The sequence below is a fragment of the Schistocerca piceifrons genome, chromosome 5 (genome assembly GCF_021461385.2).
Source record: "Schistocerca piceifrons isolate TAMUIC-IGC-003096 chromosome 5, iqSchPice1.1, whole genome shotgun sequence".
Classification (NCBI taxonomy): Eukaryota; Metazoa; Arthropoda; class Insecta; order Orthoptera; family Acrididae; genus Schistocerca; species Schistocerca piceifrons.
In genome coordinates this window covers 294,487,515-294,559,603 of record NC_060142.1, presented here as the reverse complement: position 1 = coordinate 294,559,603, position 72,089 = coordinate 294,487,515, and positions in this window count along the sequence as shown.

Here is a 72,089-nt window from a genome sequence, read left to right as displayed (position 1 = left end):
CTGACGGCGAAATATTGCGCGTCGTTCGGATCGTGATAATAGCAGAGTCGCCCAGTATTGTTAATTTGCGAAGAAATCCCTATGCACTGGACTGCTATACACACTAATCGTTTTATGAAGATAGGAGGATCCAACATCGAATAAAAGTTCGTTGACGATAATTATCTTCTTCTTCCCAAGATAAATTTTTTATTCTTGATAATTGCGATTACAAGTTGTATCTCCTCTGCACTTCACATTACGTCTATGTGCAAACTACATACCTGACTCCCAAAAAAAAAAAAAAAAAAAAAGTCCAATAGCCTTTCCTTCTCTCCAAAATTACAAAAGGCCTAGATGCTCTTTTTCACAGCAAAGAGCGTTGTCATCTCAATTGCAGTAGACATTATCGCTGGTACTCGCAGCCGGCAAATTACAGTAATATTAGTTAAGCACTCCACTGCGTACAGATATACTTTTCCTGTGATTCTGATAAAAGTCCTGTAATGCACAGGCACAATCTACTAATAAGTGTGGCAGCAAGAGACTGACCAGTGGAATGCGATGCTTGTTCTTTGGACGTGTAGCTGATTTCTCTGATTTGATGTTTGGTCTTTGCTTTTCGTTTTTATGTTGTAGAGTTCTACTTCCGACGTTTATTCAAGTAAACTGTTTGTGGATTTGATTTCTGGCCTATTAAATAAAGCATGCTTTTCACTTCACGAAACAGATATGACGCAAATAACATAAGCACATTACTATACACCATAGAACCGTCAATTCACATTACATAGGGATATTACAAGCTACGTTTACTCTTCTTGTCAGACAAGGCAGTTTCTATAGAGATGATGAGGTGTAACCCACAAGGACACAAACCGTAATGAAATTTTTAACACTATCGAAGAGCGTGAATGTGAATGTGAACTGCAGAAATTTCATGCCCGCAAAAACAATAACAAAAAAAACCTTTCCTATAAATTCTAAGTGGCTTAATCATATTCACAGCAAATAATATCGTCGCAAACTGGGACGATAAGGGAGGGGAAAGCTACACAGTCAAGGTTAACTATTTATACAACAATAAGAAACGACTTACACACCTAATCAGACAACTTTAGTACAGTAATTTTAATGTGCCTTTAGCGAGTGAGGGGACACAATGGTTACCCGAGGGAATTTCTTAGTGATAATATTTAGCCTCAGCCTACAGCCTAGGAGCGCTAGATCAGCAGGGTGTGCTTCTGTGAAGCTTGGAAATTAGTAGACTTCCTGCCAGAATTCAAGCGGCAGGGATCGAACTGAATTTACCTGGATAGCTCAGTCGGCAGGACCATAGAACGCAAAATATAACGGATACAGATTCGAGTCCCAGTCCAGTTGTAATCTGTCAGGAAGCTATAGTAACACAATGACAAACATTGTTTCATACTCCATAGTTCAAACAGATATGCAGAACATGGTCATTACGAAACAGTGTTCCTCAGCGAAGTACACGCTATTTGTCTTTATCTGTCATCAGTTACATTCCGTACATTACACTTCTTTGAACTGTGTATGAGGTTTAGTTGTAACATTAAATGGCTTAGAAGCCCCGCGAGCGGTTTTTGTTTCTTTTTTTTTTTTTTAATACTGGGAACATCTTTTTCAACCACTTTTTGGCTGGCAATAACAACAGATCCCGTGATCGCTCTATAACACTGTACTGATTTATGGGCAGCAGTGTTAAGATTGAAAACATATGACTCGATACTCTGTCTTTTATGTGACATTTTGATGATAGCCTATGCCTCAAAGGTTTAAATGAATGAAGTTTTAACATCAAGAGGCATGTTGTTACTAGTGGCCAAAAGATAAAGAAAATTGACGTGTTTCTAGCTTTATACGATTTGTAGGCTAAATTTTCTTCTTTCTTTTACAATCTTCACAAACTACGATTTTCGTGTTACTGATTAAATTTTATTGTATAATTTGTAGGGGCCAAGATAAAAAAATTATGAGATTAAAGGTTTGGTTTTTAGCCATTCAGAAGTTAATCGTTTCACATGTCAGATACAATAGCTGAGACACTGATATTACGAGAAAAGTAAATTCTAGGCTAACATGTGTGTCTACCAGTGTCACCAAGCTATACTGAAGAATCACACTGATAAGAAAAGGCAGTGTTCGTAGAGAGAGCGGCTGTCGGTTAGTATAAGTAGCTCGTTTCTCGTGTCATCAGAGAATCAGTTTAGTTGATACTGAATTCCGTAATTAATACCAGAAGTGTACCCTTACGAAGTCTGAGATTCTTTACCCTTAAAATTTATCGACTCAATTGTATATCTACTTTTGAGTATCAGTATTCTGAATTGTAGTTCCATATGGATACGACATGTTGATTACGAAAACTCATAAATCTAAAGATTATGAAATTGTCGTCCTGGTTTTTGTTTTAATTTTATTCCATCAACAGAGAACGATAGATTCGCACCTGGCCCAGTAAACATGAACTTGCCTCTACAACAGGCAAACTAATACAGAGAGAAAATAATACCGCCAAAAATATTTTCTGTATCCTCCCAGCTCTGAAGTTTCTGCTCCCGAGACTCGTAAACAGAGTTTTTATTGCTCCGGCAGGCAGTCCGTCCGCGAAGTTACAGTAAGGCATGATCCGATGAACAGCGTAGATCGATAGGGTCCAGGACTGTTTTATTGGTTTTTTGTGATAACATTCAAGCATAAAATGTTTTCGGTCTTCTTGCAGCTTGTAATCAGATTAAAACTCTACCTTTCAGCTTTTACCTAGTCTCTCAAAGCTCGTGTTTTTATTAGAATTTGACACGGCAAAAACGCCGAGAGCATTTTTGCTTCGACTGTTACCACTCAGAGTCAAGGACATTTCACTGGAGAGCTCCTTCTAATTGTTCTTGCTTCTCTTCTTCTTTTTCTTCGTGTCGTACCGTATTTCCTTAATGAACACTGGTATTCGCATTTGAAAAATTACTTATATACGGTCACAGGGACCTGTGTGGCAATTCGCCTAACCTGCCCATCACATCTGCAAGTTCGACTCAAACAAAGCCCAATACATTTGCTATATATATCTCTCTCTCTCTTCTGGGCAGCCAGAAATTCCTCTCCTGAGCCAAACCGTTAATGTCAGAGTAGTACTTGCACCTGCAGCCTCAATTATTTGTTAGGAAGTATTCCAGTCTCCGTCTTCCCGTGCGGTTTTTATTGTTCACAACTTACTCTAGTGCCGAAAGTCATTCCCTGATGTCTTAACATATATGTCTATCATCCCGTCCCTTCTTCTTGTTAGTGTTTACCATACGTTCCTTTCCTCGCCATTTCTGCAGAGAACTTCCTTTATGTTACCAGTCCAACTAATTTTCAATGTTGTTCTATAGCAACCCATATAAAGCGCTTCTGTACTTTTACATTTGGTTTTCTCGCGGTCCATGATGCACTACAATATACCGCGTGATCAAAAAGTCAGTATAAATTTGAAAATGAAATAAACCACGGGATAATGTAGATAGGTAAAAATTGACACACATGCTTGAAATGACATGGGGTTTTATTAGAACTACCCCATATTGCTAGACGCGTGAAAGATCTCTCGCGCGCGTCGTTTGGTGATGATCGTGTGCTCAGCCGCCACTTTCGTCATGCTTGGCCTCCCAGGTCCCCAGAACTCAGTCCGTGCGATTATTGGCTTTGGGGTTACCTGAAGTCGCAAGTGTATCGTGATCGACCGAGGGATGCTGAAAGACAACATCCGACGCCAATACCTCACCATAACTCCGCACATGCTTTACAGTGCTGTTCACAACATTATTTCTCGACTACAGCTATTGTTGAGGAATGATGGTGGACATATTGAGCATTTCCAGTAAAAAACATCATTTTGCTTTGTCTTACTTTGTTATGCTGATTATTGCTATTCTGATCAGATGAAGCGCTATCTGTCGGACATTTTTTGAACTTTTGTATTTTTTTGGTTCTAATGAAACCCCATGTCATGCTAAGCATGTGTGTCAATTTGTACCTCTCTATCTACATTATTCCGTGATTTATTCAGTTTTCAAATTTATACTGACTTTTTTATCACCCGGTAATTCTGCTCCCCAAATGAACATTCTCAGAAATTTCTTCCTCGAATTAAGGTCTGTGTTTCACACCAGAATACTTATCTAGGAGAAAAGTGTCCTTTCTGCCTGTGCTAGTCTGCTTTACTTGTCCCCGCTTCGTCCGTCAGGGTTTATTCTGTTTCGAAGGTAACAGAACTAACTTCGTCTACCTCGTGACCACCAACGTTAATGTCAAGTATCTCGCCATACTCGTTTCTGTTACTTCTTATTACTTTTGTCTTTCTTCGGTGTACTCTCATTCCGTATTATGTATTCATTAGACTGTTCATTCCATTCAATAGGCGATGTCATAGCAATGTCATCACCGAGTCTTAACATTGGTATCTTTTCACCATGAATTTAAACAGTACTCTTGAATCTTTCTTTTATTTCCGTTAGTGCTTCTGCGATGTAAAGATTGAACTGCGTTTCGTTCTTGGTCTTCCGTCCTATTGTTCCAGATTTTCTTTTTTTCCAAACAAGACACACACCGCATAGCGTCGGGATTTTCACTGATGTGCACTGTTTTCAGTACAACACACACACTGAAATAACTGGGGCAAGCAACCAAACTAAATGCAATAACCCTGTAACGAGCCTCCAGAGACCGTAATTTCCTTACACCAAAAACTCACAAGGTATCCCCGAAAAACCTCTGAAAGTTTGTCGGTGGAGTTCTGGTTAACCCCGTGGAATGGTGTAAATACTTATTAATAAATATTGATTTGTCATCTTTGGTTTTGGTTTTTGACAAAACAACTCTCCGAAGAGACTCAAAAAAGGCCTTTATCAAGACCATCACTAGTGACAACTTCCTGCAGTATTGAAGGCTTATCTGTAAATAAAGAAATTTTATTATCTGACATGTGCAAACGAAACAACTGTGATGTTTTAGTGATACAAGAAACACACAGAGCACCAACTAGCCATAGACCAAAAATACAGGGCATGAAATTAGTTCTTGAGAGACCACACGAAAGGTACGGAAGTGCTATATTTGTGAAACCGAACTTAGACGTACGCTCCTGTGCTCTGACCTGCGAAGAAAATATAGAAATTCTAACTATTGAGCTACATTCATGTACTGTAACATCCGTGTACAAACCACCCAGTGCGAGGTTCAAATTTACGGAGCCTGGAAATTTCCATTCAAAAAACATTAAAGTTGTACGAGGAGATTTTAACTGTCACGGTCTCGCATGGGGTTATAAAGAGACAAATGACGATGGCGAAATGCTGGAGATCTGGGCAGACCAGGCTAAACTGAAATTGATACATGACCCAAAGCTGCCTGCATCATTTAACAGCGGAAGATGGAAAAGAGGATATAATCCAGATAACATCTTTGTCTCCGAAAAGGTATCCCTGCAAACTGTAAAGCAAATCGAGGACCCAATTCCAAGATCGCAACACCGAGCAATAACTTGCTGCATTACTGCAGTAATCAACTCAGATGTAATGCCCTTCAAGAGACGCTTCAATTTCAAAAAAGCTCATTGGGAACTTTTCACAGAGGACCTTGATAAGGAGATCTTGGAAATTAAACCAGAGACACAATCATATGAAACTTTTATAGACCTTGTCAAGAAAATCTCTCGACGGCGCATACCTAGAGGGTGCCGCACCCAGTATATCGCTGGACTCAATGGCAGCAGCAAGGAAGCTCTGAAAAAGTATGAAGAACTGTACAATAAGGACCCCTTCTCAGAGGAAACGATCCAGGCAGGTGAGGTACTGATGTCTGGTATCTCCGAAGCGAGAATGGAAGAGTGGTGTAACCTCCTACAAGAGACGGACATGAAGCACAGCAGTAGGAAGGCACGGAAACTGCTCAAAAGTCTCAGCAACGACCCAACAGAACCACAACCAAATTACAGTGAAGTTACACCTGATCAGATAGCCCACCAACTACTCATGAACGGAAAAACTAAAAGGAAGATCAGGAATGGCAAAATTAGAAGAAAATTGAACGAGGAGATTAGCTTCCTAACTCGCCCGTTCTTCATTCAGGAGCTACAAGATGCCATCAACGATCTGAAAAACAATAAGGCCGCTGGCCTCGACGATCTGAGATCTGAGCAAATTAAACATTTTGGATTGGGAGTACAAGCATGGATCCTAGAGCTAATGAATAACTGTATTACAACAATGCAAATTCCTAGACTGTGGAGGAAAGCTCGGGTTATTGCGTTACTAAAACCAGGGAAAGACCCAGCTGTAGCTAAAAATTTCCAGCCTGTCTCACTGCTTTGTCATTTATTTAAAGTGCTGGAGCGAATGATCCTCAAACGCATAGCTGATTATGTGGACAAAGCCCTCATTAACGAACAAGCTGGATTTCGACCAGGAAAATCATGCTGTGGCCAAATCCTTAATCTCACACAGTACATCGAAGACGGCTATCAGAGAGGAGAAGTAACTGGGGTCGCATTCCTGGATCTCAGTGCTGCATATGACACAGTTAACGGTAAGTTGCTTACCCAGAAAGTGTATAATGTCACTAAGGACTACACCCTTTCTATGTTCGTGCAATGCATGCTACAGAACAGACGCTACTATGTAACCTTTCAATCTGAAAACAGCCGATGGAGGACACAGAAAAATTGTCTTGCACAGGGTAGTGCCTTGGTTCCAATATTATTTAACATCTATACCAGTGATCTTCCCATCAGCCACCAGACACGAATGTTCATATATGCTGATGATGCAGCAGTGGCCACACGGGATAAAACCTTTGAACAAGTGGAGGAGAATCTCACAGGAGCCTTAACAGAACTTACTACCTATTACGACGGCAATAATCTCAAACTAAACCCTAGTAAATCTCAAGTATCCGCCTTACATCTTAGGAACAAACAAGCCAAACGGAAACTCCGAGTCATGTGGCAAGGGGAAGAGCTGAAACATACAAATAGCCCAAAATACCTGGGAGTAACATTGGACAGAGCACTTACTTTTAAGCAGCACTGTCACAAGACTAAAAAAAAAAAGGTCTGTGCCAGGAACAACATACTGCGGAAGCTAACAGGTTCATCGTGGGGAGCTCAACCACATGTTTTGCGCACCACAGGTCTGGTGCTGAGTATCTCAGCAGCGGAATATGCGGCGCCAGTTTGGAGGAACTCTGCTCACACTACGCAAGTTGACGTCGCAGTAAACGAAACTGTACGTATTGCCACAGGATGCCTCAAACCAACTCCCACAGACATCATTTATCCCATCATAGGCATAGCACCACCCACTATCCACAGACAAGTAGCCACCGAGATCGAAAGATCAAAACAAAAGAATGATCCTCGACACCCGATGCATATGCACCGAAAACAACGTGTCCGGCTGAAATCCCGCAGGAGTTTCATTGAAACTACTGAAGACCTCGCCACCAAGCCCGGCGCAAGGCGGCTATCTCTTTGGGAAGAAATGGTGCCACACTCCACAATGGAACTACTTGAGGAGGGATCTGCAGGATTTCAACTACCTTTTACAACTTGGAGGTCATTAAACCGGCTGCGCACTGGAGTAACTGGGTGCAAATCAAACCTATTTAAATGGGGTTACAGAGATAGCGATAGGTGTGAATGCGGAGCAATACAGGACTTGAACCACCTACTGATTTGCCCAGATATGTCTTTAACATGCACTAAAGATGATATTTTGAAAGTCAATGACAAAGCAAACTACGTTGCTAATTACTGGGAAGGGAAGATATAATTGGTGCATCCGGATACGGAAGAAGAAGAAATATTGAAACTAGAGGGACACCCGCAGGGATCCGGACGTTTAGGGTACGCAGAAACTAGCGTATAACACAATAATCGCAAAGTCACATCAACAGTAGAATATACAAAACGCAACTTACAGAAAAATAAAATAAAGCGAAAAATCACAGAAGCTAATAAAAAACGGTATCGACAACTTGAGCTGCATAGCTCGATGCTAATAAATAAACAGTGAAAGAAAGCTCCCTACAAACCCCTCTCTACCGAAGATCCGTGGTGGAACTAAGGAAAGAAGGAAGACCACGTCCCATCGACAGCGCTGTCATTAGGGACGGTTGTGGGGGAACTAAGCAGAAGAGTATAATTACAACTACCAGCTGGAATTTGTTGCAAATTTCAACAAGCATTTCATCTCTCTAATTTACTGATGAGCCCCTATTTTCCATAACTCTGTTTTGTGTTCTTTCTACTGCTATAGCCTTTCCATGACAAAGCTTTATAGAAGGCAACTTCAGTGCCAGGTAGGAGGGTCTGCGCACAGTGAAATCCAGATGTATGTCGACGATAGCATAATTGCTGACAGGGTCACCCAAGCCGAACAGGTCTCGACAGAAGGGCCTCACGAATCGTGTCTCACGTAGGACAGTAGTCGGGGAGTGGGTGGGGGACTCTATAGGTAAAGGTAAATCAACCTTCCTAGAGGTGAAAACCCCAAGGGAAAATCCTGTTTCTCCAGGCTGGAGGTTGGGCATGGAGTTAACAACCCCACTTTGTAAAATGGAATTGTTGAGGACACTTCACATCGGCCTCAGAAGGATATGAATTGCAGGAAGATGACACGGGAAAGAAGAATATTAACGAGAAGCCACTTGACATGCGAGGATTCTTAAGAGACCCGGTAAATTGCAAGAAATGAGAGGGGAAGTGGGTAACTATAGAGCGAAAATAGCTGCGCTACAAGAAATACAATGGAATGGACAAAGAATGATTGTATTGGGGAAACATATACTGATGTATAGTGCAAGGGATGCAGGCAGATATAATAAGTTTCAAAGCAATTAGCACAAGACTGTGCTCTTTGAGAGTTAGGGCAAAATTTTTCAGTGTTACGATGATGTATGCCTATACCCCTATGGTGGAATCAGATGAAGATGAGAAGGATGCATTTTACTTCAAACTAGAGGGGAAAATCTGTAAAGTTTTTTCATGCTAAAATGATGCATGGGAATCTGAATGCAAAAATAACGAAAGAAAAAAGTGTATAGGAACATAACAGGAAAAGAAAGCCTGTATGAAGACAGTAATGATAAAGGACTAAGGCTGACAGACTTCGCCAAAGGTAAGGAAATGACAATAAAAAGCACATGACATCCAAGGAAATACATTAAGATGTGCACATGGGCATCACCAAACGGAGTTATAAGAAATCAGATACACCATGTAATTATCGATAAACAGCATGCATCAGACATTATGGTAGTTCATAGCTATAGAGGGGCAGACGGAGACACAGATCATTGCTCAGCGCGGGACAGATATAAACAGACGACAGATACGGTAAGAAACAAAAAGAGTGGGGGCAAAGTGAAACAGAATAGAAAGTCTCCAAATTGCCAGACTCTGCAAGAGAGGCGCTCTGCATCGCGGTGTAGCTTGCTCGCCAGGTTTCGAGAGGGTGCGTTTCTAGATGAGGTAGCGAATATATTGCTTCCCCCTACTTATACCTCCCGAGGAGATCACGAATGTAAAATTAGAGAGATTCGAGCGCGCACGGAGGCTTTCAGACAGTCGTTCTTCCCGCGAACCATACGCGACTGGAACAGAAAAGGGAGGTAATGACAGTGGCACGTAAAATGCCCTCCGCCACACACCGTTGGGTGGCTTGCGGAGTATAAATGTAGATGTAGATGTAGAGAAAAGCAAGAAGAATACATTACAAGAAGAAATTAGAAGAAATTATCGAGACGAGTAACAGCACATGGAAGGAACGGGACATAGAAATTAAACTGAACATACCCTTGTGTAACGATGGAAGAAATACTGGGGAGTGCAATATACCAAAGGGTAGTGAAGGGGTTTGACGAAGAATTTTCACTTGTAATCCGAGAGAAATGAAGCGAGAGAAAGAATGCTGCAAAGGAAAACAAGACTAGCGATGTAAGAGTATAGAGAGAAGAGGAAAAGAGCAGATCAGTTTTGTAAGTTGACGAAAAGGGAGTATGAAAGGAGCGATAATAATTCGACACGAAAATTCTGTGAAAGATCTAGAGATATGAAAAATTTTTTGAATTGGTGGGTGTACTTGGTTTCCAGTAGCCCTTCCCAAACGTTCTAATCCGACAGGCCACTACATAACTATCCCAACATAGATTCGCCGCTGCCTACTTCTGCGGTGGATAAGTGGTCACTAGCCCTCTCCATAATCTCTCCAAATGACGTGCTCGGAAACAGTAAATGATGTATCTGCTGTTCCCATATCCAGTAGGCTCATAACCACCTGTAGCAAGATTCTGAAGTTCGTTATAGCGTTCTCTTGACAATTAACATTTGAAGGTTGAGTGACTACATAAAATACTTAGAACACTATATCGATATTACCTAAAACGGTCTTATCTGACTTCTTTGTATGTTTTTACTTAATGTGATATCCGTATAACCATGCTATTTTATGTGACACACATATAAATGTTTTGTTGATTATTAATGACAATTTACATAATTGTAACAAATGTATGGATATAATTTAAAAAGCTATATACTGTAGAAGAAAGAAAGTTTTAAAACTTTGTTTGTAATAGTGGTTCATGCGTTAATATGGTGCAAAGTGCTAGGCTCCCGTGTGGTATTAGTCAGTGGCTAGTAGGCAAAGGGTGCGCTTATTGTGAATTGAAAGAGGCGAGAAGAACTGCAAGATTGTGTAACAGAGCCGCGGGTGATGAAGTAATTCGGCTTCTTATTCATGGCATACTTTGGTTACCTCTGCACTACGATAATCAGACGCTAAGAACAGAATTTTCAGAGCTTGTTAGATAGAAAGAGCCATGGATAATTTTGCCGCTCTTTTGAGTAGCACAGGAGATCGACACTGCCACCATCTTCATCTCACGTTATCATTGAGTACTATATAATTGCATGGACCAGTTACGTGATTTTGTTTTCAGTAATAAGTTTGCATTCTGTAAACTTAGTGTTGAGCCACTGTATTTCATCCTTAGTCGTTTACCTAGACAGGCCCCATTTCAAGTGCTACGATTCTATTTTACTGAACTGGAAAGTTCAGTGGTATTTGTGGTGTCACCGCCAGACACCACACTTGCTAGGTGGTAGCCTTTAAATCGGCCGCGGTCCGTTAGTATACGTCAGACCCGCGTGTCGCCACTATCAGTGATTGCAGACCGACGCCGCCACACGGCAGGTCCAGTCTAGAGAGACTCCTTATTACTCGCCCAGTTGTACAGCCGACTTTGCTAGCGATGTTTCACTGACTACATACGCTCTCATTTGCCGAGACGACAGTTTAACATAGCCTTCAGCTACGTCATTTGCTACGACCTAGCAAGGCGCCATATTCAGTTATTAACAGATAATATTGTAAATCATGTACCGTCAATAGCGACGTTCATCATAAATGGATTAAAGTTAAGTATCACCTAGCTACGTCCGCTTTCTGAATTCCAATTCCTTGTCATGTTCCAGATCTCAGGTCAGTATAGTCCTTCCCTCCTCACGCCCGCCTGCGTGAGCTAAAATCGGCGTGTATTTCGGCCTCCTCTAGTAACACGGTGTTGGATCTTCTGCCAACACGACATTATTACCTCACACAAGGCGAAAATGTTTCTGGCTGCCTCCGCTGTTGTTACTCCTCTACTGAATTCAAGCAGAAGGAAGTGTCAGAATTGTTCCGATTTCTCCACTTGGTACTCCATTTCCTAGCGTTCACAGCTCCACTCCCTATTTCCAAATGAAAAAATTACGATATGTAAAATCAAATAGCAACAGTTCACTATAAATAAAGAATGACAGTCGATAAATAAGCCCATAGCAGCCGGGATATTAACACGAAAAAAAAAAAACGATACGAACTTATGCACCAAACTAACAGTTACAGTTTTATGTACACACATCAAAAAAAATTTTGCATCACCTCGGTTCCGAGAGTTCCGGAACGTGTACAGAAAACTGGAATAGAGATCCAGATAAACATCATTTAGATCCTTTTTATTTCTCATGAAAATCACACATTGCAAATTGTACACCATACAGCGAGACCTTCAGAGGTGGTGGTCCAGATTGCTGTACACACTGGTACCTCTAACACCCAGTAGCACGTCCTCTTCCACTGACGCAAGCCTGTACTCGTCGTGGCATACTATCCACAAGTTCATCAATATTGGTCCAGACTGTCCCACTCCTCAATGGCGATTCGGCGTAGATCCATCAGAGCGGCTGGTGGATCACGTCGTCCATAAACAGCTCTTTCCAAACTATCCCAGGCATGTTCGATAGGATTCATGTCTGGAGAACACGCTGCCCACTCTAATCGAGCGATGTCGTTATCCTAAAGGAGGTCATTCGCAAGATGTGCACGATGGGGGCGCGAATTGTTGTCCACGAAGACGAATGCCTCGCCAATATGCTGCCGATATGGTTGCACTATCGGTCCAAGGATGGCATTCACGTATCGTACAGCCCTTAAGACGCCTTCCATGAGATCCAGCGGCGTACGTCGGCCCCACATAATGCGACCCCAAAATAGCAGGGAACCTCCACTCGCTGGACAGTGGGTCTAAGACGTTCAGTCTGACGAGTTGCCTCCAAATTCGTCTCCGACGATTGTCTGGTTGAAGGCATATGGGAACTCATCAGTGAAGAGAACGTGATGCCAATCTCGAGCGGCCCGTTCACCAAGCTGTTGGGCCCATCTGTACCGCGCTGCATAGTGTCGTGGTTGCAAAGGTGGACCTCGCCATGGACGTCGGGACTGAAGTTGCGCATCATGCAGCCTATTGCGCAGCGTTTGAGTCGTATCCCGACGTCCTGTGGCTGCATGAAAAGCATTATTCAATATGGTGGCGTTGCTGTCAGGGTTCCTCTGAACTACAATCCCTAGGTAGCTATCATCCACTGCTGTAGTAGCCCTCCTTGGGGGGGGGGGGGGGGGAGAGGTCTGAACGAGGCATGTCATCGGGATCGAACCGTGGTATTGACCGCCTAGGCATGGTTGAACTACAGACAACACGAGCCGTGTACCTCTTTCCGGGTGGAATGACTGTACTGGTCGGCTGTCGGACTCCCTCCGTCTAAGACGCGCTGCTCATGCATGGTTGTTTACATCTTTGGGCTGGTTTAGTGACATCCCTGAACAGTCAAAGGAACTGTGTCTGCGATACAATATCCACAGTCAACGTCTGTCTTCAGGAGTTCTGGGAACTCGAGTGATGTAAACCTTTTTTTGATGTGTGTATATAGACTGAAGCGGCGAGTGAAAATTTGCCCCAAGGCTGGGTGTCGAGCCTGGGTCTCTTGCTTAGTAGGCAGGTGCGTTAGCCACTAAGCTGCCTTGGCACAGCGGTTCACACACCTCCACGGATTACCCTGGCACGCCTCTCTCCTCGATCCATATTCTTACTGCCGCCCTTGTCTGTTTTAAATTCCCTCTTACATACGAACAGCACTGTCGAGGTTCTCCATGTTCTGAAATAGCACCTCACCATTGAAGGTAAATGGGAGATCCAGCCTGAACCCCAGTTGTAGGGGTTATGTAAATGAAATGACTCAATTTCAGAGACTTAACTGGTATCAGACAGATTTTGTGTGTGTAAAATGAAGTGGCGAGTGCTACCAAGGCCGGGAATCGTTCCTGGCAGTCAGAATTTAGATCGAGGAGTAAGGCATGTCAGGGTAATCCGTACAGGTATAAGAAACGCTGTGCCAAGATGGCTTTGTGGTTGACGCACCTGCCTAGCAAACAGGAGACCTGGTTCGATTCCCGGCCTTCTTACAAATTTTCACTCGCCGCTTCAGTCTACGTACATAAATAAAATGGTATCTCTATGAGACCACTAAAGTCTTTGAAATCGCATCATTTCGTTTGTAATAGTTATAGATTAAGAACACAACGACGCTGTCTAATCTAGAAGTTCGCGTTTTCAGCGTCAGATCAGAGAAGAAGGCAAACTTCCACTTGCAACAAGATAAAGCCAGGTCCCAGAGTACTTTACGATTACGGAACACACTTCAAAATTTGGCTAGCCTCTCCAATTACATCCACCATACGGTCCTGATTTAGCTCCGTCAGACTTCAGTCTAGTTGGGCCTATGAGAAATGAGTTACTTAGCCAGCACCTCCCAAACTCGGGTTCTGCCCGCAGAGCTGTAAGGCAATGGCTGGTCTCAGCTGGCTCAGGCTCCCCTACATCGCTGGCAAATGTGTTTCAAGGGTGGCAGTGACTATGTGGAAAACCAGCATTATTTAGCTCCAGTATTGCTCATTTAAAAATGTGTCTCTGCTTTCTGTATATGTTGTAATTTCCGCGAACGTAGTTGCGAGATATTCGTTTCGGAATGATTCAGTAATTCTATTCTGAGTCTGGCCCTCTACCGATCTACTTTCAATATTCCACTCCATCCTTCTTTACATCACAGGAGACCATTGTACCTAACCAGCCCTGTAATAGAAGTTTAATCTCTTGTATTATTCTGTTTCGGAATAATACCATTCACTCTATGTGTAGTGCGTTCGTTTTCTGAAATTACAAAAAAGTATGGTTTCTCCAAATGTGAGAAACTGTTTTTGAGCTACAACATTGTCATGGACCTACTAACAAATATCCTATTCGAATTCAAAAGGATTTCAGTAGAGAGAATCTTGTCAATACTGTATTTTATTCTTTATGTGTTACATTATTAGTCTACGTCAGCTTGCTTAGCTGCGTGGTAACGTGCTTGCCTCCCACGCACTGGGCCCGCGTTTGGTTCCCGGCCGCGTCGGAGATTTTTCCCGTTCGGGCACTGCGTGTTGTCCTCATAATCATTTCATCCTCATCTTCGGCCGCAAGTTTCCCGTGTGGTGGCGACAGAAATACAAGGTGTACAACTTTGCTTTCGCCGTTTTTTCCCCAACAGTTGAGGCTTTAATGAAACAATCGGTTACACGTGTATAATTCAAAGTATTTTCCATAGCTGGCCACCACTTTCTCCCATCTTTCGGGCAGTGTACGAAGCCCGCGTCGAAAAAATTGTTCATCTTCTGAAGCGATCCACGAATCGATCGAATTTGTGACTTCTTCGTGAGATCGGAAGTGTTGGTCAGCCAAGCCATGCGCCATTGATCTAAACAGGTGACAGTCAGAGGGAGCAATATCTGGAGAATACGGCGGTTGGGGTAGGACTTCCAATCCTGACGTTTCCAAGTATGTTTTGACCTCTTTTTTTGCAACGTGGGGTCGAGCGTTGTCGTGCTGCAAAATCACTTTATCGTGCCTCTCGCTGTATTGCGGCCGTTTGTCTTTTAATGCTCTGCTCAAACGCATTAGTTGCGTTCGATAACGAGCACCTGTGATTGTTTAACTTGGTTTTAACACCTCATAGTACACGACCCCGAGCTGGTCCCCACCAAATGCAGAGCATGATCTTGGAGCCGTGAATATTCGGTTTGGCCGTCGGCGTGGAAGCATGGCCGGGATATCCCAATGATTTTTTGCGTTTGTGCTTGTCGTAATAAACCCATTTTCATCCCCGGTCACAATGCGATGCAGAAATCCCTTCAGTTTTTACCTCTGAAGCAACTGATCACAAACACATAAATGCCGTTCAACGTCTCTTGGTTGAAGCTCACACGGGACCCAACTTCCTTCTTTCTGAATCATGCCCACAGCCTTTAGACGTTTTGAAATGGTTTGCTGTGTCACTCCCACTAATCGTGTCAATTCGTCTTTAGTTTGACACGAGTCTTCACGCAGCAATGTCTCCAATTCGGCATCTTCGAAAACATTCTCTCTTCCACCACTACGCCGGTCTACGACGTTAAAATCACCGTTCTTTCACTAATAGCGTCCTTACCATACGTACTTGAGACCATTCGATGAGACTCAGCCCCTATTTTCACCTCCCGAAAATGAAGAGAATTAGGCTCGTAAACTGACATTTTCAGTCAAGAACAACTTTATGGTGCAGACACAAATGGACTAATGTTTGAATGAGGTTATGTTGACTGAGGTCCAAGCTAACTACATGACGTCTGCGACCTGTTTCTTTCGACCGCTACTTACCGATGCCGCCACCTATCGGCAAACGGCGGAAGCAAAGTTGTACACCTTGTCAGACTTGCACTTGGCGGCAGAACCCGACTAGGATATCCCAGCCAACACTGCCATACGATCATTTCATTTTTCGTTATTATTCTACTACATACCAATAATGAGTAGGTGAAATCAAATTAAGAAGTGTTATCAAGAACCAGTTACAATTTAAAACATTTTGAAATAGAAGGTATTGGAAGCTAACACAAATGCCCGTTTTCGAAATGGGGAAAATTGTTAAGATATGAAACAAACTCACTACAGTTGTAAAATGTAAGCTTTCACGGGCGGAAACGTCACAGTTAATAAACTTTTCCGGTCTACCACGCCGTGGTCGAAGGGATTTCATATTAACGCTTCATCCCCGTCTAAGGGGGACATTTACAAGGGGAACCGTAGCTTCTTCAGGAATTTCTAAAGTAAGGAGGAGGGCATGAAATCGAATGACATCTAGATCCCGCTGCTGAAGAACAGTCTTCCACCATGGGTTGACAGCAACAGCGACCAATTACACTCGGATGTTCAAACCACGTTGACGTCACGTCACTGCGCGGGGAACCCAATTGAAATACGAGCCCGGCAATGGACTTGTGACGTCACACTAGTCCGTTTGTCCGCCTTACTTCACAAACACTCGGCACTATATGGGATTCATGGGCAATCAGCACATCAATAAAAAGGTAATAAAGGCCCTAACTGTGCAGTGTGCTATCGAGAGCTTGCATGCATTGAAACGTGCAGTTAAGAACTATTAAATTCGTGAGAAATATTTACTCGCTCCCCGCCGGAGATTGCTGCTGGCACTCGTAAGACCTGCGGTGTCAGGTGCTGTGACGTACCTGCCGCGGCCTCTCTTCCTCCTCGGCCTCGACTGTGTGGTAGTGAGTGTAAACAGAGTTTTTCTGCAGTCAGTACCGAGCCAGGCTGCGAATCGGACACTCAAAGAAGCTACGATCCCCCCTGAAAATGTGATCGGCAGATGGGGACAAAACCTTGGGTTTTAATTTGATATCAATTCGATCAAAACGTAATAGGCCTGGACATTTTATTAATTGATACTCATTTCGTTTGAAAATATGACGGGTGCCATGGTAAAGAGACTTTCCGTTCGAAGCTACATGACGGTGCACCATTAACGAAGTATAGTTTAACCGTCCATACGTTACGTAACTACACAGCAAAATACACACTTTCACTCACTATAAAACCCGCAACCGAAGAATTAACAATATCCTCAAAATGGCTTTCATACACCGAAGCGGCAAAGAAACTGGTATAGGCATGCATATTCAATTACAGAGATACGTAAACAGGCAGAATACGACGCTGCGGCCGGCAACGACTATGTAATACAAGTGTCTGGCGCAGTTGTTACGTCGGTTACTGCTGCTACAATGGCAGGTTATCGTCATTTGAGTAAAAAAAAATGGTTCAAATGGCTCTGAGCACTATGGGACTCAACTTCTGAGGTCATCGGTCCCCTAGAACTTAGAACTACTTAAACCTAACTAAGCTAAGGACATCACACACACCCATGCCCGAGGCAGGATTCGAACCTGCGACCGTAGCGGTCGCGCGGTTCCAGACTGTAGCGCGTAGAACCTCTCGGCCACTCCGGCCGGCATTTAAGTCGGTTTGAACGTCGTCTTATAGTCGGCGCACGAGCGATAGAACACAGCGTCTCTGTGGAAAGAATGAAAGGGGGGGGGGGGGGGGAGGGGTTCCCACACGACTATTTCAAGTGTACGTAAATATCGGGAATCCGGAAAACATCAAATCCCCGACAACGCTGCGGCTGGAAAAAGATCCTGCAAGAACGGTGAGCCATGCATGGCTCGACGTCCCACCATTTTGTACTTTACACCCTGTTTTAACGTATTTCTATCTCTTCACGTTGATTTAAATTACTGACGTTACTGAGTTGCTGTTTTACCTGACCGTCATCGCCGCTAGTAGCGCGTATCGATATATCCCCTCTGATAGGATCTTTGCTCGGCTGCTATTACTTCCCGGTTGTCATCTGTCGTGGAGTCAGTCGGAACGTGGGGGCGGGGAGGGGGGGGCGGAAGGAGAGTTCACGGCGGAGTTCGGGTCATGAGTTGGGCCCTGGCAGTCAGTTGCAACGCGTCTGGAGCGCAGCCCGAGCCAGCCAGTCACCGGCTTGCAGCAGCAGTGAGCCCTGTGTGGACATCGCCCGCCCGACCGTTGCCGCCAAGCATTACCTAAGCCAGGCCTGACTTTGGTGAATTGTTGGTCGTTTGCAAAAACAGACATAATGTCTGATAGGATAGCCGTAATCAGTAATTTTACAATGTTACTTATAATCCGTCTTGATTGAAAAACGTTTTGTGAATAAACATTTTGCAATCAAGACGGATTATAAGTAACAAGGATTGTTGGTCCGAGGACATCCGCTTGCGGCGTAGTCGACTGGGCCGCTGGCGGTCTCTTCGCGGTTCAAACGGTTCAAATGGCTCTGAGCACTATGGGACTTAACTTCTTAGGTCATCAGTCCCCTAGAACTTAGAGCTACTTAAACCTAACTAACCTAACGACATCACACACATCCATGCCCGAGTCAGGATCGCACCTGCGGCCGTAGCGGTCGCGCGGTTCCAGACTGTAGCGCCTAGAACCGCTCGGCCACTCCGGACGGTCTGTCTGGGTAGTGTCGGAGTCTGTCTGGAGCTGTCCGATCGGTACGAGCATCGTCGCTCGCCGACCTAGTACGTGAAGGTTGAGTGCTTTTGAGCATTACGTTGTTGGTTCCGGCGTTGCTGTTGTGGACGTTTTCCTGTGAGCAACAACAAGTGAAGTGTTCGAGATAGCCGCCGTCAGGTGGAACTGATCTAATTAATGTACCTATAGTCAAGTGCACCAGCGGAATTTTCTGCCTTGTGGCCGTTAGTGTTCTGGTTACCTGCCCTGGCTGCTAACGTAGTTTGTAGGCAGTGTCTTTTCCTCACCTGTTGTTGCTGCCCAACGTGGTGTGTAGTTTTGGCAGCTCAGTTCACATACGCGTTTGTTTGGGGATAGTGATACTTGTAATTTGGGTTCGCACGAATTAAGTGTAGTCCGACTCACCACCTGTCTCGCCTAAGTGAACGAGGGCAGACCGATCAACTGGAGACTCCTGATGCCGTTCTCTTAATTATCCTTTTGGCGGTGTTATTGTTTTTGTAATTTAACTGTATTTTATATTTTTATTTCAGCCATCTTATTTTGTTTGTTTATCTCTTTCTGTGCACCTTGTGGGCCATCAGACCTGTTAGCATCTTAAAACATTGTGGCCTTCTGCCTTCAGTAATCATCATAGTATATTTGGAATTTTGAAGATTTAATCCGGCGGCCTTCCTCCGCTCCGCATGCTGCTCTTATATATGTATACGATTTACCCTATTCTTAAATTTAATTGTCATGTCTTTTCAAAATTGAACTTATTCAAAAGCATCTGTTTTGAGGCCTTCAGCCGCGAGGCAAATTTAATTCTTTCAAAAGTGTATTTGTGAACTAAACGATAATAAATTACAATTGTGAAATGAATCCGACCGCAACTCCCTTGGCCCTTTCCACAATCCTAATTACTTGTTATCCCTGCGTCATTTAGCTGGCGTTTCAAACGGGACCAACGACGAATGAAGAGAATCGATCAACGTGAAAGAAGTGTGACCCTTCCGCAAATTGCTACAGATTTCAGTGCTGGGCGATCAACAAGTGCGAACCATTCAATGAAACATCATCGAGATGGGCTTCCGGAGCCGAAGGCCCACTCGTCTATCCTTGATGACTGCACGGCACAAAGCTTTACGTCTCGATTGTCCCGGCAACACCGACAATGGACTAGTGATGACTGGAAACATGTTACCTGGTCGGACGAGTCTCGTTTCGGATTGTATCGAGCGGACGGACGTGTACGGGTATGGAGAAATTCTTTTGAATCCATGGACCGGGCATCTCAGGAGGTGACCGTTCAAAATGGTGGAGCCTCTGTAATGGTATAGGGCGTCTGCAATTGGAATGATATTGGGCCCATGATAAGTGTAGATACGGCTCTGATAGGAGACACGTACCTAAGCATCCTGTCTGATCACCTGCATCTATTCACGTACATTGTGCATTCGACAGACGTGGACAATACGACACCCCACACGTCCATAATTGCTACAGAGTGGTTCAGGAACACTCTTCTGAGTTTAAACACTTCCTCTGGCCACCAGACTTCTCAGACAAGAACATCATTGACCATATCTTCGATGCCTTGCAGACGTGCTGTTCAGAAGTGATCTCCACCCCCCTCATACTGTACGGATTTATGGACAGCCCTGCAGTATTCATGGTGTCAGTTCCCTCCAGCACTACTTCAGACATTAGTCGAGTCCATGCCACGTCGTTTTCCGGCACTTCTGCGTGCTCACAGCAGCCCGGTCTTATGGAGGTGTGCCAGTTTAATTGGCTCTTCAGTATATATCATACAGCACTTAAACATGTGGAACTTGTAGTATTTACAAGCACTGCAGAAACATAACATCTTGTCTCCCAACAACAAAAACAGTAGAAAATTCTGAGAGTTACTTATGGCGGTCTCTAATGCGTATTCCGTCATGTGATTCTAAAATCTGTCACTAGATCGAAATACAGATCAGGAAACGTCGTGCGTTCCTGGATACACTATCAGCCAGTTACAATATTTTTACCTACCCTGTATTTTTTTAGGTATGTGGCGCTGATTGTGGTAGTTTTTCCATCCATTAGCTATTTCTGTTATACCGACAGCATATATTGGTACGTATAATCTATCTGTAAAGACCTACGCTACAAATTTCGCTTTTGCCTGTGGTACTCGCACTGTTTGCTGCCCACCTCAAATGCTATTTTAGTGAATAGAGAACGATATTCGTTCTTGTAGGACGCAAATATGGGGCGACTTTTATAGCCCAAATTGAAACTACAATACGAAAGCTATTACCTTGTGCTGTTCGGAGCCGCACAATGTCAGTTTAAATCTGCCATTAGGTAGCAAATATCCCGACCGACCCACATCCAGCGGCAGCTAATGGGCCGGAGTATCGCGGTAATGCGAAGCTCCCGAAGCGTTCCGTGCAACCATTTGCCGGGCTGTAATGTTGATGGCCTCTAACTGCCCGTCATTTGCTCCACTTGTGGAGGCGTCGCCGAGTGCGGCCATCAGCCATCGGAGGCCGGCCGCAGTGAATAAGGAATATGCGGGCCCTCCCCAGTAGCTGACGCCTCCCACGGTTCTCTTGCGCAGACACTCCGACGCAGTCAACTGTATTTGATAAGAGAGGCCGCGAACAGCGTAGCAGAGACGTCTCTCGTACAAATGTGCTGCATTGTTAGAAATACGCTCACTCTACATTATGTGATTTCTGCCGGCCTACACCGTTAACTAACTTCACAATGGCACTGTGATCTATCTACTGCATTCCACTGTGCAAACGAGGCCATTCTTTTGGGGAAATTTAAAGTCTATAGCTTTAAAGTGGCAATGAGTAAGTGGCTCACTTCACGCTTAAATGATATGAACCAAAGATATTTCACACAGTTTTCATGGCGAATCTTCCTTAGAACAGGAATAAATTGTTAACGGCGTTCCACAAGTTTCAGTATTGCTACCACTTCTGTTCTTGCTACACAAAGTGTTAGGTCACTCCTGCTACAAATTTGTAAGGATAGTAGAAAGGACTGAGCACACAATATTTTGAAGATGAAACCATGTCTGGAAATCTACTGCATCCGTTGTATAGACAGACGTCATTTCTCGGAATGGATTCTTACACAACTTCCTCAGTTGTGCTTACCACAAGTGTTAACGATGCTACATAACACCACGATAATCTTTCTCTTACTACAACACTAATGCCAACGCGTCGTCTTCCAGAAGTACCTGTAAAATTTTTGTTATTCAACACTTTAACATTCATGTCGACAATAAACAGTCCATGTGCATCATCAATAGAAATATTCCACTGTTGTTTTTAATGATTTGTTCGTCACTAGGATGTGGCCATCATAGTACTACTAGTAATATAAAAATTTATTTATATTTCGATTGCATAATGTGTGACATCAGTGTTTTAAGCACCGGCATCTGATGGCTAGAAATGGCACATCAGTGTGAACTGTAGTAGCATAATCAGGAAACTGATTGCTACTTATGGTACTGCAATTCACATTGGTGTGCTGTCGTTTACCAGGCATTTTACGCCTGATGAAGGCACGTAATGCACTGAACCTGGTCATATGTTAACAGAAATAATAAAATACTACATAAATTTTTATATGAATAATCTATTTTTGAGTCTGACGAGGAAAATTAAAGTATTTTCTGCCAATGAATTGCTCTTAGTATGAGTACATACCACTTGCTTCAGATTTGTGTATGCAGCAGGGTTCCGTGAAGTGTCATGCGCCTGGTCTTGTCTTGCCCTATTTTGATGGCATCGTGTTACACAGTAATAGCATTAGAACAGCCATGATACGGGTGAATGTCATGTGGAAAGCGAGCTTTTCAGAAACATCACCGTTTCATTTCCTGGATGGAAGGCCGATCATCTTGTTGCATTTTGGAAGACCCTGACAACACGTGGTGTTAGAGACGTCTAATGAAGATGATTGATTATAACAACATGACTTGACGGTATACCACGTGAGTTGAAAGGTACTCTCGTTCCCTCTTATTGACCTCCTCACAAACCAATGTGGGACACTGGTATGACTCGTAGCAGTTTTGCATAATGAAAACACAAAATATCGGTAAATGATTTGTGTTTTCATATTGCATGTTCTCCTTCCATCATCCTCTCGTGCTGATTTCCTTATTCAGAGTAGTGAGCAGAGGTGAAAAATTACAATTCAGTTGTATATAATGACTAATCTGAACACTCCGTTTTTGGTAATTCAATCTTATTTTTCCTTCTTGCTTCTGGTCAACACTTCTTCACTCGAGACAGTAAGTGGCAAACAGTGGTAGGCATGCACACCACTGGGCGGAAAGTGAAAGAGGGAATGGGCTTCACTACTGGCTCATTCTTGTTGTTGTTGTGGTCTTCAGTCCTGAGACTGGTTTGATGCAGCTCTCCATGCTACTCTATCCTGTGCAAGCTTCTTCATCTCCCAGTACATACTGCAACCTACATCCTTCTGAATCTGCTTAGTCTATTCATCTCTTGGTCTCCCTCTACGATCTTTACCCTCCACGCTGCCCTCCAATGCTAAATTTGTGATCCCTTAATGCCTCAGAACATGTCCTATCAACCGGTCCCTTCTTCTTGTCAAGTTGTGCCACAAACTTCTCTTCTCCCCAATTCTATTCAATACCTCCTCATTAGTTACGTGATCTACCCATCAAATCTTCAGCATTCTTCTGTAGCACCACATTTCGAAAGCTTCTATTCTATTCTTGTCCAAACTATTTATCGTCCATGTTTCACTTCCATACATGGCTACACTCCATACAAATGCTTTCAGAAACGACTTCCTGACGCTTAAATCTATACTCGATGTTAACAAATTTCTCTTCTTCAGAAACGCTTTCCTTGCCATTGCCAGTCTACATTTGATATACTCTCTACTTCGACCATCATCAGTTATTTTGCTCCCCAAATAGCAAAACTCCTTTACTACTTTAAGTGCCTCATTTCCTAATCTAATTCCCTCAGCATTATCCGACTTAATTCGACTACATTCCATTATCCTCGTTTTGCTTTTGTTCATGTTCATCTTATATCCTCCTTTCAAGACACTGTCCATTCCGTTTAACTGCTCTTCCAAGTCCTTTGCTGTCTCTGACAGAATTACAATGTCATCAGCGAACCTCAAAGTTCTTATTTCTTCTCCATGGATTTTAATACCTACTCCGAATTTTTCTTTTGTTTACACCTGGGCAATAGGTAACCAGTTGTTAATTCTCACTCGGTGTGTTTGCTTGGAGGAGGCACTGCCAGCGGCTATCGACTGGACTGGTTCCAACCAGATCCATATAGGGGCGAATGTCGGCCCTAATGACGCCTGCCGCTTGGGTTCTGAGGCCATCCTCGCTTCCTTTCGGCGGACAGATTATTTGGTGTAGGCAGCTAGTATCGCAAGCTAAGATGACTATTTGTAGAATCATATCCAGTGTCGATCGCAGTCCTCCGGTTTGGAGAAGAGGGGAAGGGATAAACCAAAGACTCAGACTATTCTGCGACGATATCCGGAATAGTCCCCCATTCGGATCTCCGGGAGGGGACTGCCAAGGGGGAGGTTACCATGAGAAAAAGATTGAATAATCAACGAAAGGATAACGTTCTACGAGTCGGGGCGTGGAATGTCAGGAGCTTGAACGTGGTAGGGAAACTAGAAAATCTAAAAAGGGAAATGCAAAGGCTCAATCTAGATATAGTAGGGGTCAGTGAAGTGAAGTGGAAGGAAGACAAGGATTTCTGGTCAGATGAGTATCGGGTAATATCAACAGCAGCAGAAAATGGTATAACAGGTGTAGGATTATGAATAGGATGGAAGGGCAGAGGGTGTGTTACTGTGAACAGTTCAGTGACAAGGCTGTTCTAATCAGAATCGACAGCAGACCAACACCGACAACGATAGTTCAGGTATACATGCCGACGTCGCAAGCTGAAGATGAACAGATAGAGAAAGTGTATGAGGATATTGAAAGGGTAATGCAGTATGTAAAGGGGGACGAAAATCTAATAGTCATGGGCGACTGGAATGCAGTTGTAGGGGAAGGAGTAGAAGAAAAGGTTACAGGAGAATATGGCCTTGGGCCAAGAAATGAAAGAGGAGAAAGACTAATTGAGTTCTGTAACAAGTTTCAGCTTGTAATAGCGAATACCCTGTTCAAGAATCACAAGAGGAGGAGGTATACTTCGAAAAGGCCAGGTGATACGGGAAGATTTCAATTAGATTACATCATGGTCAGACAGAGATTCCGAAATCAGATACTGGATTCTAAGGCGTACCCAGGAGCAGATATAGACTCAGATCACAATATAGTAGTGATGAAGAGTAGGGTGAAGTTCAAGGCATTAGTCAGGAAGAATCAGTATGCAAAGAAGTGGGATACGGAAGTACTAAGGAATGACGAGATACGTTTGAAGTTCTCTAACGCTATAGATACAGCAATAAGGAATAGCGCAGTAGGCAGTACAGTTGAAGAGGAATGGACATCTCTAAAAAGGGCCATCACAGAAGTTGGGAAGGAAACATAGGTACAAAGAAGGTAGCTTCGAAGAAACCATGGGTAACAGAAGAAATACTTCAGTTGATTGATGAAAGGAGGAAGTACAAACATGTTCCGGGAAAATCAGGAATACAGAAATACAAGTCGCTGAGGAATGAAATAAATAGGAAGTGCAGGGAAGCTAAGACGAAATGGCTGCAGCAAAAATGTGAAGACATCGAAAAAGATATGATTGTCGGAAGGATAGACTCAGCATACAGGAAAGTCAAAACAACCTTTGGTGACATTAAAAGCAACGGTGGTAACATTAAGAGTGCAACGGGAATTCCACTGTTAAATGCAGAGGAGAGAGCAAATAGGTGGAAAGAATACATTGAAAGCCTCTATGAGGGTGAAGATTTGTCTGATGTGATAGAAGAAGAAAGAGGAGTCGATTTAGAAGAGATAGGGGATCCAGTATTAGAATCGGAATTTAAAAGAGCTTTGGAGGACTTACGGTCAAATAAGGCAGAAGGGATAGATAACATTCCACCAGAATTTCTAAAATCATTGGGGGAAGTGGCAACAAAACGACTATTCACGTTGGTGTGTAGAATATATGAGTCTGGCGATATACCATTTGACTTTCGGAAAAGCATCATACACACAATTCCGAAGACGGCAAGAGCTGACAAGTGCGAGAATTATCGCACAATCAGCTTAACTGCTCATGCATCGAAGCTGCTTACAAGAATAATGTACAGAGAAAATTTAGAATGCGCTAGGTGACGATCAATTTGGCTTTAGGAAAAGTAAAGGGACGAGAGAGGCAATTCTGACGTTACGGCTAATAATGGAAGCAAGGCAAAAGAAAAATCAAGACACTTTCATAGGATTTGTCGACCTGGAAAAAGCGTTCGACAATATAAAATGGTGCAAGCTGTTCGAGATTCTGAAAAAAGTAGGGGTAAGCTATAGGGAGAGACGGGTCATATACAGTATGTACAACAACCAAGAGGGAATAATAACAGTGGTCGATCAAGAACGAAGTGCTCGTATTAAAAAGGGTGTAAGACAAGGCTGTAGCCTTTCGCCCCTACTCTTCAATCTGTACATCGAGGAAGCAATGATGGAAATAAAAGAAAGGTTCAGGAGTGGAATTAAAATACAAGGTGAAAGGATATCAATGATACGATTCGCTGATGACATTGCTATCCTGAGTAAAAGTGAAGAAGAATTAAATGATCTGCTGAACGGAATGAACAGTCTAATGAGCACACAGTATGGTTTGAGAGTAAATCGGAGAAAGGCGAAGGTGATGAGAAGTAGTAGAAATGCGAACAGCGAGAAACTTAACATCAGGATTGATGGTCACGAAGTCAATGAAGTTAAGGAATTCTGCTACCTAGGCAGTAAAATAACCAATTACGGACGGACCAAGGAGGACATCAAAAGCAGACTCGCTATGGCAAAAAAGGCATTTCTGGCCAAGAGAAGTCTACTAATATCAAATACCGGCCTTAATTTGAGGAAGAAATTTCTGAGGATGTACGTCTGGAGTACAGCATTGTATGGTAGTGAAATATGGACTGTGGGAAAACCGGAACAGAAGAGAATCGAAGCATTTGAGATGTGGTGCTATAGACGAATGTTGAAAATTAGGTGGACTGATAAGGTAAGGAATGGGGAGGTTCTACGCAGAATCGGAGAGGAAAGGAATATGTGGAAAACACTGATAAGGAGAAGGGACACGATGATAGGACATCTGCTAATACATGAGGGAATGACTTCCTTGGTATGAGGACGTAAGTTGCAAGTGCTACTCTGAGATGTAGAGGTTAGCACAGGAAAGGAATTTGTGGCGGGCCGCATCAAACCAGTCAGTAGACTGATGACCAAAACAAAATCGGATGCGATCTTCTCTACCTCCGCTATCGGGTGGAGAACTCTAGGGTTTCCTTTAATAGATGAGCATTATACGCAGGAAGCGTCTACTAGGGTGGAGAAGTACTTGTGGCGTGCACAAGTCAGTTTTTTAGGTTAGGGGAGGCACCCCTTGGAATCAGAGATGCCACAATCGAAGATACATAAGCCACAATGTTCTGAGAGAATTCTCTACGTCGCAGACTGAATAAGGAAAATAATTATATGATCTCAGTAAACTGAATGGACATCCAAGGAAATATCCCAGAATTAGTATCGCTTATTGAAGCTTATAATTCTCAGACAGCATTAAGAACAGAAATATGGTTGTAACCGGAATTGAATCCTAAGTTCAGATTCGAATATTTATCACAAGGATAGGATAGTCGGCAATGGTCGGTCGTATTTATTTTAGTAAAGAATATGATAATATCTGGCGAGGTTATCACAGATCTCTAATGTAAATTAATCTGGGTGAAGTTATGTATCAAAAGTCGGTCAAAAATTGTACCTGGGTCAGGAGCTGTTGTGTTAGAGCGCTTCAGGAAGAGCTTGCAGAATATCACTAATAACTATCCTGATCATGCTGACTTCAGCTTGCCAGATATAAATTGGAAGAGTCGGGCTATCAAAATTGTTCCTTTTTGGCTTAGCTTTTGTTTCCATCGTATATGAGAAGAGTTCTGTTGGTCATGGTCCAGTAACTGCACATTCTGTCGTATGTTTTGGGTACTCTCATGATTTTTAATTCTTGCTCAATAGTGGACATGTTGATTAAAGTGTGTTCATTGTATTTAGTATACTTACTGTCCAGAGAAAAATAAATTGCTTGGCACAGCTTGTGTATCATTGTCGACATATGGCTGCAGTATGATTTGTTGTCAAAGTTCTATATCTTTTGTCTAAAAAGCACGAATGAGGCACTTACTCCCTGACAAAGTAATAACGGTTAACACATCACAGGTCGCCTATTAATGTCGTCACACGCCAATTTTCTTCATGTGTCACTGAATGCACAATCCTCACAGCAATCCAGATCGTGGGCTTCCGGTGCGGTTGTCGCGTAATCACGGTGCACAAATGAACACTTAAATGCATCAAACAAATTACTCAATTAACGCCATTTACGTATTTGCTGGAAGTCGGGCCCACGGCTTTGGGTGACATACACAGGCGTTAAACAATTGTAAACGAGCTAGGCCGTCCTGCTGAAATCCACCCTGCTCGCTTAGCAGCCAACTACTTACTAGCTCGGAGTGTCAACACTGACTACCCTCTGGCGCACTGGACGCTCGACTATCAATAGTATCTACTGCGACCTGCGTTGCGCAAAGATATATTGTTCTCAATACGTAAGGGGCGGTTGATCCCTTACACTGTACTCAGTGAAAGTGAAGAAGAATTACGTGATCTGTTGAATGGAAATGAACAGCCTAATGAGTACATAATATGGACTGAGAGTAAATAAAAAAAAGACGAAAGAATGAGAAATAGCAGAAAAGAGAACAGTGAGAAACTTAACATTAGGACTGATGGTCACTAAGCAGATTAAGTTAAGAAGCAGATTAAGTTAAGGAATTCTGCCTCCTAGGCAGCAAAATAACCAGTGACGGACGGAGCAAGGAGAACATCAAAACCAGACTAGCACCGGCAAAAACATCATTCCTGGCCAAGAGAAGTCTACTAGTATCAAACATAAGCCTTAATTTGGGGAAGAAATTTCTGAGAGTGTACGTCTGGAGTACGGCATTGTATGGTAGTGAAACATGGACTGTGGGAAACCAGAATTAAAGAGAATCGAAGCATTTGAGGTGTGTGGTGCTACAGACGCATGTCGAAAATTAGATGGACTGCGCAGAATCGGAGAGGAAAGGAATATGTGGGAAACACTGGCAAGGAGAAGTCACAAGATGATAGGACATCTGTTAAGGCTGTAGAGGGCAAAAACTGTAGAGGAAAACAGGGATTGGAATACATCCAGCAAATAGTTGAGGACGCAGTTTGCAAGTGCTACACTGAGGTGAGGAGGGTGGCACACGAGAGGAATTCAAGGTGGGGCCACATCAGGAAGAATGATGACAAAAAAATGAAAACGGCGTTATCCGGCTCTCAGGATCTCCTTATGCCTCACCGATTTCTTGGTGGATGATACAGGCTAGTAACATTATTGGAATTTGAATCGTAAGGTGGTTCTGGAGCCCGTTCCCCTTCCAGATGTACATGATTGCTTCTCTTGGTTCGCTGGAGCTCCGTCTTTCACGGTGCTCGATTTGAACCAAGCGTATTGCCAAACTCCCCTGGCGGAGGATCCAAGACTCCCTCAGCATTTACAAGCACTGGAACTTGAAGTGCTTAATCGGGTGCCCTTTGGGTTGTCGGCGGGAGCGGCTGATTTATCTAGGCTTCTTGATTCGATATTGGACGACATTTAGTTCCGGTTCGTGTATAGTTACCTGAACGATGTAGTGATTTACAGTGGATCCTTTTCTCAACATCTGGAACACCATCGTCAGGTCCTGTTGCGATTGGGGAAGGCGGAAATCAACAGTGAAACCCTCCAACGTTAATTTCGCACGTCAGGAGATATTTTTCTAGGGCATGTGGTCTCGACCAACAGGATCAGGACTGTCCACTCGCGAACTCGGCTATATACTGCTTTCGGCCTCCCCAAGCGGAAAAGGGAATAGCGAGGTTCGTGGGAATGGTCAGTTTTCTTCGAAAATTCAGTCCCGAGTTCGCGGAACTGGCGGCGCCTTTAAAATAAATAAATAAATAAATGACATAAAATTGTGTGTCAGTTTACTGTTGATCAGAATAAGTAAAGAGAGAAATGTGTGAGTACGTTCAGTTTTGCTCAGCTGTTTGAAAATCAAATAACGTAAGAGGTTTCCCAGTACTGTCATTCTTAATTTTTCTAAGGGGATGTTTCATCTTGTCCGACTTCTCAAAAACTTCATTTTAGTTGCTCACACCTTAATTTTTCCCATTTATACATGATCCTGGGACTTTCAACGTACAAAGAAATCAGTATATAATACGGTTGATATATCATCTTCTTACTTTTAGAGGCCGTGTAGAGTGGCCGCGTGGTTTCAGGCGTCATGTCACGGACCGTGCGGCCCCTCCCGCCGGAGGTTCGAGTCCTCCCTTGGGCATGGGTGTCTGTGTTGTTCTTAGCATAGGTTAGTTTAAGTTAATTTAAGCAGTGTGTAAGTCAAGGGACCGATGACCTAAGCAGTTTGGTCCCTTAGGACTTCACACACATTTGAACATTACTTTTAGCGGGATGAGGAACTTCTTCAACCCATATCACTTCTCGTAAAGCTACCAGCCTCCCTTACATGTACACTTGTCTCTTTGTCGTTCCTTCTATTTTCGTGTGTTACACTCCTCAGATACATGAAGCTTTCCACCGATTTCAGTTTCTCCCTACGGGGCCACCCTTTTTTATTTTGTTGTGGCCACCAGGTGACATTTCTTTACATTAAATTTTAGGCCATACTCCTGCAGAACTTCTTCCCAAACATCAAACTGTTCCTGTACGTCCTCCTCGTTATTTCCCCATGCTTTCAAGTCATTAGTAAACAGCATTGGTGCCATACTGTCTCCTGTCTCTCTTACCACTTGTATCATTATGTCATTCGTCACCAGTGTGAAGCTTTACTTATTTTTAGCGCTGTTACTGTAGACTAGTAAAAGAGAATCTATTTTGTTGATACCCTCACTTCCTTTATCAGAGACATTTTCGTTCTGCTGTGACCTCTACAAATGGAACATTTTTTTTTTTTTTTTTCACTTGCCGCCCTGATTTTACGACCCACCACCTAAGTGCTTAAGGTGGGTCTATTTTGACCACTTGGCCGCTACGACCGGTGTGCGGACTCTGATGTAGTTGATGAAACTCACACCAGTTCCCGCATCCGGTCGCACCGTTGCCCGTGTCCCGCCACGTGGAGGCGGGTCTGTGCTTTTTTTTTTTTTTTTCTTTTTTCTTTACTTTGGCAGCTTTCCCAAAACCGATTTAACAAAAATTTTACAAAAATTAATGTTGAATTGGAAGAAGGAAATACAAGGAATAGTTTAGTCTGAAGAGGAGAAAAGACGATAGGAAAGGAAGAGATGATAGTCCCACCACCGTAGGGGACTGAGGATGAGCGTCTTGGGATTTATCTTCAAGCCTCTGATCCTCAGTCCCCTAACCTTAGCCTAGGAAGTTCTATTCTATTCTAGTTGTGGCGTTTGATATCTCTATTTATGTTCTATCTGGTTACTTGTATACAGGTTTAGAGTGCCGTGGTAGCTGATGGCAATTGCGACGGTGCGCCGACACTGTTTATGTCTAATTTTATACATTAATCTATTGTCAGTTTTAGGTCTACTTATGTAAGTCTATTGCATGTCAGTTGTTTTATATTGAGACTTAGTTTAGTTCTTCCACACTATGGTGTCTGTCTGGGTGCTGCATATAGGTTTATTGTCTGTGTGGTCTTCTGTTCCTGTATTCTTTGTGGCATTCGTCAGAAATTTTGTCTGTTAGTGCGTTCAGTATGTCCCAAAGTTCAGGTGTTCTGATCGCGTCGTATATGTGTTCCTCTGTCTGTAAGTGTTGTATCCCAGGTGTGTTCCTGTGCTGTCTGTATTTCCCGCAGAATAGGATTGTGTGTTCGGGGGTTCCCATACCTCCACATGTACACGTTGATGTGTCTCTAAGACTCACGCGATTTAAGTGCGTGGGATAAGGTCCGTGGCCAGTCAAGAAATGCACCATGCCGCGGCTAGGATCGGCATGTTTCATTCTTAATCTTTCCGTTATGTTCGGAAAAAATATATAGACTCTCCGTCCCTTATCACTTGTGCCCCATTCCTGTTGCCATGTGTCGATTTTCCATTTTTTGAGGTCCCGCTTATTGTTCAGCGGGGAACCAGTCAATATGTTGACCTGGTCTAGTCTACCCATCTTTAACCAGTACAGAGCGGCCCGATATTTGATTGTGATATCTATCGGGAAAATTCCTAGCACGACACACAGTGCTTCAACTGATGTAGTGCCGAAGGCTCCCGATAGTCGCAGAAGGACGCTTCTCTGCCCTCGCCTAACCGCTGTTCTGTTTGTGACGAGGTTGAGTCTGTGCGCCCATGTACTGGCCGCAAAGCTTAGCACTGATTCGAAGAGTGCGCAGTGGTAAGTTCGTGTGACTGACAGAGGAAGTCTGTATTGTCCTGAATTAATCCTTGCCAGTTTATGTAGTAATTTTTCTGCCTTGTTTGTTGTTATTCTGATATGTTCATGGAAGTTCAGCTTCTCATCTATGTATACGCCCAAGTAGCGGGTTACCGTCATTCTCTTTATGTTGTTGTTCTGTATTTTAATAGATGGATTGCGTCTGAGTTGCCCCTTGAGCAGTGTGTATGTTGTTTTGTTGCCCGCTATCTTGAGTTTGTTTGTGTTGCACCATTGTGTTATTGTCTGCAGTGTGCCACTCGCCTTCTCCTCTAGCTGGGCTCTTGTATTTGCTGAGATGACCACCAGTAGGTCATCTGCATAGGCGACAGCACCGTCTGTCCTCATATCCTCCTCCAGCAGTTGCAGGAGAGGTTCAAAAATTATGTCCCAGAAGATGGGTCCACAGATCGATCCCTGCGGACATCCCTTGGTAATTTTCCTTATTACAGCGAAGCTACTGCGGTAGCAGTGGGCTATGCCAAGCATCGTAACGCTGCGCAACAATGTAGAAGCCTCGGGGTTTTCCTTCCTCGCCGCCGCATAGTATTAAAAACGTGCTGACGTCAGCAAGGTGGTGTGCGCGTTAGGGCACCTGCGGATAATGGGAACAGCGTGGGAGATGGGGGGGGGGGGGGCATTCCGCTTTTACGATCGGCGCATTTTCACCGACGCGCAAGAACCACATCGGGGCTCATATCAACAGTAAAACTCTTTACGGGACGGCGGCGCACACCTGCAGTAAACTTCCGAGTACATAAAATATATAATATTCCAATATCTGCATCTGCAGAAATTCTCCGCAAGCTCCGGTGGCGTGCGTGATTTACGATTATTCGTATAAATATTAGGAAATTAGTGTCCTATTTCCTTCGCGTACCGAAGTGATAGTCTACATGTTTGTACATGATCCCTAAAATCTTCTCATGACAGGCAAGAAATACACTGAGGTGACAAAACTCATGGAGTCTACTTACATACAGAGGCCGTTAATATCGACACAAGGTATAAAAGTACAGTGCATCACTCAGGTGATTCATGTGAAAAGGCTTTCAACGTGATTATGGCCGTAGGACCGGAATTAAGAGACTTTGACTGGGGAATGGCAGTTGGAGCTAGACACATGGTACATTCCCTCTCGGAAATCGTTAGAGCATTCAATATTCCGAGATCCACAGTGTCAAAAGTGTGCCAAGAATACGAGATTTCAAACATTACCTCTCACAGTGGACAACGCAGTGGCCGAAGGCAGAGGACAGTGGCGTTTGAGTAGAGTTGTCAGTGCTCACAGACAAGCAGCACTGCGCCAAATAACAGCAGAAGTCAATGTGGGATGTACGACGAACGTCAATGGGCTATAGCAGCAGACGACAGACTTGAGTGTCTTCCCTAACAGTACAGCAACGCCTGCAGCTCTCTTGGGCTCGTAACCATGAGACGTCCCCTTAGAAAAATTATATACGTGACTGGGCTTAAACTGACACACAATGTTTTTAACGCAACACAATCTGACTTTCAAAAATCCCTACAAAAGAATGGCCCTGACTAACATTAACCTATAAGTTTCACAAATCACTTACCTCACAAAAATCTTCGTTACTCGAACTACTGCAATACAGCGAGCGCCACTACTGCCAGCTACATAAAAGATTCAAACTACGGAAGGCACTAACTACTGATAGGCATAGTTAGCAAATGAAAGATTTTAATAGAGAACAAACAATGTATTTACCTTAATAGTCATCAAAAGTCATAATATATATAGCAGTTCATGACATCCAGTCTTACAAATTTCAAAATTCCACCATTTCTCTCCCCACATCCACCACTGCAGGCGGCTCACCTCCAACTGAGCAACGCTACGCGCTGTTAACATCCAGCTGCCCAACACTACAATGGCAGACAACAATGCAAACTAGCCACAGACTGCACACAGCACAGCCAGTGATTTTCATACAGAGCGCTACGTGGCGTTACCAATAAGAAAACCTAAACAGCCTACTTACATAGCCCCCATGCTCCCCACAAAAAATTTTACAAATTTTTTTGGACACTGGCCAATACATATTTGTTAAAATTTTTTCACAATTACAATAACAAAGAAATCAAATGCACACACTTATTGATACAATGTTGGTCAAAAGCTAAAATTTTCTCACAGTCCATAAAGACAGTCCTGATCATCCATCACAGTAAAATTGCAGTGTTTTTTTTTCTCAAAGTCTGAGCAGTAAGAGAAAATGCACACAGAAGTAATGGATTTCCATGCAATCTTGAAGAAGTAGTGTTGTCCTTCCAACGGAAAGACGGTGCTGACTCTTGACATGCAGACAGGTATTGGTCCACAACAGAGCAAACCCACAGCAGAGTCAGTCGAAATTTTGAGGAGTATTGGTAGGTAGGTCATCACAGAGCAGACCCACTGTAGTCCTGGGAGAGATTATGGTATTGGTGGGCTACCAGAGGTGCAGACCCACTGCAGTCCTTGTAGAAATAATGGTATTGGTGGGTCAGCAAAGGTGCAGACCCACTGTAGTCCTTGTACAGACAGCCAGCAACCATCTGTTGCGACTGTGCAGGTGCACAATCACCATCGAAGAGTCTTGCGGACAATATAGCAAGTCCATGAACCACCACTTGTGCTCTGAATTATTAACACACGTGCAAACACTATGAGTCCCTACTTCTCACATATTGTCCATATACTATGGCCAACAGATATGTGTGCAGTGAAATGTAACTTACAAGTTACTTAATTTGATGAACTGGTATTAATTACAATTTTATAACATAAGAATACAATAACAAAGGTACAAAATACATAATTAAAAACATAATAACACAGATAACATTTGTACTAATAGGGGCTTTACAAAAGATTAGAAATAAACATATACATCAGTGTTACAGGAATTATGACATAAGTAAATACATAAAAGATCAGAATAATTATTGAAACATCAACTTCACACATGAGCATTAAAACGGAACAGAATTAATAATGTCTAACATCTTTACAAAGTAAATAACATATTATTAATGCAAATTATATTTGAGGATAACAGTATGCCTCATCATCGTTCATGTAGCTGAGCATTAGAAAAATTCTACAATATACGTCTTATCAGATAAACATATAAAGACAGGAATAACATAAATACACAAGGGTACACAAACACATAGTGGGATAACACAAGGAAAGGACAGGGTTTGTTTTACTGCAGTATTTTGCAAACAAAACTTTCTTTACTTCACGGAGATCTCCCTTCGTTCTTCATTATTTCCAAAAAGTCCTATCTATACCTGCTTTCTGTACTTTTCTCGTATAACCGCTCAGTGCATTTCTTCAAATTCATTGCAACTCATTCTCTTATAGGCTACCCCCTCTTAAGCTAACTTAAATCTACTGAGCTCAGATGGATAAACTAAGGGACGAGGCAACGCAGCAGCACAAAACAATTAACACAAACAGCAATGACAAAAAAATGGAAATTGGCAAAGCAAGCTACAATAAATCTAAATTACCAAGCAATGCAACATTACAACTAATATGAGCCAATGTGCAGCAACAAGAAAAATAAATCAGTAGTAAAACTAGCTTAACAGAGTAATACAAAGTGAAATTTAGTAGCACTATGCCTGGCAAACAGCCACAGTGAATGCAATAACTTATATCTAAACATGAGAAAGCTCAAGCAGAAAAAATATTACAGTAAAAATGGCCATGTTTAATACCTATGTCACATCTTAACACTAGAGTGATGCATCACTGTAACTTGCTCTAGCAGACAAGTTACCAAGACACTGACAAAATTATGTATGCAATTCCTGTGAAGTGGAAATGTCTTTTTGTGCTCCCTCATTTTTTGGAGTACATCCATCATAAAGTTATTTTTTACTGGATCTGTAGGCATAAAATATTTATATTAGTATATCTATAAGATTTGATTTTAACCAATGCTGCAGTGCAGCTAGGAACTAGGTATTAAACAAAATAGGCAAAGCAAGGCGTGAAACGTCATTCACTAGCCATATGGCATTTCATTATGCAGTAAACAATCTTTCAACAAGCAAGACAATAGACATGAAATGTTTCTCATCATTTCATTTCAGTAAATATCATAAATTAAGAACTCTACAGTGTAATCAGGTTTTCAAGTTTGAGGGTGTCGTATTTATGATGCTTTCTACAAAGGAATCTCAATAGCGAGGATAATGGCCTCTTTTTTTTTTCTTCTCCACCTGTGCCTCTGAAAGGCACACACTAATGGCTTTTTTCCAGGCGTCTGTCATGCAGCTGGGTGCCCACGAAGCATTATGTGAAGGTGGTCACTTAACTTTCTTACCGAAATATTTAAGACAGCAGTTTCCGCTACAGTGACAGTCTCATATAAAAATATTTCACAGGTCAAGAATTTGCGTTACAAATCTGTAGAAACAAAATCCTATTGATATAACAGTGTCCAAAAATTTTCGTCGGCATTGTAATACATTCACGCATTTACATACATTTCATAAGTCTTAAAGTATGATTCTTTGTTTCCAACAACCTTTTTCACAATGCAGAGTCCCTAACCACTACTCATTATTCCTTACCTTATTCGCTGACACTTCTTCAATATTTCATCATAACAGATACACAGCATAATCAAATAACTCATATAGCATCAGCTTATTGATCATAAACATACTGCAACAGCATAAACCACATAGTCATCGTAATAATAACATCATAACACCTCAGACAACTCTCAAAATCGTCGTAGCTTCCTCCAATAATTTCAAAACCTAAAAAAAATTCTCTGCTCATGTCAAAAGTATCATCTGCCTCAAACGTACTTTAAAAATCGTGATCCCATATCAAATATGTCATTCAAAGCTCTCATAATATCACAATGGGTCCGAAAAAATATGAACAGTTCACAAAGTACAGACAAAATACAATTTCGTAAGTGTGAAGTTACCCAACTGTGTAATTCCGTAAACATGTGTCACTGATGTAGTAAAAAATTAAATGTTTATCTCTCAGTTAAATAATCAGGTAGCTGTGTATTTTGTGTTGGAGAAATATGGTACCGATGTGTAAAGTTGTGTAAGCAAATACCATATTAGCTAGGGCTCCTTGTGCTTGCCAAACACATGATACACAAAGTAAGTGTGTACCCCTCTGAGGATTAATGTAATTATACCCTCGGGTGTTACAGATTACAGCAATGGAATGAAATGTATCACGGAGAACCTTTGTATCATTGTACTTCAAATATCTTTAAAAATAAATGTTTTAAGTACAAAATTAATCACTCAAATACGTGTACTGTAGCGCTAAACTGTGCGTCATGTTGTAAGATAATCTCTGTGGAAGTCTCGTAGTTATCGTCCTCTGAAAGCTAAGTTCTGCAGAAGTCAATGTACTTACCTCATGATAAACAAAAGTGAAATGCTTTGCGTATAGATATCTTAGTTATTACGCTTATTGTTGTGATGAAGAAAGTACTGTGCTGTAACGTATTGTTGTGCTATGGAAAAGGCTGTCTCCTTGTAGCTATACCACAAAAGTTACTACTAAAATATGTTTTACTTTCCAAAATAATTCAGAAAAACTGTGCAGATATAAAACAGATACACCGCAAAAGCAACATTGTAAATTGTCACTCATTAGTAACGTCGTGATATAATCGTGTAGCTGTCACATAAACTAACCACTGTGTCATCTGGTATCTCACAGAAAGTACTTTAAATCCAGAATGTATCTTCAAGTAAACCAAAATGTTGCATTAAAATCTCATTAGCAGTACCAGTATATGTCCTAAGTATGTAAGCCTGATAGTCGTTACGTAATCGTGCAACTAACAAGCAAGAATGTACAAATACAACACTGTGTCGTCTGTTCACTATAACAATGCATTCGTAATTTCTGTTTAAAAATGTTCCCTAGGTTCTAAACTGGATATTTAACTTCAAACATTGTTGCATGTTAACAGTTTCTTAAGTCTGACAAAGTGTACTAGAAGTGTGAAGTGAATAGTTTTATGGCAAAGACAAAGTTAAAAAGCAGATTATCTTTCAATAAACGGTTTTACATGTGAAATGTGGTGTAAACCTTTACTCTTCCTACTACGCAGAGTTTCAGTTTCAACGCAATTGTCATGTGGTATACGTCGGATTCTGTAAGGTCCATTGTAAACTAGAAAGAATTTGTGACTCAAGTGTTTCTTCTTATGTGACAATGAATGAGCTTTAATGAGAACTTTCTGACCAATATATAATTTCTTTGCATTTGCTTTCTCATGTAGTTTTGCCTTTTGTCTGCTGCAGATTTTATATTTTTAATAGCTAAATCAATTACGTCTTTGTGTCGAAGTTTACGTGTATTCGGAAAAGGTACAAGCTCTCTGATTCTGTTCGGTGGTTCTTCATTCTTTAGTACAAGAGTAGGTGGTAAAGCAGTGGAGTCGTGAGGCATTTCATTCAGCACGTTTTGAAATAAGTGTAAATATCTGTCCCAATGCTGATGCTTTCTGTGACAATAAAGTCTGCAAAGCTTATCGATTTCTTTCATAATCCGTTCAGACGGGTTACAATGTGGTGAGTACAATGAAATAAAAACAGGTTTGATTTTATGATTCCGAAGCATGCGTGACCAAACAGCAGATCTGAATTGCGGTCCGTTATCTGAAATGATTTTACTAACGTGTCCACCTTCACGTAAGAAATTTTTAACAAAGGCGTTGGATACAAACCGTCCAGTGGCTTTACGAAACGGAGTGAAAAAAAAACAAATTTTGAAGTAAGTTCAACAGCGACTAGAATGTACTAAAATCCATTCGATGCTCTGACAGGGGGTCCCAAGAGATCAACAGCAGCAAATTCTTTTAATTTAGAAGGAATGATAGAAAACAACGGAGCACGATGTGAGATAGTAGATGGTTTCGCCTTTTGACAAAGTTTACAAATAGACAAGACTCTACGAATTCTCTTTTCCATATTGTTAAAATAACAAGTCGTTCGAAGAATATGATAACATTTTCGTGGACCAAAATGTGCGTAGCTGAAATGAATGTACCAAATGAGCTTATTAACAAAATCGTCTGGAATGCAAAGTACCCATAGCTTATCATCAACAGTGCAGCATTTGAAAAGTATGTTGGTTCTAACCAGATAATAATGCCGAATCTGAGTGTGCGGCTTTTCATGCCACTTACTTTTGATGTCTTTCCAAATCGGATCTTTATCTTGTTCATGAGCAATGTCCTTTAAAGATGTGGTGATGAAGTTTTCAAAGGCGACTTTCTGAATGTAAAGAATACTGAAATTTTTCTCGAGGTTGTCTTCTGTGTTACTCTTCTCAAGCCCAGCCGGTGCGCGTGACAGTGCGTCCGCAACAATGTTCTCCTTGCCGGGAATGTAGACTATTGTGAAGCGGAATTCTTGCAGAAACAATGCCCAACGTTTTAACCTGTCATGATTTAATTTTGAAGACATACGAAATTGTAATGCACGATGATCACTGTATACTTTTACGTGCTTACCAGAAAGAAAGGAACGGAATTTTTTAAATGCCCAAACGATAGCTAAAGCTTCTAATTCAGTAACGGAATAGTTTTTTTCAGATTTTGTTAGCACTCGGCTAGCAAAAGCAATGGTTTTCTGAACAATAGTGTCATTTTCTATGGCTTCTTGACATAAGTGGGCACCAAGACCGACTTTAGAAGAAATCTTGTGAGAGGCAAAAATCTTGTGAGAGATCTGGATGAGCTAGTATTGGCGCGTTAAGTAGCGATTCTCTCAAAGAACTGAATTCCAACTGTGCTTGTTCGTCCCAGTTCCAAATAGTATTTTTTCCAGTGAGAGAACAAAGTTTTGGTGTAACTAGAATTTGCATATTCAGAAAACGACGGTAAAAATTTACGAGACCTAGAAAACTGCGTACTTGTCTTTTTGTGGATGGAACTGGAATGGCTCTGATTGCTTCTAACTTTTCAGGATCCGGCTGAATGCCTTCAGAAGAAATAATATGTCCCAAAAACCTCACCTTTGACCTACCGAATTCAGACTTTTCCAAGTTAACTGTAATTCCAGATTCTGCAAAAATACGTAACAAACTGTTGAGGATGCGATTATGTTGTTCCCATGAGACTTCTGCTATTAGAATATCATCCACATATAAGGTGATGTGATGTTTTAAGAAATCAGGTAATATGGAATTTAGCCCGCGAATGAATGCTGCCGAAGAAATGTTCAAACCAAAAGGAAGTTTCCTAAATTGATAACAAACGCCGTAACAAAGAAAAGCTGTGTATTTTCTACATTCTGGATGAAGTTCGATCTGATAAAAGCTGGATCTGAGATCAATAGAAGACAATACTTTTACACCAATAAAATTTTGAAGAAGTTCTTCCATCGTCTGCGTCCTGTCTGTTTCAGGAATGATGATAGTATTGATTTGTCTCAAATCTAAGCCAAGCCTGATCGATCCATTTTTCTTCTCAACAACATGTAATGGATAGTTGTATGAGATTACTGCAGGCTCAATAATGCCCTCATTAAGCATAGATTGTATTTCTGTTCTAACACGGTCCCTATAATGCGCCGGAATTACGTATGGTCTAACACAAAATTTAGTATGCTCACGAACACGAAATTGGTATTGAAATCCCTTGATTGTTCCTGTTTTGTGAGTAAAAACTGTGGAATGTGCTTGTAAAATCTCAAAAAGGTCTTGCCTATCAGTGTCATTACAATTCTCAATTGTTTGAATTTTATTCTGAATTAACTCATTAGTATCAAATATGTCGTCGATATCATCCCTGTCAGTACTTGCAGAGTGATTGTTAGTGTCTAGTTCCGTAGAAAATTCCGAACTGTTGTCTAACAGAAGGTAAAGCCGATTAATTTCCTCGTCATGGTTTAAGAGCCAATCTTCAAATTTCAAAGCTATTGACTTACCTTCTTTCTCTAAACTTATTTCAGCATCGTGAAAGTTTAAGATTGCTTTGTATTCATTCAAAAAGTCTACTCCCAATATAATTTCCGTCGACAATAATGGAACAATAAGAATGTTCATAGAGAAGCTGTGGCTTTGACAAAAGAATTCTAAGTTGGTTTGTTGGCGTACATCTACACTTTTTCCAACGATTGCACCTTGTAATTTAATCTTACCTAACGGAAGTGTGGGGCAATCGTTCGATTTGTTGCATTTGCTAAAGGCTGTTTCACTAATTACTGAAATGGGACTGCCAGAGTGAAGTACTGCAGTAAATTTTACGTCATTTACTGTTTTGTGCCTGCCAGCGGTATGAGTCATTGCGTATTGTTTCTTTGTTGGCGCGCATCGTTATTGGGATTTGGAGACCTAACTTCTACAAATTCACCTCGTCGAGAGGGCCCTGCTCTGTTTGAATCCCGCCAGTTCTGATGCAGTTCAGGTCTGTCGTTACGATCATATCGTCTGTCGTCATGTCGGTAGATTCCATAGTTTCTTTCTTATCAGTCACGTGGTGGAGAATTTCTCCCTGAATCGTAACTGTGCACTGGACCGTTGCGTCTAAAGTTATTCTGTCTCCCCTGATAATATTTATTTTGGTTCCCATATTGTCTGTTTCTCTGATTCTCTCTGTGATAGTCATTACTGCGGAGAGGTGATCTTTCCCTGTAATCATTACTACTCTGCCATCGGTTGTCATATGGGTGGTGTCTGTTTTGGTCACGATTTGTGTTGTGAGAATAGCCTTGTCGCGTCCAGTTATTATTTCTTTCACCGCGGAATTGCGACGGATGTGACCTGTAATTGTTGTGTTCCTGTTTTCACGTTCCGCGATTGTCAGTGTCAATTTCTAATTCTTGTAAGAGTCCCTGAAAAGCTTCAATGTCGTCTTTGCAACGTCCTGCCAAAATAATATGTCGTAAATGTTCAGGCAATTTGATTTAGCAAATGCGGATGAGTTCTGAGGGGCTGTATGGGTTTGACAGGTACTGATGCTTGTGCAACATGTCTTCAAAATATTTCACAAGACTGGAAAATTCAGATTGTTCGAAATGTTTCATCATTATGATGCCATGTTTTACTCTGTCTTGTGTGGCTTGAGACCAATACGCTGAGAGGAAGGCATGGTAAATCTCTCCTTCACTGTGGCAATCGTGAATGACCGATCGCATTCTTACAGCTGGTTCATTCGCTAAGTAGCCACACATAAATTCTAATCTGTGTTCTAATGACCAGTTGGGAGGAAAACAATGAGAGAATTGATGAAGCCATGCTTGTGGATGAACGTCGTTGCCAGAATTCTTAAATGTTTTGAATTTACGTGTAGTAATAAACAGCTTATAGTCAAAATCATCATGTCGGCGAGTCGCATGTCTGTCATCGTTACGTCGTTTCGGCGGTTCCATTTCAAAATTCGGTGTACCTTGCCAATTTCTTTCATAATTTCCGAAGTGCCCTGTGTTATTATTTTGTGGCTGTTCCGTATTTCTATGTCCCTCTTCCCATATTGGAGCGCGAATGTCTTTCGAAATACGTAATTCTTGTATTACCTGTGTCAGCTGATCTTGTACTTCCCGGATTTCTCATTGGTGTTGCGTATTAATTTGATTCTGATTTTGTTTGAATTTCCTAATTTGTTCGCACTCTTCTGTATCATTAAAGGCTACCGGTTTTGTGTCATTTAGATTATCATCTACCTTCGTAGATAAATTATTTAGCTGATCCGAAAGTTCAACTACCTTCTCTGATAATGAACTAATTTCCTCCATGCGTCTTTCTGAACCAATTTTCAGAATATCTACTGTGTCCTTTTCTTGAGTTTTTGCAAGTTGCGTAACCGAATCGGTGGATGCAACTGAGTCAATTTTAGCTTGCAAGGTCTCATGATTTTCATGAACAATAGTTTGCAGTTCTTTTATGGCTGCTTCGTGATTCTGTAATGCATTTTCATGCCGCGAAAAAATAGGTTGAAAATGCTCACAAATCTGTGTTTTTACGTCATTACAGACTTTTTGACATTTCGATTCAATGTTATGTTACTCAGTAGTTAAATCTTCACGTGTTCGTTCAAGTGTGGTGTCCAACTTTTGAAGCTTTTGCTGTGTTTGTCTCTGATTTTGTTCCATTGTGTCTAACTGTTGCTGTGTTTGTCTCTGATTTTGTTCCATTGTGTCTAACTTTTGAAACTTTTGCTGTGTTTGTCTCTGATTTTGTTCCGTTGTGTCTAACTTTTGAAGATTTTGTTCCATTGTGTCTAACTTTTGAGGATTTTGTTCCATTATGTCTAACTTTTGAAGCTTTTGTCCCTTTTGTTGCATTAATTGTAATAACAATGCACTGGTGTCTCAAACATGTTCCTCAGTGCTATTCGGCACTGCATTTGAACCGGCAATATTCGCAGTTTGAAAAGCAGAAAATGTGTCTTGACTTATTTGAGAAAACGGTGATGACGCAAGACCTGAATCTACAGTATTTGCAAGATTGTGTCCTGTCATTTCGGATTCCTGAGGCAAGCTGTTGCCGACCGATCGATCGATAATGCTTCCCTGTTCACTAATTGTTTCACTGTCTACACCATTGTTTGCAGCCCGCTCCATTTCCCTATGCACAATTACCAAATTACTACTTTGAACATTAATTAATTCATTACTCGGTGGCGCTAACACACTGCTTTCGTCTTCACTGTCATTTCTCAGTTTACTTTGGAGCCTAGTATTACGTTTTTCACACGCCATTATTGTCACAATATTTCACACGATAACACAGAAAAGCACAATTTGAAGAGCAAAAATAAGAGAACACATTAACGTAGCACTGAAAATAATATCTCGTTAATTCCAAGCACAGCTGCGAAATACTTGCTGCAAATCTACATGCATGCCACAACTGTTTTACTGTACAACAATGAAAAACTACAACTAAAAAGGAAATTCTCTCTACAATTACACGCTAGCAATGAAGAAAAGCTACACTAATTACACAAACTACAAGAAAAAATCAGAAGATTCCAGTGAGGTATCCTCGGCTAGGAGTCGACATATGAAACGTCCCATTAGAAAAATAATATACGTGACTAGGCTTAAACTGACACACAATGTTTTTAGTGCAACGCAATCTGACTTTCAGAAATCCCTACAAAAGAATGGCCCTGACTAACATTAACCTATGCATTTCACAAGTCGCTTACCTCACAAAAATCTTGGTTACTCGAACTACTGCAATACAGCGAGCGCCACTACTGCCAGCTACATAAAAGATTCAAACTACGGAAGGCACTAACTACTGATAGGCATAGTTAGCAAATGAAAGATTTTAATAGAGAACAAACAATGTATTTACCTTAATAGTCATCAAAAGTCATAATATATATAGCAGTTCATGACATCCAGTCTTACAAATTTCAAAATTCCACCATTTCTCTCCCCACATCCACCACTGCAGGCGGCTCACCTCCAACTGCGCAACGCTACGCGCTGTTAACATCCAGCTGCCCAACACTACAACGGCAGACAACAATGCAAACTAGCCACAGACTGCACACAGCACAGCCAGTGATTTTCATACAGAGCGCTACGTGGTGTTACCAATAAGAAAACCTAAACAGCCTACTTACAACTATATTGGTTGGACCTTTGAGGACTGGAAAACCGTGGTCTGGTCAGACGAGTCTAGATTTCTGTTGTTAAAAACGGATGGTAGGTTTCGAGTGTGGCACAGACCTTACGAAGCCATGGACCCAAGTTGTCAATAAGGCACTATGCAAGATGGTGGTGCCTCCATAATGATGTGGGCTGCGTTTATATGCAACTGACAGGGTCCTCTGGTCCAACCAAATCGATTAGTGACTGGAAGTGTTTAGGTTCGGCTACTTGGAGACCATTTGAAGTCATTCATGGTCTTCACGTTCCCGGCGAACGAAGCGCCATGTCATCGGTCCACATTTATTTGCGGTTATGGACAATTTGAGAGAATGATTTGGCCATCCAGATCGTCTGATATTAAACATTTATGGGTAATAAACGAGAGGTCTGTTTGTGCATAAAATACTGCACCGGAAACAATTTAGTAATTATGGACGTATATACAGGCAACTTAGGTCAACATTTCTACAAGGACTTCGAATTATGGAGTCCATGTCTCGTCGAGTCGCTTAATTACGCCGGGAAAAATGAGGTCCGACAGGATAATAGGAGGTATTCCATGACTTCTGTCTCAGTGTCTGATAGTGGCTTCAGAGTTGCGCAGTCATCGCTAAACATGCACAGCGAGAAGAACGACACCTGCCTTTCGAACATTTCTCGTTAATTTCCGCGACCATGTCACACTTTCATGTGGGATATGCCGAACAGTGACGACACGAGCAGTGCGTCTCTGAAGTCTTTTGGTTCCTGGTACCACGCCTGAAAATGACATCAAACGCTAGAGCAGCACCTTACAATTTGCCAGAACAGCGTCCTTAATGCCATTTCTTTTACAGATGCACTGCATGCGCTTCAGTCTGGAACCGAGCGACCGCTACGGTCGCAGGCTCGAATTCTGCCTCGGGCATGGATGTGTGTGATGTCCTTAGGTTAGTTAGGTGTAAGTAGTTCTAAGTTCTAGGGGTCTAATCACCTCAGATGTTAAGTCCCATAGTGCTCAGAGCCATTTGTTGAACACTGCTCTTTCCCATAACTCAGAAAAAAGTAGTCCTTACCATAGATATTACATGCTCGTCCCGTTACACTTTGCTTCTTAACATTATTGCTAAATACGCAGCCTGAGATAAAGGGAACCACGCAGAAGAGTAGGAGAGAATAAAATGAAATTTCATGGGTTTGAGCTCGTAAGTGACGCTATTTCAGTGATTACAAAATATAGTGAAATTTACAACGAAGTTGTACTTATCACTATGATGGTGCGTCCTCTCTGGGCTGGATGCTTCCACTGACTGGTTGGAAAGGATGTCATAAATGAGAATGCAGGCTTTCTCGGAGAATCTCTATGATAAAATCTTCTCGGGTTTACAGCCGAGTCAAAGTGTTGTTTTCCAGCAACGTTTCAGCAAGTTTCTTACTTGACATCTTCAGGTGAAGTATCGGGTTCACGTCTCGTCCGGATCTTTATAGCCGCTGGACCACTGGCTTCTCTGCAAACTCGGCGCCGGTCGGGCCAATCAGGCGCGAACGGAATCGGCGCGGCGGCGCGTGGAGGGGGTGGGAGGTGGGGGGGGCGGGGCGTAGCCTTAGTCGCCGGGTCCTGGCGTCTTGTCTCGGTTCGGTCTGTTTATTCGGTGTCCGGACAGATGCCACGCCGGACATTTGCCACGGTTTTACCTGCTCCGGAGGGTTGGGTCCCTTGTCTTCCCCCCTCCCTCCTCCTCCTCATCCTCCTCCTCCTCACCCGCCCGCCCAGTTCGCTTTCGAAGTTCCTAACTGACCATCAGTATGGAAGTTATTACAACGAAAAAGGGCAGGCCTCCTGCTCATTACAAGTGTTACGCGTATCTTAAACAGAGGGAATCTAAAGATGGGGTTGTTAAATGGATGTGCTTACGCCGAAAAGCTGATCATTTCAAGGGAAAGTTGCTTTCGAGGAACGGAGACGTGTTGAACGTATTAGAATATCTCTGTGGACCACATGACGATGCAGCTCTGAAAGTGAGAAAGCAAGTGGAAAGGGTGAAGAGAAGGTCTCGAGAAGATACTACACAGTTATCGGAGATATACGCGGATGAAATGGGAAATCTACATAATAAAGTTTATGACTTTGTTACAGTGATGCCTAATTCAGAATCTATGAAGAGAACCATGCGTCGTCGATGAAATTGATCTTCATGAAGAAATATAAAGAATGGGAGATGACAGTAGTTTTCTTCTGGAAGGCTATAGATTAGAGGTGACAATAATGATTTTTAGTGGAAGCAAAGGAAAAGAAAGTTTAAAAACATGTTCCCATTTTTTTATGGATGGAACATTTAAGAGATGCAGCAAGCAGTTTGCACAGATCTACACCATACACGTAGATTTAGGAGGCCCGATTAAAGAAACAAACATTCTTCCTACTGTATTTGTACTGCTCCCTAATAAGAAGAAAGACACATATGTTCTTCGGTTTCGTCTGATAAAACAGGCAGTCTCTGAGTGGTGTCCTAAACAAGTAAAGGTGAATCTTGAGGCAGCTGCGATATCGGCCATTCGTCAAGTTTCTCCCACAACTGAAATAAATGCATTCTGTTTCCATATGAAGAAGAGTTTATGGAGAAGAATTCGAGTTTTCGGTCTAACTGAGGAGTACCGCTAGAACGAGGATTTAAGACTTCACCTCAGCATGTGTGCAGCGCTGGTACTTGTAAAACTGGAGGACGTAAGCAATGTATGGATTGAGATTCATGCAGAAGCTCGTGATAACGAAAGGTTCTCTCAATTTTTTGACTACTTTGTGGATAACTGGCTAGCGAATGAGGATATCGCAATAGAAATGTGGCACTGTTACGGAAAAAGGCACCGAACGACGAATGCTGTTGAAGGGTGACACAACAAAATAAACCCTCACCCTAGAATCAACTATTTAGTGGAGTGCTTGAAAAAGGAAGCAGAGCTCACAAACTGCATGTACATGAAATTGGAAATGGATCTTGAAGGTAATAAGAGGAAGAAGAAGTACTTGAAGCTGGACGACAGGATAGAGAGAATCGTAAAGAATTATGAACAGACTGGTAACATTAGGCCTTACTTGAAAGCCATTGCCCATATTCAGAAACTGGACTAAAATACGTTAAAAATAATGTATTAAAAACTATGAAGACCACTGAGTCCTCGCAGATTACTGAGATAAAATTATTAAAACATTGAAGCAGCATTATCGGAGCTAATATTAAATTGTAATTGCAAATAGAGTGTACAATAGTTCAGAGTGTTTAGTCTGATTTTACACACGCCAGAATGGTAAATGGCCATTTATCATTTTCACAGTCCAAAGCCTGTGCAAAGTGTGATGTGAATCAGCCTTTAATGTAATAATTAAAAAGTGTTTCAAGCCTCACAAAAGTATCCCTATTGTTGTCACATTAAGATAACTTTTTTCTACCTTCCAATATTATGGCCATACTATTAAATAATTGTGAGTTCTAAAATAATTTTCTGAAGCTTCAGAATCGCAACTATCACCTAAAATATCATGGTTTGTTAAACTGATAGTATACGCTTTTGTAAAAGAAAATGGGAACTGAACCTTTGAATTGCACCTAAAATGGACATCCCAAAACTGATCTGGTCCTAAGGTTGACAATTTTGGCACCTCAAATATTTTTTATTTAAGTTTAGCTGCAAACGTTTATAGAAGATGTAAATCTACTTAAGTACATTTAGATATAGCCCTTTAAAAATTAAAATTTCTTCCTAAATTGTTGATTATCTTTAAACAGGTCAGTAAAAGTAAGGAGCTTACTACGGAAAATTAATTGTTACTAAAGAACATAAGAAACAAATGTATTAGACCTACTTTTCTTATACATTTGAGACTTTTTGAAAAGATATTTGATCATTTCCTCTGTCACTGACAGTGTAATTTCAGTTGCTTTGCAACACCAGGGATATCTACTTCTAAATTATGCTTGCAGCTGTTCTCATTTCGAATCCTGGAATATTTACTTCGTCTTCTTTGGTGAAGGAATTTCGGAAAATGCATTTACTAACTCCACTTTAGTGGCACTGTCATCAGTAACATTAACGTCGCTGTCGCGCAGTAAAGGTACTTACTGAGCATTTCTGCTGGTTTACTTAACATGGTACCAGTATCTCTTGGGATTTTCCGCCACATTTCTAGAGCGAGTTTCGTTGTGGAAACAATTAAATGCATCTCGTATTGAAATCCGCACCAAATTTCGAGCCTCAGTAAAACTTCACCAACCTTGGAGAAATTGCGTTCGTTTAAACTATACGTGCCTTTTGCGGTGTTCCTGCAACAGCTTTCTGTCGTGTTTTGTGAACCATGGGGGATCAGTTCCGTCTCTTATTAATTTATTTGGTATGAATATCTCGAGTGCTGTTGATACTATTTCCTTGAACTTAAGCCACATATGGTCTCCACTTACATAGTTTGGAATGATTGGAGACTGTCTTCTTTTTTTTTTGGTCATCAGGCTACTGACTGGTTTGATGCGGCCCGCCACAAATTCCTTTCCTGTGCTAACATCTTCATCTCAGAGTAGCACTTGCAACCTACGTCCTCAATTATTTGCTTGACGTATTCCAATCTCTATCTTCCTCTACAGTTTTTGCCCTCTTCAGCTCCCTCTAGTACCATGGAAGTCATTCCCTCATGTCTTAGTAGATGTCCTATCATCCTGTCCCTTCTCCTTATCAGTGTTTTCCACATATTCCTTTCCGATTCTGCGTAGAACCTCCTCATTCCTTACCTTATCAGTCCACCTAATTTTCAACATTCGTCTATAGCACCACATCTCAAATGCTTCGATTCTCTTCTGTTCCGGTTTTCCCACAGTCCATGTTTCACTACCATACAATGCTGTACTCCAGACGTACATCCTCAGAAATTTCTTCCTCAAATTAAGGCCGGTATTTGATATTAGTAGACTTCTCTTGGCCAGAAATGCCTTTTTTGCCATAGCGAGTCTGCTTTTGATGTCCTCCTTGGTCCGTCCGTAATTGGTTATTTTACTGCCTAGGTAGCAGAATTCCTTAACTTCATTGACTTCGTGACCATCAATCCTGATGTTAAGTTTCTCGCTGTTCTCATTTCTACTACTTCTCATCACCTTCGCCTTTCTCCGATTTACTCTCAAACCATACTGTGTGCTCATTAGACTGTTCATTCCGTTCAGCAGATCATTTAATTCTTCTTCACTTTTACTCAGGATAGCAATGTCATCAGCGAATCGTATCATTGATATCCTTTCACCTTGTATTTTAATTCCACTCCTGAACCTTTCTTTAATTTCCATCATTGCTTCCTCGATGTACAGATTGAAGAGTAGGGGCGAAAGGCTACAGCCTTGTCTTACACCCTTCTTAATACGAGCACTTCGTTCTTGATCGTCCACTCTGATTATTTCCTCTTGGTTGTTGAACATATTGTATATGACCCGTCTCTCCCTATAGCTTACCCCTACTTTTTTCAGAATCTCGAACAGCTTGCACTATTTTATATTGTCGAACGCTTTTTCCAGGTCGACAAATCCTATGAAAGTGTCTTGATTTTTCTTTAGCCTTGCTTCCATTATTAGCCGTAACGTCAGAATTGCCTCTCTCGTCCCTTTACTTTTCCTAAAGCCAAATTGATCGTCACCTAGCGCATTCTCAATTTTCTCTGTACATTATTCTTGTAAGCAGCTTCGATGCATGAGCAGTTAAGCTGATTGTGCGATAATTCTCGCACTTGTCAGCTCTTGCCGTCTTCGGAATTGTGTGTATGATGCTTTTCCGAAAGTCAAATGGTATATCGACAGACTCATATATTCTACACACCAACGTGAATTGTCGTTTTGTTGCCACTTCCCCCAATGATTTTAGAAATTCTGATGGAATGTCGTCTATCCCTTCTGCCTTATTTGACGGTAAGTCCTCCAAAGCTCTTTTAAATTCCGATTCTAATACTGGATCCCCTATCTCTTCTAAATCGACTCCTGTTTCTTCTTCTATCACATCAGACAAATCTTCACCCTCATAGAGGCTTTCAATGTATTCTTTCCACCTATCTGCTCTCTCCTCTACATTTAACAGTGGAATTCCCGTTGCACTCTTAATGTTACCACCGTTGCTTTTAATGTCACCAAAGGTTATTTTGACTTTCCTGTATGCTGAGTCTGTCCTTCCGACAATCATATCTTTTTCGATGTCTTCACATTTTTCCTGCAGCCATTTCGTCTTAGCTTCCCCGCACTTCCTATTTATTTCATTCCTCAGCGATTTGTATTTCTGTATTCCTGATTTTCCAGGAACATGTTTGTACTTCCTCCTTTCATCAATCAACTGAAGTATTTCTTCTGTTGCTCATGGTTTCTTCGCAGCTACCTTCTTTGTACCTAAGTTTTCCTTCCCAACTTCTGTGATGGCCCTTTTTAGGGATGTCCATTCCTCTTCAACTGTACTGCCTACTGCGCTATTCCTTATTGCTGTATCTATAGCGTTAGAGAACTTCAAACGTATCTCGTCATTCCTTAGTACTTCCGTATCCCACTTCTTTGCGTATTGATCCTTCCTGACTAATGTCTTGAACTTCAGCCTACTCTTCATCACTACTCTATTGTGATCTGAGTCTATATCTGCTCCTGGGTACGCCTTAGAATCCAGTATCTGATTTCGGAATATCTGTCTGACCATGATGTAATCTAATTGAAATCTTCCCGTATCTCCCGGCCTTTTCCAAGTATACCTCCTCCTCTTGTGATTCTTGAACAGGGTATTCGCTATTACTAGCTGAAACTTGTTACAGAGCTCAATTAGTCTTTCTCCTCTTTCATTCCTTGTCCCAAGGCCATATTCTACTGTAACCTTTTCTTCTACTCCTTCCCCTACAACTGCATTCCAGTCGCCCATGACTATCAGATTTTCGTCCCCCTTTACATACTGCATTACCCTTTCAATATCCTCATACACTTTCTCTATCTGTTCATCTTCAGCTTGTGACGTCGGCATGTATACCTGAACTATCGTTGTCGGTGTTGGTCTGCTGTCGATTCTGATTAGAACAACACGGTCACTGAACTGTTTACAGTAACACACCCTCTGCCCTACCTTCCTATTCATAACGAATCCTACACCTGTTATACCATTTTCTGCTGCTGTTGATATTACCCGATACTCATCTGACCAGAAATCCTTGTCTTCCTTCCACTTCACTTCACTGACCCCTACTATATCTAGATTGAGTCTTTGCATTTCCCTTTTTAGATTTTCTAGTTTCCCTACCACGTTCAAGCTCCTGGAATTCCACGCCCCGACTCGTAGAACGTTATCCTTTCGTTGATTATTCAATCTTTTTCTCATGGTAACCTCCCCCTTGGCAATCCCCTCCCGGAGATCCGAATGGGGGACTATTCCGGAATCTTTTGCCAATGGAGAGATCATCATGAAACTTCTTCAATTACAGGCCACATGTCCTGTGGATACACTTTACGTGTCTTTAATGCAGTGGTTTCCATTGCCTTCTGCACCCTCATGTCGTTGGTCATTGCTGATTCTTCCGCCTTTAGGGGCAATTTCCCACCCCTAGGACAAGAGAGTGCCCTGAACCTCTATCCGCTCCTCCGCCCTCTTTGACAAGGCCGTTGGCAGAATGAGGCTGACTTCTTATGCCGGAAGTCTTCGGCCGCCAATGCTGATTATTTTATCAAAATTTAGGCAGTGGCGGGCATCGAACCCGGGACCGAAGACGTTTTGATTATGAATCATAAGACGCTACCCCTAGACCACGGTTACATCAGATGTTATAAATAGATATATTTCGTGTTTACGTTTGGTGAATTTCTTTGTTACGAAGTGAGCCTCGCTACGACTGCGTGTTCACTAATCCCTGTATCCGTCGTGATGCTCAGGATTATTTGTTGCTAAGATGTCAAGTGTGTTTTCGTAAGCATTTACAATTTGAATGGCCTCGTCAACTAATTGTTAAAAATAATTTTAAAAAAAGCATTTAGAACAATTACGGAAATTGTTTTCTATTTACGATATGGTATGAATATGTATTTTTGTCAACATGCGGAAGGTAGATTGAAGTAACTGCCAATTATAATTGTATGAGTAGGGTATCTATTTGTGATGAGACTCAAGTTTTCTTTGAGTGTTCAGCAACTGTTTCATCTGAGACAGGGGGTCGGTAAAAGGAGCCAGTTATTAACTTATTCCTGTTGTAGAATATAACCTCTGCCCATACTAAGTCACAGGAACTATCTGCTTAAAGTCGATTGTGAGCTTACATTATTTTTCCATGTTGTAATGCAGATAATTACAATTACGGCTTTTCCCTCTAGAACCTAAGATGCATTCTCTGTGACCTTGCAAGTACCAGAGCTAAACAATGTAGAACAACAACGTACGTTACAAGTGTAGCATTCTGTATTACTTCACTTCCTTATTTCTAACATTTTAAAATTATAAGTCGACTTTAGATGACATTTCAATCATAGATGTTCTTATCTCTATTTAGTGAGCGTGTTTTCAGTTATGTTTTGGACATTGTCCCGCTACACTTTACTAACTAATGTTTTTAGAGAGTAAATTAATATGGAGTATGCCGTTCTTCTTTTCAAACATTCACATACCCATTTCTTCTTTCCCTATTGTCTTTTGGGTATGCAGTTGTAGTAATTAAAGTAGGCACAAATGCAGTGATCAGAAAGAAATGACTAGCGTACATTCGCATTCTCGTTACATCGTTCCTTTCTTGTTGCTACCATGCCGATAGACTGTTTCTATCGCAATCAGTAAGCGTGAAAGGAAGCTACCGTACAGACAGAGGAATCTATATTTATATTTGGCAGAACTAATTACATACTGACATAATCGTCGGTATTGCTTTCGTTTCCCAAAAGTTATAAATATTACGATTTCGGGAAATAAGCTCTGTATTTGGCCAAGATCTCGAAGAAGAAGGTCCCTTACGTACTGGTTGTATCGAGTAAGATGTGGAGACGGCGGTTTGAAAGCGGACAGAGGTAGAGCGGGGAAGGGCGTCCCTTACCTGTGGGATCGCTACTCAAGCTACCTGGCGAAGGGGCAAGTGTGGCAAATGTCCGGCGTGGCAAATGTCCGGCATTCGTTTATTCCATCCGCCGCCATCGACCTGCCTCCATCGGTGCGCGATCGTCTCATTCTTGATAATGTTGTGTTCCACGCGCTGCTGAGTTGGAAGCTACTATCCCGATTGACCAGGTTATCACTGACCCGTATCTCCACTGCCTCTTTAATAATATAGTCCCAGAAACATTTCGCTCTACACAGTCTCTTGGTTTCTTCAAATTGAAACGTGTGTTCTTCACTGAGGCTGCGCTCCGCTACCGCGGATTTTTCTTTTTGTCCGAGGCGGATGCTTCTCACAAGTTCAGAGATGCGTTATGTTATGCAAGGCTGCGTCTGTCCGATATATTGTTTCCCACATTCACAGGAAATACTGTGGACACCCGGTGTTCTTAGACCCAAGTTCTCCTTCATTGAGCCCAGCATATTTCTAATTTTTGCTGGAGGATGGAAGATGGTTTTTATCTTGCTCTTCTCCAGTAGGCTATCCTGGCAATCTTGGCCGTGGGCGGCCCTGCGTATGGGAGGAATGCCAGACCTTTGTTGTTCTTTTCTTCCTGAAGGTCCTTCTCCTTCTTCTTCTAGCTCATCTTGAGAGCGCGTCTAATCTGCGTTTCAATGTATCCATTATTCTGGAAGGTTTTCTTCAGGTGCTGAATCACGGTAGATGAACTGTCCTTGTCGCATATGTCATGAGCTCTGCGGGCAAGGGTAGTGAGCACGGATTTTCGTTGTACTGGGTGATGGCAGCTGTTGGTGTTGAGGTACAGGTCTGTGTGTGTTTTCTTTCGGTAGACCGAGTGTCCCAGTGTACCGTCCGTTTCCTTCTTTATCAGCGTATCGAGGATGGGCAGGAACCCATTCTCTTCCAGTTCCATTGTGAACTTGATGTTCTCGTGTATGCTGTTCAGATGGTTGAGAAATTCTATTAGAGTGTCCTCACCGTGCGGCCAGACCGCGAAAGTACCGCCCACGTACCGATAAAAGACCTTGGTTTAAGGCGTCCTGTTTCCAAGGCGATATCTTCGAAGTATTCCATGTACAGGTTAGCGATACATGGTACCAGTTCTGGCGTTAGGGACTTGCTTATTCTGTATAATAAATAGTAGTAAATAATAATAGCGATGCTGTCACTGTTTGTTGGTAATACTTACTGACAAAATGCAACCTAACACTAGATTGCGTACTTACAACTATCCTGTGTGGCCGTTTTTCAGTACGACTTAAAAAGAGTGAGAGATTATTAATTGATCACCGATGCGTCGGTTCTCGATTGTGTTCAGGAGACGTACGGATTGATTATGTGAAGGGGTTTTCTTAATTGACCTTTTAACCCGGACTGCCTTCACGCAATCAGAATCTTCTATGAAAATACCTAAGGGACCTATTTGAATATAAAAATGGAAATGAAAGCAAATTATTGGAATTTCGTAAGAGAAAGATTAACAGATCGGAAGTTGAACACATTAGTGGTCTCCCAAATACAATCGAGACACCGCGATAAAGAGCGAACTTCTAACAAAACTCATGTACAATTTGAACATCATTTTTGGTCAGTGAAAAAAAAGAATACGAAGAAAATTACTGCATCGTAGAATATTAATATGTTTTGAACAAAGTGGCTTTAAAGTACTGGACATTGACAAATACACAATAAATACATGACTTTCATCTGATTTGTCTTTTGTACATGGCGTAGTCCAATAATCGCTGCTTTGTCAGTCCGTTCCTTCTTAAAATTAAATGTCCTTGCGCGTGCGTAAGTACATTGTATCCTCACCCGAGTTACCGAAAGGTTTGTTCGTCGTTTCACATAGTTTTTACACAAAATAAAAATACGGCTTGTAGCAATACTATATAGTACGTCTTAACATGTCGGCGATCAAAAGTACAAGGGATAATGAAGTCTCTAGAATATTTCTTAACAAAAGATAGATTGTTCTTTCCTCTGTTTCGCAGCTTCTTGCTATCAAGCACTGCGACAATGATTTTAAATATCTGCGCCCAGCGCGTCATAGTGTTTATTTAGAGTACTTGAACGCCGGACGCGCGACTTGGTATAGACGCACATTTAAAAAAAAATATTTCGTCTCTTTACTCTCGCGCTGTGATGCTTAGCATCTTTACGAACTACAGCTCGTTGGCTATCCTTTTCGTTTGTGACAAATATCTCATATACAAAGCATCTGAAATCCAATAATATTACACAGTGGGGATCCCATAGCGACTCCATCGTCGAGCAGATGCGCAAAACTATAGGCTTATATCTCTGACATCGATCTGTTGTAGAATTTTAGAACATCTTTTCTGCTCGCATATAATGTCATTTCTGAAAACCCAGAATCTACTCCGTAGTAATCGACATGGATTCCGGAAACAGCGATCGTGTGAGACCTAACTCGCTTTATTTGTTCATGAGACCCAGAAAATATTAGATGCAGGCTCCCAGGTAGATGCCATTTTCCTTGACTTCCGGAAGGCGTTCAATACAGTTCCGCATTGTCGCCTGATAAACAAAGAAAGAGCCTACGGAATATCAGACCAGCTGTGTGGCTGGATTGAAGAGTTTTTAGCAAACAGAACACAGCATGTTGTTCTCAATGGAGAGACGTCTACAGACTTTAAAGCAACCTCTGGCGTGCCACAGGGGAGTGTTATGGGACCATTGCTTTTCACAATATATATAAATGACCCAGTAGATAGTGTCGGAAGTTCCATGCGGCTTTTCGCAGATGATGCTGTAGTATACAGAGAAGTTGCAGCATTAGAAAATCGCAGCGAAATGCAGGAAGTTCTGCAGCGGATAGGCACTTGGTGCAGGGAGTGGCAACTGATCCTTAACATAGACAAATGTAATGTATTGTGAATACATAGAAAGAAGGATCCTTTATTGTATGATTATATGATAGCGGAACAAACACTGGTAGCAGTTACTTCTGTAAAATATCTGGGAGCATGCGTGCGGAACGATTTGAAGTGGAATGATCATATAAAATTAATTGTTAGTAAGGCGGGTGCCAGGTTGAGATTCATTGGGAGAATCCTTAGAAAATGTAGTCCATAAACAAAGGAGGTGGCTTACAAAACATTCGTTCGACCTATACTTGAGTATTGCTCATCAGTGTGGGATCCGTATCAGGTCGGGTTGACAGAGCAGATAGAGAAGATCCAAAGTAGAGCGGCGCGTTTCGTCTCAGGGTTATTTGGTAAGCGTGATAGCGTTACGGAGATGTTTAGCAAACTCAAGTGGCACACTCTGCAAGAGACGTGCTCTGCATCGCGGTTTAGCTTTCTGTCCAGGTTTCGAGAGGGTGCGTTTCTGGATGAGGTATCGAATATATTGCTTCCCCCTACTTTTACCTGCCGAGGAGATCACGAATGTAAAATTAGAGAGATTCGAGTGCCCACGGAGGCTTTCCGGCAGTTGTTCTACCCGCGAACCATACGCGACAGGAACAGGAAAGGGAGGTAATGACAGTGGCACGTAAAGTGCCCTCCGCCACACACCGTTGGGTGGCTTGCGGAGTATAAATGTAGATGTAGATGTAGATGCAGATGTAACGGTACCCTCATGAAGAGTGATGTAACGTCAAAGCTGACCATAATATTATTTTTGTCAAGACGACACTCCTTGAGTGTCTTAACAAACTCTGTGGCATTCTTGATGTTGTTGTTGTTGTTGTGGTCTTCAGTCCTGAGACTGGTTTGATGCAGCTCTCCATGCTACTCTATCCTGTGCAAGCTTTTTCATCTCCCAGTACCTACTGCAACCTACATCCTTCTGAATCTGCTTAGTGTATTCATCTCTTGGTCTCCCCCTACGATTTTTACCCTCCACGCTGCCCTCCAATACTAAATTGGTGATCCCTTGATGCCTCAGAACATGTCCTACCAACCGATCCCTTCTTCTAGTCAAGTTGTGCCACAAACTTCTCTTCTCCCCAATCCTATTCATTACCTCCTCATTAGTTACGTGATCTACCCACCTTATCTTCAGCATTCTTCTGTAGCACCAAATTTCGAAAGCTTCTATTCTCTTCTTGTCCAAACTATTTATCGTCCATGTTTCACTTCCATACATGGCTACACTCCATACGAATACTTTCAGAAATGACTTCCTGACACTTAAATCAATACTGGATGTTAACAAATTTCTCTTCTTCAGAAACGCTTTCCTTGCCATTGCCAGCCTACATGTTATATCCTCTCTACTTCGACCATCATCAGTTATTTTGCTCCCCAAATAGCAAAACTCCTTTACTACTTTAAGTGCCTCATTTCCTAATCTAATTCCCTCAGCATCACCCGACTTAATTAGACTACATTCCATTATCCTTGTTTTGCTTTTGTTGATGTTCATCTTATATCCTCCTTTCAAGACACTGTCCATTCCATTCAACTGCTCTTCCAAGTCCTTTGCTGTCTCTGACAGAATTACAATGTCATCGGCGAACCTCAAAGTTTTTATTTCTTCTCCATGAATTTTAATACCTACTCCGAATATTTCTTTTGTTTCCTTTACTGCTTGCTCAATATACAGATTGAACAACATCGGGGACAGGCTACAACCCTGTCTTACTCCCTTCCCAACCACTGCTTCCCTTTCATGTCCCTCGACTCTTATAACTGCCATCTGGTTTCTGTACAAATTGGAAATAGCCTTTCGCTCCCTGTATTTTACCCCTGCCACCTTTAGAATTTGAGACAGAGTATTCCAGTCAACATTGTCAAAAGCTTTCTCTAAGTCTACAAATGCTAGAAACGTAGGTTTGCCTTTCCTTAATCTTTCTTCTAAGATAAGTCGTAAGGTCAGTATTGCCTCACGTGTTCCAGTGTTTCTACGGAATCCAAACTGATCTTCCCCGAGGTTGGCTTCTACTAGTTTTTCCATTCGTCTGTAAAGAATTCGTGTTAGTATTTTGCAGCTGTGACTTATTAAGCTGATAGTTCGGTAATTTTCACATCTGTCAACACCTACTTTCTTTGGGATTGGAATTATTATATTCTTCTTGAAGTCTGAGGGTATTTCGCCTGTTTCATACATCTTGCTCACCAGATGGTAGAGTTTTGTCAGGACTGGCTCTCCCACGGCCGTCAGTAGTTCCAATGGAATATTGTGTACTCCGGGGGCCTTGTTTCGACTCAGGTCTTTCAGTGCTCTGTCAAACTCTTCACGAAGTATCGTATCTCCCATTTCATCTTCATCTACATCCTCTTCCATTTCCATAATATTGTCCTCAAGTACATCGCTCTTGTATAGACCCTCTATATACTCCTTCCACCGTTCTGCTTTCCCTTCTTTGCTTAGAACTGGGTTTCCATCTGAGCTCTTGATATTCATACAAGTCGTTCTCTTATCTCCAAAGGTCTCTTTAATTTTCCTGTAGGCGGTATCTATCTTACCCCTAGTGAGATAGGCCTCTACATCCTTACATTTGTCCTCTAGCCATCCCTGCTTAGCCATTTTGCACTTTCTGTCGATCTCATTTTTAAGACGTTTGTATTCCTTTTTTGCCTGCTTCATTTACTGCATTTTTATATTTTCTCCTTTCATCAATTAAATTCAATATTTCTTTTGTTACCCAAGGATTTCTACTAGCCCTCGTCTTTTTACCTACTTGATCCTCTGCTGCCTTCACTACTTCATCCCTCAAAGCTACCCATTCTTCTTCTACTGTATTTATTTCCCCCCATTTGTGACAATTGTTCCCTTATGTTCTCCCTGAAACTCTGTACAACCTCTGGTTTAATCAGCTTGTCCAGATCCCATCTCCTTAAATTCGCACCTTTTTGCAGTTTCTTCAGTTTTAATCTACAGCTCATAACCAATAGTTGTGGTCAGAGTCCACATCTGCCCCTGGAAATGTCTTAGAATTTAAAACCTGGTTCCTAAATCTCTGTCTTACCATTATATAATCTATCTGATACCTTTTAGTATCTCCAGGGTTCTTCCATGTATACAACCTTCTTTCATGATTCTTAAACCAAGTGTTAGTTATGATTATGTTGTGCTCTGTGCAAAATTCTACCAGGCGGCATCCTCTTTCATTTCTGTCCCCCAATCCATATTCACCTACTATGTTTCCTTCTCTCCCTTTTCCTACACTCGAATTCCAGTCACCCATGACTATTAAATTTTCGTCTCCCTTCACAATCTGAATAATTTCTTTTATTTCATCATACACTTCTTCAATTTCTTCGTCATCTGCAGAGCTAGTTGGCATATAAACTTGTACTACTGTAGTAGGTGTGGGCTTCGTATCTATCTTGGCCACAATAATGCGTTCACTATGCTGTTTGTAGTAGCTTACCCGCATTCCTATTTTCCTATTCATTATTAAACCTACTCCTGCATTACCCCTATTTGATTTTGTGTTTATAACCCTGTAGTCACCTGACCAGAAGTCTTGTTCCTCCTGCCACCGAACTTCACTAATTCCCACAATATCTAACTTCAACCTATCCATTTCCCTTTTTAAATTTTCTAACCTACCTGCCCGATTAAGGGATCTGACATTCCACGCTCCGATCCGTAGAACGCCAGTTTTCTTTCTCCTGATAACGACATCCTCTTGAGTAGTCCCCGCCCGGAGATCCGAATGGGGGACTATTTTACCTCCGGAATATTTTACCCAAGAGGACGCCATCATCATGTAATCATACAGTAAAGCTGCATGCCCTCGGGATAATTACGGCTGTAGTTTCCCCTTGCTTTCAGCCGTTCGCAGTGCCAGCACAGCAAGGCCGTTTTGGTTATTGTTACAAGGCCAGATCAGTCAATGTTGTGGGGACATTTACCCACGAGAGGCTTAAGTAGTTGCGCCAAATAAACTTAATTGTCTTACCTCTAAAGCAGCAACCGTGGTATACGATATATTCTGGTCTCTCACAAAATATAAATATGCTAACTACAGGCTCAACAATGTGCAATGCTGGCCATAGTACTTGAAATGCACATGAAATTCATTTGGATGACAAACTAGAACATTTAAGAAAATCCAACTTCTTTGAAAAATATATGACCTGGACAGGGAGGCGGTACTGATTTTGTTGAATTACTAACACTCAGTTTTTTTTTTTTTTAGCAAAATCATATTGCAAGTTAATTTTGTGTTTTCCGAAACATCTGACAATTGAAGTTACATTACTCTCAATTGATTCACAAACAATGAGATTTAAACAGCAAGTATTATCTAATTCCTTAATCCAACACAAATGCATATCATCAAATTACACACAGCCACCACATTGTCTCAAAGATAGTTCGAAATAACAGCCAGAGAACCAAGCTAGATTTCGCTATCTTGAGCATTTCCTATATTAAATAAACGAGAAATGCCCAAATTATCCTGCCCCAGCCAATGGATGATCGTCTGTGTAGACACTATCTAGGCAATGTCTGCCGACCTGAGAAATTAGTTCAGTAGTATTAACTGAGTAATTAAAATTCATCACTTGATAATTAATTGACCGACCGGTCTCTGTTTGGTGTCAATTCACTCGGAATTTTATTGGGAATTCGAATTTGTGATGAGAATAAAAGGATTAATTCTACTACTCTCTTTTTCTTTGTGGTGGGAAGTGGTGTGGACAGATGCCGTGGACTCACGACGTGCATATGTGCTTGATAAAGTCACTGCGCTACAGAATATTATGATTGTTTCTGTAATTACTAACTGCGGCTAACTTTTCTAATTTTTCGTGGTGTGCAGATACCCTAGGATGGCCTGTTTCTGACCGAAAGTGATTTCTTAGTAAATTATCAATACAGCTGTGTCCAAACCATGATTTCCAAAAATTTCTAGAAACTTTAAATCGTCACTTTCTCAAAAAACTTTAACAACTCTCTAAAAAGTCGTATTTTTTTGTACTTCTTATTATAATCATGTATGTGGTTGTATAACAGAAATTAATAGTGAAACAAAGTCAAGCAGAACGGCGCTTGCATCGAACTGAAAGTGTCTTGCTGAAACTTTTCCCACGGAAGAAATTATTCTGTCTTTGAGGGAATTCCACCTGGTAATGATATGCAATTACATTCACACAAAGATAAGTCTGATGCAGAAAATGTCAACTAAGTCTCAATGCAGAGAACTACCATGTTGCGCACGCCACGTAATTTGTGGTTTTGGGCCGGCCAGGGTGGCCGAGCGGTTCTAGGGGCTACAGACTGGAACTTCGCGACGGCTACGGTCACAAGTTCGAATCCTGCCTCGGGCACGGTTGTGTGTGATGTCCTTAGGTTAGTTAGGTTTAAGTAGTTCTACGTTCTAGGGGACTGATGGCCTCAGAAGTTAAGTCCCATAGTGCTCAGAGCCATTTTAACCATTTTTGTGGTTTTGGTATCCATTGACTACAGAATTAATTAACCACGACTGGAATCAGCCATGTCATAGATAAGACACTGGTAAACTTCACCTTGTGTCCTAAAGAGATTTCATACAAAACATTTACATGAAGCACGCATAGCTAGGAGCGAGTTGTCTATATTGTACCGGCTCCTAATTTGTACTTCTGCTACAGTATTCATACCTCTCATATCATCAGATATTTAGTGAGGTCAGCGTAAACTATGGTCTTCTCGTTGTCATATTGTTAGCCGTGAGCTGTGTGTGTTGAGGAACAGATCTTTTAAAGATAGCGTTCATTTTGTTGTAGTTTTCATCTAACATTTTCTGTACGTAGCGAAGAGTATTATTGATCTAAGGTAAGTGGCAAAATGATGTTTCATTGATGGATGAATATATATGAAATAATCTGTTTCACACAGTCATGAATCTGTATTCGATGCGGCTTGCGTGGTAGAGGGTGTTCTTTATTGCGTCTTATGTATTAATGTTTCCTTCAAAGATGGAGCGTCCAAAGAGTGACTGCTTGCATACCTCAGTGTGAGCTATTACTAGTACAATTTTATTTGAACCATCCCTACAGAAGGGATGCAAAGGGGGGCGAAGAACATACATAGTTTATGGTGCAAAAGACGGTTCTTGAAATTTCCTAAGAAAGATGTCGTGAGGTATGCCGCACAGAGGCGTAGGTAATAAGGATGGTTCAGTTTACGCATCCACTGGTACAAATTAGGAAACAATATTCATAATCTGCAGCAATTGCAGATGTCTAGAAAATTAAGTTTAGAATTAAGAGCAGTGTGTTTATTTTTCTCAGAATTTCCACTCTTTAAGTCAGATACAAAGAACAAAACATTGGAGTCAAGGATGACATTGTTTAAATAATATTGGATTTACTGTTTAGGTTGTAATAAACAAAATCTCAAAATTGGTGCAATTTAGGCAACTCTGTGGTGCTGCGCAAGGATATAGAACTCATATCAGGTCGGCCAAGGAGTAGTCATCGAGCATATACAAAGAAGACAGATGCAAAAGCCAGAAACTGGTATGGCATCAGAGAGAATCTTACAGAAACATTGAAAAAAATTTAACTGCCGGACACTCGCCAGAAGGTGCCGTACATCTCACGAGGTCTTAGGAAATTTCAAGAACCGTCTTTTGCACCATAGACTATGTATGTATGTTCTTCGTCCCCCTTTGCATCCATTCTGTAGAGATGGTTCAGATAAAATTGCACAAGTAAAAGCTCGCTCTGACGTATGCAAGCCGTCACTCTTTGGACGCTCCATCTTTGAAGGAAACATTAATACGTAAGACGCAATAAAGCACACCCTCTACAACGCAAGCCACATTAATTTGTCGAGTGTGTAGATGTGCGAGAAGCGTTCAATAAGTAATGCAACATTTTTTTTCTCGGCCAATTACGGTTGAAAAAATGCGGAATTCGTTGTGGAACATCATGGAATATCCCCGCTTCAGCCCCTATAGTTTCATGAAGTTCCAATAGGTGGGGGCGTTATATATAGCCTTCAAAAGGGCGTCTGTAACGGAGGTGCGTTCCAAGCAAAGAGTTGTCTTTGAGTTTCTTTTGGGGAAGCATCGCAAGTACTCATAGGCGCTTGTGGAATGTCCACGGAGACCTGGCAGTGAACAAAAGCGTCATTGGGCGAGGCGTCTGCTACATTCTCAACAAGGTCGCGTAAATATCCAATCTACTGCATGCCGATCGGCCGCACACCGTTGGGTGGCTTGCGGAGTATCAATGTAGATGTAGACACAGCTGTGATTCTTGCAGTGTGAGACTTCAGCGTATTCGTCACCACAAAATGCAGACGAACTTCTCCTTGTCCATGACAAGTCTGTGGACCCGAGAGGAGCTCACAAAACTTGATTGGAGTTTTGTTGCTCTTCCAGCCTACAGGCCGGATCTCACACCTTCCGAATTCCATCTGTTTGGCCCAATAAAGGATGCACTCCGTACCAAGCGGTACGTGAATGATTAGGGGTCATTGACCCAGCAAGACGCTGGCTCCTACGCTGACCAGTAGAGCAGTACCATGAGGACTTACAGCACTCCCAGTAAAGTAGCGTAACGCAGTCGTATTGAACGGAGACCATGTTGAAAAATAGGGTTTTGTAGCAAACACAGTCACGAATAATATGATGTATTTGAATTCTGAATAAAACCGACCTCATTTCAGAGAAAAAATGGGTTGCTGTTGTTACTAAACGACCCTCTTAGATGGATGAGCATTTTCCCACACAGAAATTGTAAAGTTATAATGAACAATTGGCGTTTGAAAGATATCTTCACTCAGATCCATAATCACTGTTAATGCAGGAGAGAGAATAATATTTGACATCAAAATGTAATGTTCATGTAATGGGTAAGTTTTTTGAAAACACTCAGTAAAAGACTATGGATACAGAAAAAAGTGAATAAAAACAAGAATACACAAGCTTTGAATGTATCAATAGAAATTTAAGAAAAAGAAAGGAAGGAAGGAAGGAGAGCACTACATATGGCAAAAATAAACCATTCCTTGATTAAAATAATACACTAGATGTATAAAGATAACATTTGCCAAGTGAAAGTTGGTAATAAATTTTCACAGAAACTTAGAACAAGCAACGGCCTTTTACAGTTCTGTAAAAGTTATTTAAAACCTATATATTAGCCTTAGAGCATGGTCTTGTAAATGTAGTAGTATGGGATTAGAAATAAGAGATGGAGTTTACCTACATCATTTATTGTTTGCTGGTGATCAACTAGCACAAAATGGGGAGGGTACGAGCTATATGTGCAATCAACTAGCAGTAGCACACAAAACTTGGGGTTTGAAGATGAATTACCAAAAAACAGAATACTTGACTAATGATTCAGATGAGCTATACATTGAAGGAAAGAAAATCAAAAAGATAAACACTTTCTGTTATTTGGAATCGAGGGAAAATCAGAGTCAGAAATCAATAAAAGAATTAGTAGCGCACGGAGCAGGAATGTAATGAGCAGAACTAAAAAATTAATATACAAATCCATATTAGAGAACGTGGTTGTGTATGGAACGGAGACCTGGACATTTAACCTGAAGCACATTAAAAAATTACAAGCTCTAGAGATGGACTTCTGGAAAAGATCGGCAAGAATCTCCAGGAAAAAGAAGGAACACCGACACAATAAGGGGAATGGAAGTAAAATAAAGAATATATGACATAATGGATAGGAATAAATTACAGTGGTACGGGCATGTACGACGAATGGTGGAAGTCAGAATACCAGAATTGATACTGGAGTCGGAACCGGAGGGGAGAAGAAGAAGAGGACGACCTATGACCACCTGGGTCCAAAATGTACAGCACACAATGAGGAGAATAGGCGCAGAGGTAGAGGACACACAACATCGAAACACCTGAAGGAATAATTTGAAAATATAGTTTAAGAATGTTTATTCTTTGTATAGTAATTTCCGAATAAATTATTATGTTGGAGATAAGCCTCCGTAATGAGGAAAATTTCAAAATAAAAAAAGGAAGGAAGGAAGAAAAAGAAAAAAAGCGAAAGAAAGAAAGAAAGAAATAGAGGCAGAATTAACGAAAGGGATAAAGAAACACAAACAAACCAAGAAAGAATGGAAGGAAGTAAGATCAGGACAGAGAAAGAAATAAAAGACAAGATAGAGAAAACAATAGAGAAAGAAAGATACTGAGCGAGACATGGTGCAAGGAAAAGAGCGAAAAACAGAAGAGACACAGAGAAAGAAAGAGAAATATGTAGAGCGAGTGAGAGAGAAGAAGAAAAAGACATAGACTGAGGTAGAGAGATAAACAATGAAGGATGCAGGAGGAGGGAGCAGGAACGAGATGGATAGAAAAATATCTGTACCTCGTATACCTTTGAAATCAAAAGACAATGGAAGAATAAACTATTATTATCAAACGACGATGACAATAAGAATTGTAATCAGTTTTTCAAGAGTACGGGTTCCAAGACGTTCGCTGTTTTGAGGAACTGATGCCTGGAGTAGCTGCAAGTGGCTACTCGAGCGACACTTCCTTGCACGCATCTCTGCCGCAACAAACTAACGACGAGGACGTCATGACACCGCTCTCCGCTAGCGGAAATTGAGCTTCGGAGATAACTGGCAATTAAACTTAATATCGACGGTAAATTTAGTTACCTGCAGCGCCATACGTGATGAGAGACTAATGGAGCGTTACATCCATCAGGCGAGATGACCAGCAATAGTCAACCGCTGCGCTGACAAGGGTAGCTCTCCGGAGCAAAACTGGCGCGAGGACAGGGGCCGGCAGAACAACCCTCGTCACACTACTGATGAGTTGTGCAACGACGTTAATTCAGCTTCGTGGCGCCCGCTCACCGCCAGGGGGCGCAATATCTGCACCGACGGAATTAGTTTAATGCTCCGTTGCAGGGGCGAGGCCTCTGGACTCCCAACTGTGGTGGGGGGCACAGCAATTACACGGACGAAACGTCGGAGGAATAAGGTACACGACACTATCTCTAAGTGGTTTAAAATTTCTTAAAACAAATGACAGAAATAAGTATGTAACAACATGCGACAACAGTACTTCAGTGCAAATAACGCTCTCTACAGTGATGGATTTCACACCACACTTGCCAGAGCCGACCTTAAAGTTCCAGTCACCATGGGTGAGTCATTTATTGGGGCGCCCTTTATCATGTAATAATACGTATAAGGAAAAAAACTAATTTTTAGTTGGGTCCCATATTTTGTACTGAATTTAATATAACTCTAAGCGATGAACTATATTGTCTGCCAGTCGTCTGAACACAAAACGTTTAAAGAAAAACAAATACTAACAAACAGCTAAAACTTTACCTTTCTGGCTTTTTTGTCAGCAAACTCTACGGTAAGATCAGTGAAACCTGCAATTATGGGTAATGGAATGTAAGGCGAAAGATTAGGCCCCATGTACCATCATGTGTCATTTCCTGTTAATAGGTTACTGATGTAAATACCTCTGAAACAGGTAGGCCTTTGACAATCACAGTTTACTAAATTACAACACAGAATGAGTAAGATATCCGATCTCAATAATAGGGCAGTAAAATCAGATAGGCCTTGATTAACATAAGTTTCAGCTAATCCTAATTTTGCGAGAGCTCTCAATTTAATTAAAAGGGAACAGATAAGTCTTCAATAATAACAACTTCAGTTAAGTAAAATTACCAAACAGAAAGCAGGCAAGCCTTCAATGGCAACAGCTTCAGTTAAGCAAAATTACCAAATGCAAGAGAGGCAGGCTTTAATAATAACAGCTTCAGTTAAGCAAAGTTACCAAACAGAAAACACTCAGGACCGCTTTAATAATAGTTTCAGTTAAGTAAATTTACCAAACAGAAAAAAGCAAGGCCTTCTTTAATAACAGTTTCAGTTGATTAAAAACCAAACAGAAAACAAGCAGGCCTTCAATAATAACAGCTACGACCTCAAAATCCAAATCTTAACTGGAGTTCGCGAATCGGAGTTGAAGCTTGCTGGTTCCAACGAGGGCCTAGAATTCAGCACAGCGAAACTGGCTTCAACTCTCTCATCGGTGTGCCACGGCCAAGGGGTTGCTGGCCAGGCTACGCACGAAGACAGCACTCGAAGTCAGCCACAAATATATCCGGCAATCAACCACTCGCCCGCCTGGGTGAGCAAGACGCTTGCACAAGTGCTCGCCTTAGTCGCTGGGCGGACCCCCCCCCCCCTCCCCCCCCTCCATCCTCCTCCATCCGTTACCGCTTCCCAATTCGCCACGCCATAACATGGCCCGCCCCCCACCAATAACCTCGAGCAAAGATCTTAGTGGCCTCAAACCAGACACACATCACACGACAGATCGTTCTAGTGGCACCAGCGATCCGAAAGGCGACACCAGCAACCCCACCACGGCTCAGCTAGCAAAATCTAGGTTTTCTGCAAGTTCGTTTTCAATGGACAGTGAGGCCAAACTGGTCAATCGTGTTCGAGACATTGTAGACCGCAAGTACGTTTTTATCAATTTCTTAGGAAAAACTACAACAGCTACTGGTCTTGTTGACTGAATACGCAACGTTATCCACGTGTTGGGATATAACTCTTGAAGATAATGTTTTTTGATAAAGTTTAATGCTTCAATAGGCGCTGCCTGATAGTTGCAGGCCTAAAATTTCGTCGCACTAACAAATCGCCATCAACATTTGATTTCACGTTGACAGTTAACTTTTCATGTAATTTAGAACAATGTTGTATTAGTTCCTCTTTATTTTTATTTTTTACGTTAAATAAGAAACTCCACAGAAAAATCATGCATCTGTTCAAATCTTTCTTTCGTGGATATGAGCATGGTGTCGAAAAGAGCATTAAAAAACTCTACTTCAAATTTTTTTTTGGGTGAATTATTTGATAATCAACAGCGTCTTCATCAGGTCTGCGTTTGATACATCTCAGTCGCATTTGTGGTTTAAATAATAGCTTTGTATCAAGATCCGAGTCTAATTTCATTTCTGTTACAATAGCTTGTTCGAAACCTGTTTGCGTAGATATTTTCAAATAAGAGCAACATTTACCAAGGATTTCGATATAATCGACCAAGTTGACTGAAGGTGACTGACTTGCTTTGCTCAAAATGTTAATTTGAACAGACCGTCATACCACGTCAAGAGAGAAACAATGAAGTTGAAGTCTTTTAATTGTCCTGCTAGTGTTGTCGCTTCGTTTGGGGCATCGTCCAAGGAAACCAGAGCGTCGTACATTTCACATAACTGAGAACGAATCGCTTTGAAGCTTTCAATTCGAGCTTCCGAGCGTGTTTCACTCAAATTTTTCACGATGTATATTTTCAAATGGTCGGTCAAAAATTTTCCATCTACACTCCTGGAAAATGAAAAAAACACCATGAATTCGTCGACCCAGCAGAGCCATACCCACGCGAGTAAAGTCAACAAAGCGTGCGCATTGTCGGCGCTAGTACTGTGTGTACCCTCCTTTTGCAGCAGTGAAGACTGCAATACTCCCATGAAAACGATCGCAGAGGTGCCAAATGTAGTCTCTAGGAATGGCCTGCCATAAAGTGTTCACCTGGTGCCTCATCTGGGCCAGATTCCGTGCCGGTCGTGCAGACCGCGCAAGATAACGATTCATCCGGTCCCAAACATGCTCAATGGGTGACATATGTGGGGATCGTGCAGGCCAGGGTAGTTGGCGTGCACCTTGAAGAGCACGTTGGGTGGTACGGGAGACATGTGAACGTGCATTGTTCTGTTGGAAAAGCGTGTCGCCCTGTTGGTGCATGAACAGTAGCAAGACCGGTTGAATAATGGTTTCAGTGTACCGTTCACTGTTCATTGTTCCCTCTACCATCCCCAGTGGAGAGCGGCCAGTGCAGGATGTGGCTCCCCACACCATGATTCGGCGTGTTGGTCCTGTGTGCCTCTGTCGTACACACTCCAGATTTTGGCCCTCCCCTGTACGACGCCACACACGCGTTCGACCGTTATTGGCACCAAGGCAGAAGCGACTCTCATCACTGAAGACACACACACACACACACACACACACACACACACACACACATACACACACACAAACAAACAACAGCAGTCCCACGCAACTGAAACCAGTTGGAACCACCTTTTGGGTTGATAACAACTTTATGGTTATATGTATACATTGCATAGGTCTACCTTGTATTGTTGGGTAACGTTATTAAATACTTTTGAGTGATAAGTGAAATGTATACTCCTACCAGCCATTCCTTGCCCCTCAGAGAAAAGTAATAAAATTACACTAAATAAATATAATTACTATTCTGAAAATACCGTTAAAATAATATAACGTGGTGGTGCAATAGATAATACCCCAGAAAACATACATGAAAACTTAACTGCGTGTCCTGAGGCTTATACGCCACTCATCCAATTTTCCACTTAGTAACTTGCCAATAATATGATAGACAGATTAATATAATAAGTAATAAATATAAACTCATTACTGGTGTAAAATAGAGAATTATTTGCACCAGTACATTTAAAATGACAAATACATTTTAACACACCGTGCCCTTGAGGAAAAATGGTGAAGAGGAAGGTGATAGGTGAAGAATGTCGGTAAAAACACTAATATTAATTTGAACAAGATGGTTCGTTTCATTCTCTTTGCTCCTGTGAATTGCAACTGATACCATTTTTATGATTTCACATTTTAAAGCCAGATAACATATTTTATATTATATTTTTTCCAAAAAGAAATAAATTACATTTAAACTAGAAAGTAAATAAAAAATACTGTTCTGCCTGTATAGGTATCACACCACACATGAATATATTACTGAGAGGGGCTGTTTATCAGTAATGGAAACAAGCAGTCACCGTAAGACTCATGTTATTACCATGAAGCATCAACATATGAATTACTCACTGAGTTAAGCAAATGAACACAAAATAAATAGACGAAGGGTGGTATTTGACTCAGGTGAGTGAGTGAGCACAGTAAAAGAATAATCATCAGAATAAGTCGTGAATACTTCAGGAATGGGTAGTGGTTTAAGGGATAAAACTTAAGAAAACAAGAACGAACACCAGCAGAATCGATCAAGTGCATGATACAGCAACTGCATGGATGAAAATGTCAAAATTGTGCAGCTAGGTCATCATGAAAGTTAACTAGCATCGTGTCGCCCTAGGCTTGGTGATTCTGTTGAAAGCTGATTCTCTCGTACAACATGAATACGGTTTGGCTTGCCCGCTGCACTCCGTACTAAAATGGAGACATCCTTTCATACGGGGGCTAGTGTCGCCTGGCAGCAAGTCTTGTCTTCTCAATCGCCTGTCCACAAGGATTTACTATTCCGTCTGCCAGCAACAAGTGTTCTCTGCTTTAACGACTTGAAACTTGGTTCTTTCTACCAGCTGTAGGAATCTCGCTGGCAAATTGCAACGGACGCCTCGAGTTCCATTCATTAATAATTTTGTGCATAAATTAAACAAACACACACTCCTGCGGATTTGTTATCATTAATCAATGATTCGAAGGTCTAGGGTGGAAGACAGAAAACTTCTTCCAGTTCATGACAGGATTCCGAAGCTGACGAATTGAAGGGCTTACACGTAGGAACACACAAGAAAGCACGTGCTCTCCAGTCAGAAAATTGTTTACAAGTATTTTAAACAAACATTCCTGCGTAGAATGGCTCCTGAGAAAAATGGTTGTTACAATGGTCTACCTGCACTGCAAGCTGCACCTGGCTTAGATTTCTATCTCTCCTAAAAGGATTCTATCCAATGACCCAAGAAAGACCGGTTTTTAGGCAGAAAGCCGCTCCCTCAGTCGCCCATTGTAGGGTTGGGACGAAGCGAATCAGCATTCCTTCCTTGCTTTCAGAAGCAGATTTCAACACTGAACGATTTTATTGGTCTCCTTGTTCCTTTAAGTAAACTCTCTTGTTGTGAGCCAGCTACAAGAAGCTCGCCATGGCTGCAGAAAATGACGGGTCTTCAGTGTAATAAAAGGAATGTAAGGGAAGTTAAATTAGTTGTGCAGTCACTGGTAATACCAAATGTCATCTGCAGTTATTACGC